The following is a 72,089-nucleotide window of genomic DNA, read 5'->3' as shown; positions in this document are numbered from 1 at the left end:
ATGCTAATCAAACTAAGCCTACTTGGACTCTCCTCTGGCACGGAAATTGTGGTACCCACATCCATAATGTACGGTGTGATGGATGTCTGGGAGATGTTGTGTGTTTCTAGGCTCACCAGGCATTCCTCAGTGTCTGAGAGTGGTTGTTGTACTGCAGGTCTTCCACCGGGGACGCCATGATTCCTTGCCACATCTGCTGCTCTTCTGCATGCAGCATTTATCATATCTGTCGCACGGTGTCAAACCTGCTCATATATCCTGCTCTGGTGACCTATGGCATTAGCATCATTGCATAGCATAGCATACATACAAGGTCAGTCCACAAATCCTGTTTTGCCTCCCCTTGGATAGTGGGAGTTCATGGTGTTGACGGAGGCCTTCCAGGATTATATTGTTCGCAGCATCCATAAAAGGGCCACAGTGTCTTGGATACATGTTTCCTGAAAGACAAAATTGAAACACACATCAGGATCCCATACTTGGGAGTACACTACTTAGAGATACAGCAAGAACAGAATGGCTGGCAGTATCCACTGCATGATGACGCATGTCATTTCCCACTGTGTGCAAACCTACTCAGCATGTGGATACAGCTAAGATACTAGCAATAGTCAGCTATTCCTGCTTGCTCCATGACAGATACTGCTGTATGACCAAACACCCAACACAGAAGTCCATTGCAGTGTGTCAACCATGCCAAACAAATAGCAGTGTGCTATTACAACCACTATAAAGGAACATTCCCATGAGACCAGTGTGCCACATTAACAAAAAACATTCCACCTTGGATGTATTCTACGTCCTCTGTAGGTATAACAAATCTGGAGATCAATGATATGTCATCAGTAGAATTCTCAGAAAGGCTTAATGCGGTAATCCCCATTCCTCCTACGTATATTCACGCATATGCATCTTGTTGCAAACAAAAAGTTTAAACTTACCTGATGGAGTACAATACTGCTTCATTGATATATGCAGATATATTAAGTTTTTGGCAATGTGTTTACTGTGTGAAGAGTCTCATACAGATGGGTTCCCCTAGCTAGCTTTTTGCCTTTTTAACATGATTATCATTATCAGGTGATTGGATATTAATAAATCTGTGGTTTTGAAATGCTAATTGTAGTCAACACGAGTGATTTGCAGTATAATCAGCCAATGACATGCAACCACTGAAGAAGACATAATGGCTTCATGTAGATTAGCATCGCAGAGGGTAAGTGTGTAGCAGCTACTTTTACATACAGATGTGTGCTACAGGCTGCAGCTGATGCTGCAGGCAATAGGCATAGACAGAGACAATGAACACTTTGGATGACAAGCTGCAGCAGTAACTGTGGGAGCTGTAGCAGCCTTGTTGTAGAGGCAGAGACAGATTGAGGGTACCCATTCCACTACAAATTAAGGCATGTGTTTAAGGTAAGTATGTTAGACAACAATATCACTAACAGAGTACTAGGCAACAAGTTTGCTGTGTCATTGAGCAACATAGGGGGTAAAATTACCAGTATGTCAACCATGTGGGCAACTGCCAGGCCATGTGTTACATTATGATAGTCATTTGGAATGCGTATGCTGGCAGTCCTCAGTAGTAGCAAGACCTCCATGTGGGTATGTTAGTTGTGCAGCTATGCTAATCTGTAATATCATTATGAAATGATTGCATGCTGCACTCTGGTATTAGTCAGCCTCATTTGCATTACCTAAGTTAAACTCCTCTGTGAATGCATATTAATGCATGACCTGACACTTTATGCACTCTATACTGTTTCTATAGAGAAATATCATGTCTGTTCCTATCCGCAGGCCTTTGTCTTCCATAATTGAAAAGCATATATTGCATTTGAAATGCATTGTGCGGATAAAGAGTGCATGATTCAGTCATTCATTGATGGCTTCACAATAATGTAATTTAAATGCTACACACCATTGGATTTTAACCTAGGGCCATGTGTGGCAAAACTTACTGCTTGCAAAGCATTTAACAGACTGAGCTACTAAGTCACTGTTACAGCATGTGTATTTGTGAAGATATAAGTGCACGCATACAGGCTGTGACATAACACCATTACATCCATTATTATGTGACTGGCTTTATAGGGATGTATTTCTCCACCAGAGTCCCATATGAACATGTATTTTGCCATTAATGTTTTCTACATGTTGCTGATAAATATTTACATTTATCTACTATTAGAGACCTCACTTACATCCATTATTCAGTGTCTGGCTTTCTAGCGGTGTAGTCCTGTACCAGACTCATTACTCTTTCAGCAAGTTTGCGCGATGTGGCGTAATACACAGCTGTGCTTATGCACACTTAATGATGGTAACTTGCAATTACTATATTTTTGTTTAAACAACCTGTTTTAATTAACAACTGTGTGGCATGGCAAGTTAATGCAGTGGTCTGCAGGTGCGACGATCTTGGGCTCAAAATAGGTGATGGGTGTTAATTATCATTTGAAACACATATAGTAATATAGCTTCATTTAGCTGAGGTTAGCAATGCTGCATTGCACACTGCATCATGCAGTATCATGCAAAAAAAGAAAAAAAACATGAGGAGATAGAACAGTGGTGAAATGGAGTGCAAGCAGGGGGAAACATAGTGAAGAGCAGTAGGAAATAACCATAGCTATCCATTACTTGTACAGCAGCAACTGTGCACTTTGACAGAATTTGTAGATGAATTTGGACTCTCACCCCCCCCTCCCGTGAGGACAACATAACTGCATTGCCAAGCCAAATGGACCAAATTATGAGTGTCTGATTAACAATATGCTAGACCTAGTCATTACCAACATGAGTGACCTGTGTTCACACCTGTAGTCAACTCCTCATTGGTCCGATCTGACCCATAAGCTAATCACCCTTGATATCCACATCCTGCCCCCACCCCCTCATTAAGAAAACCATGGTAAAAAATTTCTCCAAAGCCAACTTCATGCTTTTTAAGACAGAAGCGGTGAACTTCATGACACCCATGCAGATGGACAATACAGTTACGACTGCTGAATCCTACACAAATGCACTCTATAAGCACTTAAACGAGAGCATGGATCATGCTATCCCAAACAAAACCAAGACGCTATCCTCCAAAAAAAGGAAGCCAATCTGGTGGTCCCCTGCCATAAACAAATTATACAACAGAAGGAAGAAACTGTTGCAAAAGAGAGTAAAATCCCATGAGTGGAAGACCTCCCTGGTCAGCCTCAGTAAGAAGTTGAGATCCATTATAAGATCCTCCAAAGCAAGCTACAAAAACAAAATTGCCACTAATTCTAAGGACAACCTCAAAGCATTCTATAGCTATGTCAAGAATCTCGACAGCAACACCCAAAATCCTGGCAGATAGGTTCAGTGCTAACTTTACCCCCCACCCCCTAAAGGGCCCATATCTATACAGGAAGAATGCAGAGTCCCTGTAATCACAACTACACAGGTAAAAGCTGCACTCATAAAGCCAAAAATACAGCATCCATGGGACTGGACAACATCCCAGGCTGCGTTTTACATGAACTTCAGAATTAACTGGTTCCCCACTTAAGCACCATGTTCAATAATAGCCTCGGATCAGGCTTTGTGCCCACTGAATGGTGCACGGCAACAGTTATCCCAGTCCACAAAGGGGGAGCCACCACTGATCCCGGGAACTATCGACCTATTAGCCTGACGAGCCTGGTCTGCAAGGCCATGGAACATATCATCATCAAACTCATTAACAAAGACATTGGTAACCTCCAAACTCTGGATCCCACCCAGTTCAGGATTGTGAAAGGCAGATCATGCCTCCTGAACCTGACCGACTTCTTTGAGGCAGTCACCAAAGCTGTAGATGAGGGTAAGGTGGTTCACACAGCCTATCTTGACCTCAACAAGGCTTTCAACACCATACCCCATTCTGGAATTATAGCTAAACTAGGTAAAAATCCCTACATCACAAGATGGGTTGCCAACTGGCTCACTGCCAGAACCCACACTGTAAAAGTTGCAGACTCCAAATCTGACCTCAAAGCAGTGACAAGTGGAGTACCACAGGATTCTGTCCTGGGACCTCTCCTGTTTGGTATCTACTTCTCTGAAGTACAGGCTAACACAGAAGGCCTCTGGATAACGAAGTTCGCAGATGACTTCAAACTAGGAGCCATAGTCAAGTCCTCAAATGATGTGGACATCCTACAGAAGGGCCTCGCTGAGACAGATGCCTGGTGTCAGAGCCATGGTCTCAAGCTCAATGCCAAAAAGTGAAGTGTCATCCCCTTTGGTAAAAACTCTGTACCCATGAACTACCACATAGGCAGCAATCTACTTAACACCAAATGTATGTTAAGAAACCTTGAGACCCAGGTGGACAGTAGTCTCTCCTTTGATAGTCACATCACCACAGTAGTCATGAATTTCTTCTACGTGGCACACCTTACCATAAAAACGTTCTCATCCAGGAAAAAAGAGGTCATTGTTCTTCTCTACTCGACACTCATTAGACCCATTATAGAGTACAACTCCCCTTTTGGAATGTACCTCACAAGACATCTGCAGCAGCTGGAAAGGCCACAGAAGTACCTCACAAAGAGGATTACTGGCCTCAAACAAATGCGCTACACTGACCGTCTCAAAAAACTTCAGCTTTACTCTGTAGCATATCGCCTACTCCGAGGTGATCTCTGCCTAACATAAAAAAATGTCAAACCCAGAGCTGTTGGACATGCTACACCTAAAGAAATCCCAATCCCTCTGAGCTACATGCTCTAGGGACCTAAACCTTGTCACCACAACAAACAGGACATGCTGGAAGGATAGATTCCTATCCCAGAGACTTCCCATACTCTAGAACAGGCTACCCATCTATGTCAAGCAATGTTCTTCATTAGCACTCTTCAAGAAAAATCTTGATGAGTGGATTGGAAATAGGAAATACACCCCGAGGATCACTTCTGTGTCTCTGCTCGACAGTGGCACAGCGAAGTAACTTTCTTGGGTGGCATAAGCCAGGGAACCTTGTTGGCTAGGCTTACGTAGGCCCTTGGGCCGATAGCCTAGTATCTACCTATGAACCTATGATGGACATTTGTGTGAAATGGAGAGCTATGTATGGGACAATATTTTTTGGAGTACAGTGCCCATTTTTTTAGGGTGAGAGTGGAATGTTGGGGAAGGGACATAATTACATGTGGGGGATGTAAGTTGGGAAGGTTAGGAAGCTTTTTCAGACAGACAAGACAGCAGACAGGGGTGGTGTGTGATACAAGAGGGGGGTGAACACCTTGGAAGGGGAGGGTGTTGTGGAATCCCAGTCTCTGCTGCCTCTGCAAGGTAGCAGCATGACTCAAGTCCCCACCCATGGGACTGTTGGCACTGCTCCTTCACTACCTCTGGGTGTCAGTGGTGGGGGCTGGGCTCCTGGGTGAAGGTTCCCCACCAGGGAGGCATGCATGCCCTCTATTCAGTGCAGGCAACATCCAAACCCTTGGTTGACTATCCTGGATATCCTGAGGCAATGTTACAACTGCCTCATGTACACAGACAACCCTCTCCTCCTACCACAAAACACTAACATATGCAAGAGATGCAAATATACAGCCAAACTGGAAGCTAAGCTGTCTCCACCCAAGACTGGAACAGACAGTCAAGAGGAGAAGGTTAACACTTGCAGCACACCTCCAGCTGCACACAGACCTACTAAAACAGCACTGGCAAAAAATACACATAAATACACAAAATCATACTCGGAGGCTCTAAATAAAAACCTGCAAAAGCATCACAGACCTCCAAAGCAGACACCCAAACAACCTGCACTTCCTGTCACAAACCAGACAACACATAAACACAAAATCAGTGTGCCGCACAATCACAGCCCTTAAGGTGAAATAACATACCTAACACACTAGTAATAGGTGAATCTATAGTCAGGCACACTGATGTCCCACTCACTAGGCTGGACAAGCAGAAGGTTACTGTTAGCTGCCTGTAGGGAGCCAGAATCCGCCACATAACACAAGCACTCAGGTCACTCCAGAACAAGTACAAATATGACTCTGCCATTGTTCATGTTGGTGTGAATGACCTGAGATGTACCTCCCTGGACTACATGAAAAGAGACATGAAAGAGATCTCTGATGATGCAGCCCAGGCTGGTATGACCCTTACCCTGAGTAGCATCCTGCCCTCACCAAGAATGATACCTCAGTATAAAGAAAAAATTATCAATTTCAACAATTGGCTAAGCTTCTGGTGTCATTCAAAGGGGATCCAGTGTCTGTCAACCTGGGACGACATGCTCGACAAGCCGAGATGCTTCGCAAGAGACAGCTTGCACATGTCACCCCTAGGCTTTCGAATACTGGCCAAGACTCTTGCTGTCCCCATAGTGCCTTTTTTAGGCAAGGCTCAAAAGTCAAACCCACCTCCGTAAATAGCACAATTAACAAAAAACTGACGGTTATGCTACTCAACACCAGGAGTTTAAATCTCAAAATGCACGCGCTCGAAGCACTCCTCAGTATGGAGAACGTTGACATCTGTGCAGTAACTGAAACCTGGTTCAAGGCTCCAGAGAGCACCCCAGCACTACCGGGCTACAACTCATACCACATGTTTCAGCCACAGAACATGGACCAAAACACAAAAGGAGGGGGTGTATCCATATTCATCAAGTATACCTACACCTCCAGGTTAGTGGCGCAGCATGATACCTCCGAGATCATCCATGTGCAACTAACATTGGGCAAATCTGCAGTGCAAACTGTGGCCTGCTACAGATCACCCTCCATGATCCAGGACCATCACTCCACCTTTCTGGAGACACTGGAAAACATGAAGGTCCTACCAAACACCCTGATATTAGGCAATTTCAATTACCCTACCATTCACTGGGAAAACTACTCGAGAACAAATTCCCAGGCCCAGTGCTTCCTGGAATTCATCAACTCAAATGCCCTGGATCAGCTGGTAGACTCCCCTACCAGAGGTGAAAACATATTGGACCTGGTCATCACTAACATGGGCGACAGGTGTTCCACATCAGAGTTCAACCCGTCACTGGTTAGATCAGACCATTAACTAATCACTCTCGATGTCCATACCCCACCACCACCTCAACTAAGGAAACCACAGTAAAAAACTTTGCTAAAGCAAACTTCACCTTACTTAAGACAGAGGTGGTAAGTTTCACAGCCCCCACGCTAAAGGATAACGCTGCCCAAGATGCAGAAACCTTTACAAAGGCACTCTATGAGCACCTACAAGGATGCATGGATCATGCCATCCCTAGCAAAACCAAGACTCACTCCTCTAAGAGAAGGAAACCAGTTTGGTAAACCCCTGCAATAAATAGGCTATACAATAGAAGGAGGAAACTAGTTCAGAAAAAAAGCAAATCCCAAGAAGGAAAGACATCCCTGATCAGTATCAGTAAGAAACTAAGGTCCCTCATGAAATCATCCAAGGCTAACTTTGAAAGAAAAATAGCCAAGGATTCAAAAGATAACCACAAAGCCTTCTTTAGCTATGTTAAGAATCTAAGTGGCAACTCGCAGATATGCACTGAACTAGTGCAAAATAGCACAAAATATACTGAACTTACTGATATTGCCAACATCCAGGCAGATAGATTCACTGCAAACTTCAGCCCCCTCTCACCTCCAAAAGGGCCCACAACAATACTGGAAAAGTGTGGTGTCCCAAAAATCACAGATGCACAGGTGAAAACAGCCCTTTCAAAAGCCAAAAACACAGCATCAGTGGGACCAGATGGTGTCCCAAGCTGCATCTTGCACGAACTACAGAACAAACTAACCCCCCACTTAAACGCGCTGTTCAACCTCAGCCTCTCCACAGCCTACATGCCCATAGAATGGCGCACAGCAATGGTTATTCCTCTCCACAAAGGAGGGGCCACAACTGACCCTGGTAACTATCGTCCCATAAGCCTGACTAGCCTAGTCTGCAAGGCTATGGAGCACATCTTCATGGAACTCATTAAGAAAGACATTGGAAACCTCCAAACACTTGACCTGAATCAGTTGGGCTTTGTTAAGGGCAGATCATGCCTACTAAACCTGGTTGACTTCTTTGAGACAGTCACCAAGGCCATAGACAAGGGAAAGGTGGTTCACACAGCCTACCTTGACCTCGCCAAGGCTTTCAACACCATTCCCCACTCGGGTATTACAGAAAAACTCACCAGCCTGAACATAAACTCCTACGTCATGAGATGGGTTGCCAACTGGCTTACAGACAGAACTCATAGGGTAAGAATAGCGGGCTCCAGGTCCGACTCTAAACCAGTCACAAGTGGTGTCCCGCAAGGCTCGGTCCTGGGACCCCTACTGTTCGGCATATACTTCTTAGAAGTACAGGCAAACACAGGAGGAATATGACTAACCAAGTTTGGTGATGACTGCTATCTGGGAGCCATAATTGACTCTCCGGCTGACATGGACATCTTCCAAAAGGGCCTTACAGAGACGGACACCTGGTGTCAAAGTCATGGTGTCAAGCTAAATGCGAAAAAATGCATAGTTATCCCATTTGGGAAAAACAAAACACCCACAAATTACCACATAGGTGGCGGCCCTCTTAATACAGAAGAGGTAATAAGAGATCTGGGGACCCAGGTAGATAGTAATCTCTGTTTTGACAATCATATTGCCAAAGTAGTTAGGAAATCCTTCTATGTGGCCCATCTAATTACTAAAGGGTTCGCATCTAGAAATAAAGAGGTTATAGTGCCCCTCTACTCATCACTCATTAAACCCATCATAGAGTACAATGCCCCATTTGGGATGTACCTCACAAGACACTTCCAACAGCTGGAAAGACCACAAAAGTACCTCACCAAGAGGATTACTGGCTTCAAACATATGTCCTGTGTATCCCGACTGAACAAACTATGGCTGTACTCAGTGGCATATTGCTTACTCAGAGGTGATCTCTGCCTGACTTACAAAGCCATGTCCAACTCAGAATTGATGGACATGCTCCATCTAAAGAAATCCAAGTCACTGCGAGCCACGCGCTCTAGTGAGCTAAACCTCACCACAACAACAACTAGAACATGCTGGAGGGATATATTCCTGTCACATAGACTCCCCATGCTTTGGAACAAAATTCCAAATTACATCAGGCAGAGCCCCTCACTAACACTCTTCAAGAAAACCCTTGAGGAGTGGATGGCTAACAGAAAATACACCCCTGGGATCACTTCATTGGCTTTGCTTGACAGAGGATCAGTTAATTAATCAATGGGGCGGCGAAAGCAGACACACTCCGGCTAGGATTTCACCTGGAATCGACCTACCTTATCACGCTGTAGTAAATTAAATATAACAATAAGTTAAGGTTAGTATTAACCAAACTAATTTTAATATTAACACAATGGAACATAATATTGATTAATCCAAGTACATATTAAAATATATTATTTGGAACACAACAATAAATAATATAACAGTAAGTATGTTAACAGCAGATCAGTATAAAATAAGCCATAAGACCAACATAGCAGTTAGTTTAACAGAATATATTAATATTAAATCATAACAATAATAAATAACATTTACAAATTAAAGAAGATAAGAGGTAGGCAGAGAGAGAAAAACATACCATTAGTGAATTTGCAGATGATATTGATAGACAGACTACTAATATATACTTTTACAGATGCGCAATGTCAGTTGTGGGTACAGTGATTAAAATTCTCTAGGTGATTTAGGATGTACATACCTCTCAAGCCGGTAGCATGGGACAGTATGGGTCAAGCACTAACAAATGCAGGTACACAACTACACAGAGCTGTTTCACATAATATGCACATACTTAACTTCCAAGGTGTTCTGTAAACAGATTTTCAAATACATTGCATTCCAGGTAATTATTTATCTGCTAATCACAAACCAGACATTGGACAGTTGTCATTACATCACAGAAAATCATGACAGTGGAGAGGTATGTTTGTGTACGTTAAGTAGACTAGACAGCTGTCATGTCTTAGTTGGCAGGCATGGGAGTAGAACTCAAAAGATGTGACTCCAGGAGACATGTGCAGGTAATGTAACAATTAACTGCAGTGACATTACAACACACATGCAATGAATACAGCCCTACTGCAGTTATTTAAACACATTACTTATGAAACCACAGTCCTGCTTTACACTTTATTATTACTCCTTAGAATCTGTGAAGTATACACATGATATCTGCCCAGAACTTGGGCTATTTTACCCACATACTCTGTTCCTGGAGTGGGAGGAATACAGAGCATTATTTGAATGAAAGTGGCCTGAAGACGGCCCTGAACCGTACTGTGGGTTGCGCAATACATTTATCAGGCAATTACTTTTGCATTCATTATTTATTACAGTTTTACAGTTGACTGCAATGACATTAGAACACTCATGCAATGAATACAGCCCTACTTCAGTTATTTAAACACGTTGTCGCCTCACAGTAAGACGCTGTCCGGTTCGATTCTCAGCTAGAGCATCTTTTGCGTGGAGACATGCGTGAATGGGCATACCTTCATTGAATGTTGTGCATCAGGGCTGGTAACTCGGCATGTAAAAATCAACTACCAATCATTAGCAGACCGGAGTTCTGCTATGGCAACCCCTAACCAGGAAAAGCCGAAAGACACAACAACTTATGAAACCACAGTCCTGTTTTACACTTTATTGTTATGGATCCTTAGAATCTGTGAAGTATACACATGATCTCTGCCCAGAGCGTGGGCTACCTTACACATATACTTTGTTCCTGGAGTGTGAGGAACAAAGACAATTATTTGATTAAAAGTGATATGAAGACCCCTTTGCTAACAAACCTTCTAATGAAACTGCAACCCTACTTAATAACATTTTCATCAAAACAATAGAAAAGCTTACTAAACCAGAAGCTCTTGATATTAATATTCCACCTCCCACCTCATCTCTTCCCTCATTCTTCTTAGCACCGCTAGCTACTTCGTTCATCTGATCATTTCTTAACAAGCTCAAACCCTGTTCTCCATCAGCTGACAAACTCCCTCAATTATTTCTCAAACATGCAGCTGAATCCGTAGCATACCCTGTATCTATACTTATCAATAGATCCATCCAAGAAAATACAGTGCCAGATATCTGGAAAAAAATATTCATAATACCCTTCCACAAGGGAGGAAATTCTACAGAACCCTCAAATTGCAGACCTATTGCCATATTATCCCTCTTAAACAAGATACTGGAAAAATGTATACGTAGTCAAATACTAAACCACCTCTTACAGGCAACCCTAATTACACCCGCACAGCATGGTTTCTGACCCTCTACACAGTACTACCACTACCCTCCTATCTTTCACATACAACACTACCCAAGCCAGTGATAATAATAAACTCATATCAGCTCTGTTCCTTGACCTAACCAAAGCATTTGATACCATTTCCCATCCCATCCTCCTAAACAAACTTTCCAACCTACAGCTGTCTACCTCCACTACTTCCTGGTTTAATAACTACCTCTCAGATATCAGTGCATCAGATGGCAAACATCCTTCTCCCCTTTCTGTTTTGTTAAGACAGGGGTTCCCCAGGGTTCTATCCTGGGCCTCCTGCTTTTTATTATATTTACAAATAACCTGCATGTCTCCTGCCCCACTCTACCTTAATGCAGTACGCAGACAATTCCACAATAATTAACACCTCCGGCAGTATTATTAAAATCTCCACATTGTCATCTCTGCATCTAGTAGAACAATGGCTAACTGAAAACTACCTGCTTCTCAACCCCAGAAATACCAAGCTTCTCTTTTTCCTTCCAAAAACGTCAGTCCAGCTAAAAACAACTTCATCATCTCATCCTTAGATAATGCAATTATCACCACTGACTCAAACACCAAATTGCTTGGTATTACTATAGATGACCAATTAAAGTTCGACCTCCATATCTTAAACTGTATCAAAAGGTCCAATCAAAAACTAGGTCTTCTATACCACAACAATAAATATATACTAACAAATCTAGACCTATACTGGCTCAAACATTTATTCTACCATCCCTGTTGTATGCTGCTCCCGTACTTACTAACCTCCAAAATGATCTCTTAACCAAACTAGAAACCACCTATAACAAGATAGCAAGATTTGTAGCCAGTAATAGCTATAAATCCTATCATTGTATATCCCTGAAAGGCTTAAGATAGCCTACAACTGCCCACATGTACAAATATCACATCTACAAGTTGCACGCAGCATCCTAAATAGCCCCAACTTCTGCCTTGCCTTAAATGCATAATTACACCCTACACACCCAATACTGACATCTGAAGCACACAATAAAACCTTCTGCAGGTAACCAAGCCAAACAAAAATATTGGAAAAATACTTTACAGTCATTCAATTGCATACTCATGGAACAAGCTTCCATTGTCCATTAACTCTACTACCAAAATTGGTGAATTCAAAAAGCAACTAAAAATTAATTTCCAACATGCATGGATCTGTACTTGTCAGGAGATTACCTAATGAATTTCTCTTCTTCTCTCACTTAAAGGACAACTACGGGTAAATGATGAAAAAACTCTGTCCCCCCCCTCCTTTAGCCTTGAACCAGTGTCTACCACCTATATTTCTACCCTCCTAAGAAAACTTAAACCAACTACCCTAGCAGCGGATCACCTCCCAGCGGAATACTTACAAATCGCGTCAGACGCAATCGCCTATCCCATATCTATCCTGATCAACAGGACTATAACTGAAGCTACCATTCCCACTATTTGGAAGGTTTCATACATTATTCCTCTTCACAAAGGAGGTACCTCCACTGAAACCTCCAACTATAGACCAATAGCAATATTATCTCCTCAGCTAAAATTATGGAAAGATGTGTTCACAAACTCCTTCACCACCTAACCTACAATAATCTCTTATCTAACTCACAGCATGGCTTTCGCCCTTACCACAGTACATCCACTGCCCTACTCTCCTTCATTGACTCCATCAATAAGAACCGCAATAACAAACTTATATCCTCCTCCCTCTTTCTTGATCTATCGAAAGCCTTCGATATGGTTAATCACCAGCTTCTACTCTCCACCCTGGACAACCTACATCTTGACAACCAAGCCCTAAGCTGGTTCAAGGATTATCTCTCAGGTAGGCTACAAGCTGTCCAGTGGCAAAACAGGCTATCTGACCTGCTCCCAAACACCATTGGTGTTCCTCAGGGCTCGATACTTGGTCCCCTTCTCTTTTCCATATTCATAAATGACCTCCACTCTGTCATCCCTAAAACCACCTGCATTCAATACGCAGATGACTCCACTCTGATCTGCTCGGACGCCTCTCTCTCAAAACTACAAACAACCACTCAGCATTGTTTTACAATAGTTGAAAAATGGTTCTCCGAGCTGAAACTCATACTCAGTCCGTCTAAAACCAAACTGCTTATATTTTTCCCCTCTGTATCCACACCCCCTGTGAAAGAACTTCCTATTCCAATCAACATCTCCTTCCATGTTGCATCCATCAATGGCACCATCATTGACCCTGTCTCTAGTACCAAACTATTAGGCGTCACCATTGACCATAAGCTCAAATTTGACGTTCACATTACCCAAACTATTAAAACTGTTAACAAGAAACTCGGGTCCATGTACAGAATAAAGAACTTTCTAACCCCCACTACCAAACTTACTATTGCTCGCACCCATCTCATCTCCACCCTCTTGTATGCCTCCCCAGTACTCTCTTTTCTCAGAAAGCGAGAACTCAATATGCTTACTGTTGCCTATAATCATATTGCCAGATTTGTAACTGGAGCACCTTATCGAACCCACCACTGCCTTAACCTTAAGAAAATTGGCTGGTTGGAATTGCCCAATCTTCTCAAACTCAATCAACTCACTGAAGCTTTCAAAATAATCAACCATCCAGAAAGAACCCCATCTCTGAACAGTATATTGACCCCCTATACCAAACTTAACTGCCTTCGATCCTCAAGCAGTCTTCAAATACTCACCATTAAATCAAAGAATATGGGTGGTGATGCTCTCTACGCTAACTCCATTGGAAAACCCTGGAATTCCCTTCCAAACCACCTACGAAATTTGACCTCACTTAATCAATTCAAAAATAATCTCAAAGAATATCTTAAATCACACTGGCTATGCCCCTGTTCCGAACCACACTAACTTATCGACCCCTCTCCACCTTTGACTCCACCCCCTCTCAGAGTTCATTACCTTTAACTCTTGTCTTCACAGTGCTACCATGCAAAATCTTGCTTTAGACTATGTGTATGTCCTATAATCAGCATATATAGCCTTTTGTATTGTTTTTTTTATCCTATGTTAATCCTTACTATTTTGAGTTGAAATGTAAAAATGTCTTGTCATTTTGTTGGAGCTTTTCTCCCCGGGCCTCTACTGAAAAAGGACATGTATCCAGCTAGACTAGCCCGGTCAACAAATGTAAAATAAAATAAAATAAATAAATATATTTTTTATCTAGTCATGATTTTCTGCACCTCCCAAAGCTGCTTTAATCCAAAAAAGTATTCATTCTTATTTTTATTTATTTATTTTTTTTTGTTCCTCTGTCTGCCCTCATGGGGGCAGACATCCCAATGAGACTATTTTCCCTTAATAGGCTAAATCTGTCCCAAAATGCAGTCTGACAGCTCTGATTGTGAGAACAATTTGCCCTACCTTTTGTTGTCAGATCAGGCTTCCATTCACTTTGAATGGAAAACCTGAAAAATATTCCCACGTTTAACAGTCAGTAGATCAAGTGTCACTGACTGTCCTGCACTGAGTTTTACAAATGTTGTTCATACTGATGCACTAGACATTTTCTGAAAGAAGCTTGGAAAAGTGTCACCTAATTACAGAGATAAAAAAGACTTTTTACAAAGAGCAATTTTGTTACTGTCAGTTCCAGACCAAGTTACTCCTCCCATCTCCACTCCTTCTATGAGCCAGAGTCTCAGATTTCCAGCTAGGCTAGGTTCAGCTAATTAGCAACCCTGCACTATTTCCTCCTTACTGTTGACATACACATATCTAGGCTAAGTGGGAGAAAAAAAAACACTAATTTGAATTAAACTTGCTCTCTCTCTCTCTCTCTATATATATATTATATATATATATATATATATATTTTTTTTTTTCCAAAGAGGTTAAGAATTTCTTCATTTGAGCTATAAGACCTATTATTATGGGCTATTTCTGAGATGTTAGGTGACTATTTTTAAAGGTTAATCATGAGAGGCAGGAATCTAGATGGGATTTGTGCCTCTTCTGCATAGCTAGCTAATACTTTTCATAGGTTCATAGGTTTATACTAGGCTATCTGCCCTAAGGCATTTATAAGCCTAGCCCAAAGTTTTGTGGCTTACGCCACCCCTTATATGAAAAAATACTGTGCCCATAAGTTTGTTGTGCCTCTGTCCAGCAGTGACACAGAGATGATTCCCGGGGTAAACCTAAGATCTCCCATCCACAGGTCAAGATTTCTCTTGAACAGAGCCAGCGAGGTGCTCTGCCTCACATGGACCGGGATTTTATTCCACAGCAAAGGGAGTCTCTGAGTGATAAATCTATCCCTCCAGCATGTCCTATTTATATCCGTGCTAAGGTTTAAGTCGCTTGCTCTAGTGGTTTTGGTGGATTTGGATTTTTTGAGGTGGAGCATGTCCATTAATTCCGGGTTGGACATGGCCTTGTATGTCAGGCACATGTCACCTCTGAGCAGACGGTATGCGACTGAATAGAGTTGGAGTTTCTTCAATCTGGCAGCATATGGCAGATTTTGGAGTCCCTTTATCCTTTTGGTGAGGAACTTTTGGGGTCTCTCCAATTGCTGCAGATGTCGGGTGAGATACATCCCGAATGGGGCATTGTACACGATCATTGGTCTGATAAGTGAAGAGTACAGGGGAACAATGACCTCACTAGATCTGGATGTGAATCCCTTCATGATCAGGTGGGCAATGTAGAAGGTCTTTCTAACCACTTTAGCAACGTGAGTGTCAAAAGAAAGGACACTGTCAACCTGGGTCCCCAGGTCCCTGATAACCTCTTCTGTGCTTAGTGGATTGCCACCTATATGGTAGCTTGGGGTTACCTTGTTTTTCCCAAGGGTATGACTATACATTTTTTGGCGTTTAACTTCAGGCCATGGCTCTGGCACCAGCTATCTGTTTCCGTGAGTCCCTTCTGAAGGATATCCGTGTCCGATGCACTTTCCACTATGGTGCCCAGTTTGCAGTCGTCTGCAAACTTTGTCAGCCAAAGTCCTCCCATGTTGGCCTGTACTTCTGAGAAGTAGATGCCGAATAATAGGGGGCCAAGAACCGAGCCCTGTGGGACACCACTTGTGACTGGCTTGGAGTCTGACATAGCGCCAGCAACTCTAACCCTGTGGGTTCTGTCCTTAAGCCAGTTTGCAACCCATCTTGTGACATATGGGTTTACATTTAAGCTGGTAAATTTTTCTACAATACCTGAGTGGGGTATTGTGTCGAAAGCCTTTGCAAGGTCAAGGTAGGCTGTATGGACTGCCTTTCCCTCATCAATGGCCTTGGTGACTGTTTTGAAGAAGTCGACCAATTTCAAAAGGCATGATCTGCCCTTGACGAAGCCAAACTGGGTCGGGTCCAATGTCTGCAAGTCCCCTATATCTTTGTTTATGAGCTCCATTATGATCCTCTCCATAGCTTTGCAGACTAGACTTGTTAAGCTTATGGGGCGGTAATTACCAGGGTCCGTAGAGGCACCGGCTTTGTGGAGTGGGACCACAGTTGCCGTACGCCACTCCTTGGGCACGTATCCTGTGGTAAGGCTGAGATTAAACAGCTGCCTTATGTGTGGGTTTAATTCCTCATTTAGCTCATGTAGCACACAGCCGGGGACACCATCCGGTCTCATTGATGCTGTGTTTTTAGCTTTAGCGAGAGCAGCTTTCACCTGCGCATTTGAGATGTCTGGAAGGCTACACTCCGCTGGGATAGTTATCTCTCCTTTAGGGGGGGAGAGGGGGGTGAAGTTTGCACTGAGCCTGTCTGCCAGTATGTTGGCAATGTCTGTGGGTTCAGTGATTTTTGTATCATTTTGGACTAATTCTGAGCATATCTGGGAGTTTCCACCCAGGTTCCTAACATAGCTGAAAAAGGCCTTATGACTGTCCTTTGAATCCATGGCAATTTTTCTCTCAAAATTGGCCTTAGTTGATTTTATGAGTGCTCGTATTTTTTTACTAATAATGATCAGGGGTGACTTCCCTTTTATAAATTTTGTTCTATCATGTAATAGCTTTCTCCTCTTATTGTAAAGTTTGTTAATGGCTGGGGTCCACCAGACTGGACATTTGCCCTTTGCGGAAAGAGTCTTGGTTTTATTTGGGATTGCCTAATCCATGCAGTCCTGGAGGTGTTCATAGAAGGCATTTGTAAGGGCTTCCGCAGCTTGGGTTGTGGTTTCCACTGGCTCAGGGGCCTTGAAGGATACCACACCAGTCTTGAGTAGTGTGAAGTTTGCTTTAGAGAAGTTCTTCACTGTGGTCTTTTGTTTGGGGTGGGGCGGATGTGGATTTCCAATGAGATTAGTTTATGATCAGATCTCACCAATGAGGGATATACTTCCGTGTGGAGCATTTTGTCCCCATGTTTGTGATAATGAGATCTAGTATATTTTCTCCTCTCATGGGAACAGTGACTAGCTGTTCCATGGCATTTGAATTTATGAACTCCAGGAACCATTGGGCTAGAAAGTTAGGGCTTGAGTAATGTTCCCAGTCTATATTCGGGTAGTTGAAGTCACCCAATATGATGGTGTTTGGAGATACATTTATACCCTCCAGTGTCTTCAAGAAGGCTGTGTGGGGTTCCTGAGTTTGAGAGGGTGGCCTGTAGCATGCTACAATTTGTAGAGCAGTTTTGCCTATGGTTAGTTGCACCTGGATGGTTTCTGAAGCTTCGTGCGTTGCCACCAACCTGGAGGTGTGGGTATCCTTTATGAATATGGATACACCCCCTCCTTTTGTGGTGTGGTCCAGGTTTTGGGGCCGGAACGCATGATATGAGGTAAAACCTAATAGTGCCAGGGTGCTCTCAGGAGCCTTGAACCAGGTTTCAGTTACAGCACAGACATCGATGTTCTCCATACTGAGAAGGGCCTCGAGTGCGTGCATTTTGAGATTTAGACTTCTGGCATTGAGCAACATTACCCTCAGTTTCTTCCCATTTTTGTTTTCTAGGGTGGTAGGTTTAGAATTTGAGCCTTGCCTAAAAAGGCACTATGGGGTGGCAAGAGCCTTAGCCAATATCCGAATCCCAGGGTGACAGGTGCAAGCCGTCCCTCATGAAGCAGCGTGGCTTGTCAAGCATGTCATCCCAGGCAGACAGACACTGGATCCCCTTTGAATGACACCAGACATTAAGCCAATTGTTAAAGCTGATCATCTTGTCTCTATATTGTGGCATCATTCTTGGTGAAGGAAGGATACTGCTCAGGGTCAGGGTCATACCTGCCTGGGCTACATAATCAGAGAGCTCCTCTATGTCTCTTTTCATGTAGTCCAGGGAGGTACGTCTCAGGTCGTTCACACCAGCATGGACAATGACTGTGTCATATTTGTACTTGCCGTGGAGTGACCCGAGTGCTTGTGTTATGTGGCGGATTCTAGTGCCCGATAGGCAGCTTACTGTGACCCTCTCCTTGTTCAGCCTGGAGAGTGGGACGTCAGTGTGTCTGACTATGGAGTCACCTATGACAAGTATGTTTGGTGTTGTATTTGGCCTTAAGGGCTGTGACTGCTTTGCACACTGATTTTGTGGTTTATGTGTTGCTTGTGGGGTGTCTTGAGGTAGCAGTTGTTTGGGTGTCTGCTTTGGAGGCCTCTGCTGCTTAGGTAAATTTTTATTCAGAGCCTCCGAGTATGTCTTTGTGTGTTTATGTGTTTGATTCAGTGGTGTGGTAGCATTATGTGAGGCTGGTTTTGTGGTGTGTGTAGTTGCCTTCTCCTCCTGTCTGGTCTTGCCAGTCCTGAGTTGAGAGAGCTCAGCCTCCAGTTTGGCTAAATAGCTGCATCTCTCGCAAGTATTTGTGTTATGTGGGAGGAGGAGAGGGTTGTCTGTGTACATGAGGCAGTTATAACATTGCCTCAAGATTCCCAGATTCACCAGCTGGACCGGAGAGGAGATTGACAACTGACCTTTGGACATGCTAGAATAATATTGGAAATTCCTTAATAATTGAAAACAAGGGCCAGTGGGGAGTGAGGGTGTAGTGCTTTTAATTTTTAGTGCTGACTTATATAATTGCTTTAGTGAGCAAGTGCCAGGTAACTTGAGTGCAATGTGTTACAAGTAACTAAATGCAAAAACAGCAAACAGTAACTTTCTTTCAAGTGAAACAAGGAAATAAGTACAGTAAGCAATGCAGATATCACTAGTGATCCACAGAAGCGCTGAGAAGCTGCGTATTAGGTGGAATTAGCTTTCCAGGGAAATAACAAGCAAACAAACAACAAGCATATAAACAAAGCTAGATTCATCAGGCCTGGATCTAGTCTATGCTACAGCAAACAAGGTGTACCAATTTCAGTAAGATACAGTTCAAATATTCAGGCACTATAAACCTTTAACCAGAAATTCCCAGCTCAGAAGGGCAGAGTCCAGCCTCTTCTCCTAACAAGAGTGCAGACCACGAACCTTCTTAATGTAAAATAACTGGCCTGAAGCCCAAGTGCTTAAACCAGAACTAATACTTTGAATGCTAACTGATTTGCCTTGAGCATGTATAATTCCTTCTGACGGTTGAATATTTGTTTTTCGGTTTCCTTCTTGACATTTATTTCCAATTCTGATTCCAGTTTCAATATATCAGGTCAAATCCTGTAATCTAGGTGGTGACTCTCTGTTTGCCAATGCCATTGGTAAAATATGGAACTCCCTTCCTCCTCAAATTACCAATGCCACCTCCCAAAACAAATTCAAGAAAGGTCTACTCTACCACTTTAAAACCCAATGGCTCTGCCATTGCTCTAAACCAGACTAATCCCTCACTTCCTCACTCTCCATATCAATATTGGAGTACCTAAGGTACATATAAAGTATGCTCATCTCTGAGCCTATCATTAATAAGGTGGTATCTAAATGTTAATGTATTTTTTCTTTCCTCTTATGTATTAATTATCAAATGTAGTGATATGTTGTCTGTCTAATATGAATGTAACTTACTATCTATGTGGAGCTTTTCTCCCCGGGCCTCCGCTGAAAATGGACATGCATCCAGTCGGACTATCCCGGTCAACAAATGTAAAATAAAAATAAATTAAAAAAAATTTCTTTTCATTAAGCTTTCTTTCTCTTTATATAGTTTTTTGTAGTGAGATGCTTTGCTGATTAGTAAACCTGTTATCATTGCTTTGCCTACAGCCCACTCAATATCAAAGGGAACAAGAGACAATGGTGCTTTTTGCATTAATTCATCTACTAATAACTTTATTTCATTCTCTACATAATTCTTTAGCTGTAGGTTAGGGTTCAGGGTCCAGTTGTACACCCTATGTTTCAAGTTCTGTCTGTATGACCAATTTATCTGGAGCGTAATTTTAGAGTGTTCTGAAAATAATCTAGTATCAATATGGCATTTACAACTCAAATTTAAAAAGAAGTCTGAAATTAAAAAAAAGCCTATCCTAGACCACATATTGTGGCATTGCGAGAAGGAAGTAAATTTATCATTTGCCGAATTGTGCTTTTGGTGGTTATAAGGTTCGAATAGTGCAAAATTGTTTTTTAATTCCGACAAAGTATTCGTTGCTTCAGAATTGTAAGGTTTACTTGAATTTGATCTATCTGTTATCGGATCTTGATATGCATTCCAGTCCCTTCCTAATATTAAGTAATGACTCCAGTGTAGGGAATGATTTTTATATAGAGACATGAAAAAGTATTTGTTACAAGGTGCATAAATATTTAGAATCACAATATGTGTAGCTGTATGGGGACTTTTGCAAACCAGATAGCACCATCTGCCATCTGAACCATGGGTTCAATAGCTGATCCCACACATTTGCAAGTTAAATACAAGAATTAATTATAATATTGTCAAAACAATTTAAATATGTCCCTCTTTTAAATGGATTAGTAGTAATATAAAATGTGTCGTAATCGATAGTGGGGCAAAACTTTGCATGACATCATTTTATATGTAATTCAAGCAAAAAGATATTTTTGTGAAACTGTTTACTAATATATGTGCATATACTACTTTTTGTGATGAGGTGTGCCACGTAGAAGTATTTCCTGACTACTGTGGCAATGTGATTATCAAAGGAGACTACCGTCCACCTGTGTTCAGTCTCTTATCACACTTTCAAATGTTAATTTTACTACTGCCTATGTGGTGGTTCATGGGTACAGAGTTTTTACCAAAGCAGATGACAATGCACTTTTTGGCACTGAGCTTGAGGCCATGACTTTGACACCAGGCATCTGTCTCAGTCAGGCCCTTTAGTAGGATGTCTACATTGTTAGGATTTTCGCTTATTGCTTCTAGTTTTCAGTCATCTGCAAACATCGTTAGCCTGTATTTCATAAAAGTAGATACCAACAAGGAGAGGACCCAGGAATGAACCCTGTGGTATTCCACTTGTCACTGGTGTGAAGTCAGATTTTGAGTCTGCTACTTTCACAGTGTGGGTTCTGTCAGTGAGCCAGTTGGCAACCCCTCTTGTGATATAGGTATTTATACCTAGTTTAGTCAGTTTATCTATAATTCCAGAGTGGGGAATGGTGTTGAAAGCCTTGGCAAGATCTACACAGGCTGTGTGAACCACCTTACCCTAGTCTACGGCTTTGGTGACTGCTTCAAAGACGTCTATCAATTTTGGGAGACATGATCTGCCTTTTACAAACCGGAACTGGGTGGGGTCCTGAGTTTGAAATAAATGTCAATTCATACACCCCCCCACTAATTGTATCCAGCACACTGCCCTTGAGATGGCTCTCCCCAAAGCAGGGCAGCAGGGATGTGTCACTCCATCTTTGCTTCACACTCCTTTACACCACAGACGTCATACAGGAATGCTTGCAGATACACACGCACACGTCTGTACACCAGATCAGCTATAATCCATGTTTCACTGTAGTAACATGCATGCCTCCACAAATTAGTTCACACATACACATGTCTGACACCTACACTAATGCACACAAGCACACATCACCTTCAGCACTTGCTTTATGTGACACCATGTCTGCGTCCTTGAGCAAACACACCAACAAACACACCCCAGACCATTTTCATCACATGTTCTATGTTACTCCATGTAAACCCTTCTCTTACAAGATGGACACACACACACACACACATGGAAGCAGTGTATCGCTGAAGTGTGTTGCATTACCCACCTCTCCACAAAATAATGCTTCAATTCCAAGGGTGTTGTCTAAGGCACTAACATTGTCATCTTGTAACATCACCCCAGTAATTGACGCAAGCCCGCTGCACTGAGACAACTCTCCCGACAGCAGGGCATCCAGGAGGTGTCAGTTCAGCTTTGCTCCACAGTTCTTCGATACACACACAACACACACACACACACACACACACACACACACACACACACACACACACACACACACACACACAAGCAAACACACACGCGCAAACACACACACCTGTAAAGCCATACCAGCTATAATCCATGTTTCACTGTAATAGCATGCATGCCTCCACACATTTGTTCACACACATATACATGCACATGTAGTCTGACACCTACACTCCTGCACACAAGTTCACATCACCGTTGTCACTTGTTTTATGCTACATCATGGACACCGTGTGTGCATAATTGAACACATGCAAACACACACGCAAACACACACGCAAACACACCCCCCACATCATTTTAAGCACATGTTCTATGTTATACCATGTACACCCTGTGTACAGAGAGCAACACCCAACAAACACTAACACACATGCAATGTACAGCTAAAGTGTGCTGCATTACCCACCTCTCCACAGAAGACTGCTTAAATTCCAAGAGGGATGCCTAAGGTAATGACTGTGTCACCTTGTCACATCACCCCCTACAATTGAAGCAAGCCCGCTGCACTGTCACAGCTCTCCCCAGAGCACGACAGCAAGGAGGTGTCAGTTCAGCTTTGCTCCACAGTTCTTTGTTACACCACATACCTCATACAGATGTGCACACACGTGCACACACACATCTCATACAGATGTGCACATACACATGCATACACACATGCACACGCACACACACTGCCAGACACAGATGCAGCCAGACTCAACTTTCTTGACAAAATGCGCTCACACACATACAGGCTCATGTTCTTCAACATATTTGAACTCAAGATTCCTGCAGTCACACAAGCTTGCACACCTCTATGCATAAAATGAGGTTCCACTTCAGCTTTGATCCTCATTTCTCTGTCACACCATGCACCTTACATGACTCTACAGATGTGCTCTCTCTCACACACAAAACCATCCACCCACCCACCCATCCAATCCAGTACTTGCAGTCACACAGTCACGCACACACCTCTCTCCAGAGCAGGAAGTATCAAGTCCACCTTTGATCCATCTTTCTATGTTACAGCAAAATACAGACATGCATGAAGAACTGCTCGCATACACTCACACGTGCATGTTTACTCACTCACACATGCACTAACATATACGCTTATACTTAGACACATGCACTATTTTCACCACTTATTCTCTGTTAGAACACTGACACCCTGTGTACATAATGGAATGAACAGAACCATAAGCAGTGGAGCACTCAGTTATCCTATACTCATCTTTCCACAACACACAGCTCCCATGTCAACTAGGGTGTCTATTCTAGTGTCAATAAGCCATAACATATTCCCTCATTAATGGTTGCAAGCCTGCTGCACTGACACAACTATCCCTACAGGACTTCAGCAAATCTGGTGTCAGTCCATCTTAGCTCCATCATTTTCCGTCACACCACAGACATCATACAGACATACATTCATGCATGCTGACCCCCCCCCCCCCACACACACACACACACATACACACACACTTTTTCCAGTTTTCAAAAGCAGGAAGCAATTGACATTCATCTGGAATAGAGTACTTTAATTGTACTGTTAGCAAAGCTACTTCAATTTAGTCATCAAGTCCATATCCATGATTGGAACTAAGCCACAGTACCAGTGGTGGACCAGCTTTCCATCCCCCCTGCTCTTGCTCAAGCTGCATCTACAAAGTGACTTTCTATTTCAAGGCCCAGAAGCGATACTTACTTGTCTATTCTAGTGTCAATGATATTAGGTCCCCTTCTCTTTTCTATCTTTATTAATGATCTTAAAGCTAATACTCCACAAGCCACTTGCATACAATATGCAGATGATTCAACTTTAATCTGTTCTGCCAATTCAATTTCCTCACTCCAGACCCTCACTCAAACCTTATTTAATAATGGTGAAAATTGGTATATGCAACATTGCCTCCTCCTGAACCCCAAAATAATGAAATTGTTGCTTTTGACTCCTACCCAAAAGTCTCCACAATGTCACTTGACAGTAACCTGTAACAATGTAACTACCATATCCCCAGACAGTACAACTTGACTCTTGGGTATCACAATGATCCTATTAATACTACTATAAAGTAAGTCAACAGAAAACTAGGCTCCCTTTATAGAATCAAAACCTTCCTTACACCATTGGCCAGAACCATTGCCCAAAACCACCTCATCTCCAACATGTTATATACCTGTGCCATTTATACCAACCTATCTAAAAGCAACCAGAGCAAACTTGCAACCACCTATAATAACATTGCCAGATTTGCCACAGGCGCCCCTTTTAGAACCCATCACTTTCACAACCTTAAACAGCTGGGATGGTTAGAACTTCAGAAATCAACCTCATTATCAACAACTTATCACCCAAAAGATTCTCTACCACCCTACGAATACCCCAATCCTCTCTAGCCTGATTACTCCATACAAGAATCTGGAAACACTACGCTCAGCTAATAAGCTACTAGTTTCCATTACTAAATGTAATAACAAGCCTGGAGGCTCAATATTCTCTAACACAGTGGGAAAAACCTGGACCAACTTCCTAATGAACTCTTCTCTTTCTTCTACATTGTTTGTAAAAAAATCTCAAGGAATACCTCAACACACACTGGCTATGTCCTTGCTCTAACCCGGACTAAAATCTCATTCGCTATCTCCCACTCCCTTCACATTCATCCCCTCTATTCTGTCCTACGATCTCTATTTGCTTTAGCTAAAAATGACAACCACTACCTAAGTATTAAAGGAGACTTCCTCTCAGCTCTATTAAATGAGTGTCTTATTCTAGAAGTACTCACCTTCTACTTAGCTGTAAGTAGGCATACGTATGTATGCCTGTACCCAGGCCTCTGATGTAAAATAAACTAATATTGCTTATTTTTTTCTTTTTAATATTATATGTATATATAGAGCAAAATCCCTAATAGGGAAGGCATCTCTGATCAGTACTAGCAAACAATTATGATCCCTCATAAAATCCTCCAAGGCCAGCTTCGAGAGAAAAATTGCACAGGACACCAAAGACAATCATAAGGCTTTTTTCAGTTATGTTAGAAACCTGGGATGCAACTCCCAGACTTGTTCAGAGTTGATTCTAAATGACAAAAAATACACTGAACCCAGAGACATCGCCAATATCCTGGCAGACAGGTTCATTGCAAACTTCTCCCCCCCCAAAAGAGCAAGTATGTATCCCGGCAGAGGGCTGCCTCCCAAACATCTCTGATGCTCAGGTGAAGGCTGCCCTCTCCAAAGCAAAAAACACTGCTTCCATGGGACCAGATGGCGTCCCAGGTTGCGTCCTACATGAACTCCAAGAGGAATTAATCCCTCAAATAAAACAGCTATACAATCTCAGCCTCACTACAGGATATGTGCCCACAGAATGGCGTACAGCAACAGTGGTCCCCCTCCACAAAGGTGGAGCCTCTATGGACCCTGGAAACTATCGCCCCATAAGCCTGACTAGCTTAGTCTACAAGGCTATGGAGAGGATCATCATGGAGCTTTTAAACAAAGACATTGGGGGCCTACAGACACCAGATCCTACCCAGTTTGGCTTTGTCAAGGGCAGATCCTGCCTTTTGAACCTGGTTGACTTCTTCGAAACAGTCACCAAAGTCATAGATGAAGGGAAGGTAGTCCACACAGCCTATCTGGACCGTGCAAAGGCATTTGACACAATACCCCACTCGGGCATCATAGATAAGCTATCCAGCTTAAATATAAACCCCTATGTCACAAGATGGGTCACAAACTGGCTCAAAGACAGAACCCACAGAGTGAGAGTTGCTGGAGCCATGTCCGATTCTAAACCGGTCACAAGTGGTGTCCCACAAGGTTCTGCCCTGAGACCACTCTTGTTCGGTATATACTTTTCCGAGGTACAGGCAAACGTGGGAGGACTATGGCTCACCAAGTTCGCAGATGACTGCAAACTGGGCGTCATAATCAACTCTCCAGCTGACACAAACATCCTTCAAAAAGGTCTCACAGAGACAGATAACTGGTGCCAGCGCCATGGTTCAAAGCTAAATGCCAAAAAATGTATAGTCATACCCTTTGGCAAAAACAATGTGCCCACAAATTACCACATAGGCAGAAACCCATTAAGTACAGAGAAAGTTATTAGAGACCTGGGGACCCAAGTTGATAGCAATCTCTCCTTTGAAAACCACATTGCCAAAGTGGTTAGAAAGACCTTCTACATAGCCTACCTCATCACGAAGGGTTTCACATCTAGATCAAGAGAGGTAATCGTGCCCCTTTATTCATCCCTCATCAGGCCCATCATAGAATACAATGCCCCTTTTGGGATGTACCTTACCCGACACCTGCAGCAATTAGAAAGACCCCAAAAGTATCTCACCAAGAGGATCAAGGGTCTCAAACAGATGCCATATGCTGCTCAGTTAAAAAACCTCCAGCTCTACTCAGTTGCATACCGCCTACTTCGAGGCGATCTATGCTTGACATCCAAAGGTATGTCAAATCCAGAATTAATGGACATGCTCCACCTCAGTAAATCTAAATTCCTTAGAGCCACACGCTCGAGGATCTTGAACCTCAGCACAGAAATAAATAGAACTTGCTGGAGGGACAGGTTCATAACCCAGAGGCTCCCTTCACTCCGGAATAGAATTCCAGTTCATGTGAGGCAGAGCACCTCACTGAATCTCTTCAAGAAGAATCTCGATAGGTGGATGGGGGATCGTAGGTTTGTCCCAGGGATTACTCCCGTGTCAATATTAGACAGAGGCACAGTAAACTAAACCTTAAAAAGGGCACAGTATACTCAAATCAAGGGGTGGCATAAGCCATACAGAATCGGGCTAGGCTTATAATTGCCCCAGGGCAGATTACCTAGTATGAACCTATGAACCTATGTTATCTTGAGGTTTTTTTTTATCTCTTGCCGACTCTGTGCACTCTTATGTCTGCCACTTCCTGCTAGTGCATATATTGTATGTTATGATACTCTTGCATTTATTGTATGGTATTATAGTTATGCATATATCGGAGCTTTTCTCCCTGGTCCTCTACTGCAAATGGGCATATATCCAGTTAGACTAGCCCAATCAACAAATGTAAATGTAAAATAAAATCAAATAAAATAAATACATAAAAATATTCCACAACCACACATACATACATATATATATATGTGTGTATATATATATATATATATATATATATATATATATATATATATATATATATATATATATATATATATATACACATACATGCACACACACACACACACACACACACACACACACTAGATATATATATATATATATATATATATATATATATATACACACACACACACACACATATATGTGTGTGTGTGTGTGTGTGTGTGTGTGTGTGTAAATAGAAGAAATACTAAGCATTAGTATACAAACAGTACAGTTGAAAAGATAAAGAAATAAGGATGACTGCAGTAGATGTCATAAGGCTACATTGAGCATGCTGTCCAGGACTCTTGTATTCTGCAAGTCACTACAAATTAGTATACAGACAAAGCTGCAGGCAGTGAGCACATGCATATGGAAAGACAGTGGCATACTACAATGGAGAGTGTCCTGTGGAGATGAAAAAGCTACTGATAGCAGTTGAGCTGTCCACATTTGCATTAAAATGCAAAAAACAACTTAGGACTGAGCGGAAGACAAGACAGTTTAGCTAAATGTAAATATAGGATAGCACAACACAAGTACTTCATTACTACAGTGTGGACCACATAAAAGACATATGTCTAACAGACTGAATAACAATGGCCATGGTTGCTTTTGATCAGAAGGGAGATACATACAAGGAAATGTGACTTATTTCTTATGAAATGCAAATGCAGAACTTGGGATTTTTGAAACAGACAATGGAAGAACAGGCTTGTCAAAGAGCAATGGGTTTGCAGTTTTGAGTCCTGTAGCCATGACCCCCCACGGTGTCCTAACAGTGCTTCCTGATCTATTGTATTCATCTTATATCAAAGGAAGAAAAATCATGATGAAAATGGGTAAAGAGTAAGTGAAATAAGGAGAAACAGTAACCCATAAAAAGCTTCAATAAAGTCCAACTAGGCCTGAACATCCAAAGGAGACATTACTCCCAAGTGAACCCTACTGTAATATGTCTAGGTATGCACAATTAAGAAAAAGAATCATTTTGCAAAACTATGTACTGACTATACATATTTATTAACCTGGTATGAAGGTGTACAAGAACATGGCAAAATAATGAAGACAAATAATGCAGGTAATAAAAATCCAGGTTTAGTGGTAAAATAAGCACACCAGTCAATGACAAACACCATTGCTACACATGGAGTCAGTAAATAGAATTAGAAAAATGTAATTAATTAATTTTAAACAACAAACTGAATAAGTATAACCATACATTTTCACACAGCCTAAGGGCAGTCAATTATAGACACTGCTTATGCGGGTATTTATCTTTATACACACACACAAAGTTACTGTACAGCTAATTCTTTAGGTAGACATATCTTCCCAAATCAATTCTTGTATTTGTCAATGGTACTAGATTTCTATATCTAAGTATATATCTATGCATGTATTTATATTTAGCTAAAAACACAATAAATAGATATTTAAGTTAATTTCTATATACCTAACACACACACATGCACACGCACACCTGCCTTCAAATTACAAAAATGAACTGTAAACCAGCCAGTGGTACTGTTTTCCCATACTCCACAGATGCTCAGGGATAATAATAAAGAGCTCCTAGATTTTTGTCTGCAGTGAAATAATGTCCAATGCCCCTATAAGCCAACATTCCGTGAACACCAACAATCCATATTTTCACTAATCTAGCTATTTATGTATCTGCAGCCTCTAAATGTCTCATGTACAAGTAGAGAAGGCATTAAGCAAGGTTGACATCAGTGGATTCTTGTGCCAGTCAACATTCGCTGTTGACTATTGGCTGACCGGAAAATACACCTGTAAAACACCATGCCAAAGACATTCAAAACTGCTTGCTAAACAGGCTATATGCTATAAGAATAGAGGATCTAAGCATTCATCACCATTCACAAGGGCAAGTCATCAAATGATTTCAGTAAGTGGCGAACTCATCAGAAGAGCAATGTCTATCATGTTGTAAGAAAGGACCATAATGGAAGTCACCATTCCCTCAGACATTTTGCATAATTAAGCACCGTGGAATTTCCGAACACAAAAACAAATTATTTCTATCAGCAACAGCTACATGAGTTTGTCTCAGTTATGAACAGTCACTGCAATGTCACACAATAAAGTTAATTTGGAGACTGCTCACTAAAGCAGTATGATCATGTATGTACGACTGCCCTGACACACTATTGAATTGTTTCCTATATCTACCCCGTCCTGGATATCATGTCAGCATGCAGATGCATTTGCGTGGTTGACCCCTTCGTTAATTTGACTATGTATGACCAAGTACCAAAATTAAATAATTATCGCAAGAAATAAAACACCTCATCATCCAAAAGAACACCATCCCCATGGTGAAGCATGGTGGTGGCAGTTTCATGCTTTGTGGTTATTTTTTTTTCATCTGTAACAGAGGCTTGAGTGAAGGTAGAATGAATTAGGGACAGTTCATAGCTAGTTACTAGGCTATCCGCCCAAGGGCATTTATAAGCCTATCCTGAGTGTGTTGGCTTTCGCAGCCCCATTGATCATTGGCTCTGCTTGACAGAGGCTCAGTAAAGTGATCTCAGGGGTGTATTTTCTGTTACTCATCCACTCGTGTTAGTGAGGGGCTCTGCTTAATGTAGTTAGGAATTTTGTTCCAAAGCATGGGAAGTCTATGTGACTGGAATCTATCCCTCCAGCATGTTCTATTTATTGTTGTGGTGAGGTTTAGCTCACTAGAGCGCATGGCTCGCAGTGACTTGGATTTCTTTAGGTGGAGCATGTACATCAATTCTGAGTTGGACATGGCTTTGTAAGTCAGGCAGAGATCACCTCTGAGCAAGCAATATGCCACTGAGTACAGCCTTATTTTTTTCAGTAGGGCTGCATAGGACATATGTTTGAGGCCAGTAATCCTCCTGGTGAGGTGCTTTTGTGGTCTTTCCAGCTGTTGGAAGTGTCTTGAGAGGTACATCCCAAATGGGGCATTGTACTCTATGATGGTCCTGATGAGTGATGAGTAGAGGGGCACTATAACCTCTTTATTTCTAGATACAAACCCCTTAGTAATTCCATGGGCCACGTAGAAGGATTTCCTAACTAATTTGGAAATATGATTGTCAAAGGAGAGATTACTATCTACCTGGGTCCACAGATCTCTTATTACCTGTTCTGTATTAAGGGGGCTGCCACCTATGTGGTAATTCGTGGTGGTTTTGTTTTTCACAAACGCGATGAATGGGAATTTTTTGGCATTTAGCTTGAGGCCATGACTTTGACACCAGGTGTTTGTCTCAGTAAGGCCTTTTTGACGGATGTCCGTGTTAGCCTGATAGTTGATTATGGCTCCCAGTTTGCAGTCATCGGCGAACTTGGTCAGACATAGTCCTCCTGTGTTTGCCTGTACTTCTCAGAAATATATGCCGAAAAGTAGGGGTCCCAGAAGAGAGCATTGCGGGACACCACTTGTGACTGGTTTAGAGTCGGACCTGGAGCCCGCAATTCATACTGTGCGAGTTCTGTCTGTAAGCCAGTTGGCAACCCATCTTGTGACGTAGGAGTTTATTGTTCAGGCTGGTGAGTTTTTCTATAATACCCGATTGAGGAATGGTGTAGAACGCCTTGGCGAGATCAAGGTAGGCTGTGTGAACCACCTTTCCCTCGTCTATGGCCTTGGTGACTGTATCGAATAAGTCAACCAGGTTTAGTAGGCATGATCTGCCCTTAACAAAGTCTAACTGGGTCAGGTCAAGTGCTTTGAGGTTCCCAATGTCTTTGTTAATGAGTTCCATGATGATGTGCTCCATAGCCTTGCATACCTGGCTCGTTCGGCTTATGGGGCGATAGTTACCAGGGTCAGTTGTGGCCTCTCCTTTGTGGAGTTGAATAACCGTTGCTGTCCATCATTCCATGGGAACGCAGCCTGTGCAGAGGCGGAGGTTGAACAGCGTGTTTAGGTGGGGGGGTTACTTTGTTCTGTAGTTCGTGCAAGACGCAGTCTGGGACACCATCTGGCCACATTGATGCTGTGATTTTGGCTTTTGAAAGGGCTGTTTTCACCTGTGCTTCTGTGATTTCCAGGAAAGAACACTTTTCCGGTATTGTTGTGGGCCCTTTTGAAAGTGAGAGGGAGGTTAAATTTGCACTTAATCTATCTGCCAGGATGTTGGCAATATTATGTGGTCTTTTAAACCAGAAAGTTGAAAGAGATGGGCAACTTCCAGAATGATCAATAAACTACAATTCCATTCATTCAGTTTTGTCCCAAAACCTTCAGGGGTATGATAAAAAGCTGAAGATGAAGAGGAATTTCACCTTTCAGCACAACAATGACCCCAAGCTGACATCCAAACAAATGAAAGCATGGCTGGAAGAGATGAAAATTATAGTTTTGCAATGGTCCAGTTAGAGCCCATACCCAAATCCTATAAAAATACTTGGCTGACCTGAAGACTGAATACAAGAGATGCCCTTTTGCAAGGAAGAATGGGCACATCTTGCCAAGTCAAGATGTGCTATGCTGATTGACTCCAACCCAATCAGACTAAATGCTGTTATTAAAAACAAAGGTGCTTCAACAAAGTATTAGTTTAAGGGTGTTGACACTTCTGCAACCAGCTTATTATTCTATGTCACTTATTTTTTTATGTTTTTAACCCTTAACAAATTGTTTGTATGTCAACTGAATTGTAGAGGTTATAGGTAAGAGAAAAGTTTGGAAATGAAGTTTTCTGTTTTCATTAGTTATATCACAAACACCTGGCATTTCAACAGCGGTGTGTACACCATTTATATAGACTGTACATAGATATGGAGTCAGGAATACGTAACAAGTTTAAAAATATGGGATAGAAAACTATTGATTGCACTGTGGCAACATGTGACTACATTCAGCATGCTCTGCAAGACCCATTGATCCCTAATCAACCAGAAATTAGTCTACTGTCAAAGATGAAGGGAGTGACCACATACATATGCAAAGGCAGTGGTGTAATACAATGGAAAACTTTCTGTGTAGCTGTATGGATTACTTTTATCAGCTGAGCTCTATGCATTCAAATTAAAATGCAGTACAAAGCATAAGAATTAAAGGCAGAGGGTGCATATAAAGATATTTCCAGCAAAGCATAACACTAGTAACTACATATCTAGAAGTTGACATCTCATTACTTCAAAGGACAGCAGAAAAGACATACACAGAAACAACTGAATAACAAGGACACTCTGATTACACTAGGAAAGGAGAGACAATCAAAGAAATTGGGAGTCATTCCTTATGAAAGGCATGTGCAGACATCGGGACTGCTATGTAAATACAATTGTTTTTTGAAACAAAGGAAGAACAAGTTTGTCAAAGACTAAAGTGTTGACAGTTCTGACACATGTATCCATGACCCCCCCATAGTCTCTTAATAGTGCTTCTGGAGGTCTTATGCAAGTAACATCAAAGGAAAGAAAGATCATGTAGTGAATGGCTGATGTGGAAGTAGAGTAATATGCCACATTTTCATGAAGGATCCTTCTAGAATATGTTGCAATTTGTACAAACATAACAATTAACCATGTTTCAAATATGTCGTGGTATGCACAAGCACTAAAATGCACAATTTCACCAGATGACTAACAACTTTATAAACTGCTTTTACTTGCATCAGTATGTACAATGACATGGCAGAAATGTGATCCTAAGTAATGCACATAATGCCAATTCAGAGGCAGCAGTGCATCTTGACAGGGACACTTTATACAGACATAAAGAAGCTAAATGTACATATTTACGGTTATAAATAACTCTAACCGTACATATTAACGAGATAGTCATGTGTACATGGTGCATATAGGCATTTTTCTTTATCCATATTCACAGCAACAGAGAAATTAACTGTGTGATTGTGGTAATTGTCTTGATTAAACATATCTTTCCATGTGTATTTCTATAATATACTATGTAATATACCTCACAAAACCAGTGTGCCACACAATATAACATACCCAACAGACTAGTAATAGGTGACTTTGGAGTCAGGCAGGCTGACGTCCCACTCACTATGCTGAAGAAGGAGAAGGTTACTGTTAGTTGCCTGGTGGGTGCCATGATCCGCCACATAACACAAGCACTCAGGTCACGCTGGAAAAAGTACAAACATGACTCTCTCATTGTCCATGTTGGTGTGAATGACCCGAGCCGTACCTCCCTGGACTACATGAAAAGAGACACTGCGAAGATCTCTGATGACGTAGCCCATGCCTGTATGACCCTGACCCTGAGTAGCATCCTGCCCTCACCAAGAATGATACCATGGTATAGAGAAAAAAATGATCACTTTCAACAATTGGTTAAGCTTCTGGTGTCATTCAAAGGGGATCCAGTGTCTGTCAGCTGTTAAACTATGCAGAGGCACTGGTAAAAAGGTGACCCCATCTTTAATATTTCCAAGTAAGCACAAATGTCAATATGAAACATATACCTAAACAACCCGTCCCTAATGTGTTGAAGGAAGCATGACTGCAATAATGACACATTAATCAAGTGAACCCCATGTCCCAGCATCCACTAGCACAAAAGTGAAACATAAGGATCCTTCAAGTATATAGCCGGGTATGCACAAACACTAAATTACATTTATCCAAGTGAGCCCAGAAGTAATATGTTCAACTATGTACATGTAGAGAAATGAAACATTTGACCGAGCGAACCCTAAAGTCATATGTCCACATATGCACAAGCACTGGAAAAGAAACAATTAACCATGCAGTCTCTTCAGGAAATGTATAGACGTCTGCAAGCATACAAATGAACCTGTTACACTAGTCATACTTTCAGTAATTAGTCGTACTATGCAGAGGCAACAGAATGAATATTTTACCCATGTGAACCCCTTCATTAAAATGTACAAGTATGCTGAAACACTTAAAGTGCCCATCCCAGCAAGATCACCAGTTATATGTGCAAGTACTGCAATGAAACACTTACCTAAGCGACCCCTTGACTAATATATCAAATCTTGTACAAGTTAAAAAAAATGAAATGGTTACATGAGTAATCTCTTCATTAGTATATTTTTGCATGTGCAATCATAGAAATAAACCATTTACCCCAGTGACCCCTTCAATAATATGTTGCAGTATGCATACACAGAAAATTAAAACATTAACCCCAGCAAACAATATACTTATAGATCCAGGTATGAGCAAATAAGCACAAACACCAAGCATATACAAACACAAATGTGAAACATTTACACAAGTTAACCCTTCATTAATAAGTCCCAGTATACTGTAATACACAAACTACATCTTTAACCCCAGCAGCCACTTGAGCGACCTGTTACAGTATGCAGAGGCACAATGAAATAGGTGACCCCTCCTGTAATATGTTCAAATAACAATATGATGCAGATAACCAAGTGGTCCTGCGATATGTCCCAGTATGCATAACTATAGTAATACACATGAACAAAGTGACACCCTCATGACTATGGCCAAGCATTTGCAAGCAAGTGCCCCCATCAATAGTATGTCCATATGTACCATAATGAAAGGGACCTCCTCAGACATATGCTGAAATATGCAAAAGCGCTGCAAAAGAAACAATGACTGAATATAGTTCTTCAAAAATGTGTATACATGATACTTTTCCCCCAAGTGACACCTTCATTAATTTGTCACGGTTAGCACAGGCACTAAAATGTGTAGGCAAGTTACCCGATCAGTAATATCTGTAAACTGTGGATAAACTCAAAAAACAAATGTATATCTGAGCAAGCTCAACAACTATATGACCTAGGACCAAAATGAAGCAGTTACCCAAGTGACCCTACAGTAACATGTCCACACATGTACAAGTAGTAAAGAATGGGACAGTTAGCAGAGCAATCTCTTCACTAATATATTTAGGCATGTGAAGTATTGACATGAAGCATTTTCCCATGTAACACCTTTTGTATTATAATAAATAACAATGATATTTTATGTTTATTTAGGTAATTTATTTAAATAATTATTGATTGATGCATTACGGCATGATACTTTATTATAAGGAATGTAAAATAGTCGGACAACCTGTGTTGAAACCTAAAAAGAATCTGGAGAAGACTCTATAGACTGTAATAAGATGCAGGTTGCAATACTAACCTATTACAACCTAAGAGAGGAAGGTAATTGATATTTAAAGCTTTACTACCTGGCACTTGCACAACAACTTTACAAAATTCGTGAAGACAATCAAGGAAATACAAAAGTAATGGATTTCCAATAAGCTGTTAGTAAACATCATGTACTGAAACTCTTTTGGACAAAATAACAGCCTTAGCGGAGGCACAGCTTCAAGAATTCTTATAAAATAACAGATAAAATCATACATCTGTTTTAATTTTTCAAAAGGTTGAAAGACAGCAAACATGAATTGAAAACTGATAGCAAAACCTTGGATAGTCATTATCTTTGTTTCATAAGTAAATTCTAGGTTATTATTCTGCTGAGTAATACAAGCCTAGCTAACAAAACAAGGTCAGGATTAAACCCTGTACCTTGTATATGTGAAGTATTGTGCCTGCCACATCCCCATGTCAACTCTTCCTCGAGTGTATGTAATATTATGCAACTTCCAAACAAACATTTACCCCAGAATGTCTGAAACACTCACGTACTCATATATATGTTATACAAAACATTTACAGGATATGACTGTTATTCTAAAATTACATGGTAACCTTTGTAAATGAAATTTCTTCTAAAGTATATAGGGCAACTTGTGAGAATCAAACATTTTTAACAATTAAGAGCAATAACTTCTTTTGTTAGCTGTTTTAAGCGCTATGACAAACACGTGTTTGTACCTAAATTGCACCCACATGCCTTCAAGTCTACATTCATTATACACTCCTAAGACTCCATTCCCATATGATGAAACTACAAGGTTTTTAAACAGCATTCAAGCTGCTACTAAAACTAGACAAGTCATATGCAAAGGTCTTCATTTTAAAACGCCCTTCCATAATCCTTCTTACACTAAAAGACAATTGGTAGAAACAAGCACAAAACCTTAAAACAACAACCGCTTCTGCCAACCGTGAACTACATTATTAAGAAAAAGGTTAACTTAAAAGATGGGTTATATAATAACAGAGCCACGTGGAATACCTTAACACCACCATCTTACGTGTCACCAACTTTAACAAGAAACACTTTTGCATCCCGTTTACTCTCTTAATTCTCACAAATAAAGAAAAAAACATACACAGCTCGTACACAATGAAAGAGTTCATTATTAAAAGTCGACAACAAAACAAAATATAATTATAAAGATATCAAATAATATAAACAACACAGAGTTTATGGCAACAGATGCACTGGATCTGGGAATGCTTACAAATGTACCAGTTGTGCGGTTACAAACTTCTCCCCTGGAGGTGGCGGGGTACACACCTGTATATTACTGAATGGAGAGGCACCAAATTGTGTCTGAAGTCAGTGTAAAAAACACTTGCTAAACACATTACAGAACCTAAGCATCTTAATGTTCATAACTGCTGTTCCGGGTTATGGAATAATCTCTGAAATCATAAGTTTTATTCAGAAATTACTCTGCACAAAAGCAACAGTGGCAAGTGCGGTATGCTACTTTAAAAATGCTGTGAACATTACCATGTGGGATCATATAGGACAGTTCGCTAAAATACCTCGATACAGCCCGAACAAAAAGCTACAAAACCCACCAAGCAACTCCAGCAATATCGTGCCCTAAAACATATCACTAGTATCAGACTTCGTAATCAAATTCACCCTTTATATCTATATTTGAAGTAGAAGTTCCCACTAAATTTTAACATTTAGTATTTACACATCCAAAAACACACCCACTTTTACAGATGAAACCGTCCTATCTATCTATTTTTACTAATGGATGGAAAAACACCAACCTGAACAGCACGTTAAAATACCACAGCTAATAGTCAATGCAAATAAATACAATCATTGGTCGCTCTTTCTATGCATCGCAATTCGTAGTGACCCCCCTCCTATATGACTGCAACAGTATCCTACTACCAATAAAGGACGTGTCCCAAATCTACTTCACCTAATTACTCCAACATATTACACAATATATATAACAACTAAAAAAATAATTCCACATCAGTAGTTTAGTAGAGAGGATAACTCCGAACATAGACAAAACTCAGCAAATAGGCTCTACTAACTCCGAACATACCAATAAGTTTTAACAGCACATCAGTTAACAACTTTGCAAAACCCAAGGCACAATAATTACTCAAGTATATTGATTGTTACACATTCAACAAATCTTGGGAATACTCACAATGTAAGAGAAGGCAGGACGATCCAGAAGTACTCCTAGAGTTTTTGTAATAAAAAACAACAGCTCTTATCTGTAAAGCCCATAGCCACAGAACGATCCGATGCAGAAACAAAGACGTGCAGAAACAGATTAATAAGAAAGAAGTTCCTGCCTGTTTTTTCAGGCTTGTTTTATGCATGTAGATGGGCACGATTACAGGTAAATGATGGGAAACTCATGAATATTTAGCCAGTGGGTGTGTACCGGGCGAAAAGACAGAAGAGTGGACATGTGGAAGAAAATTAAACAGAAAAGTACTTGCTTTCTGATGGGCGAATTGTCGTGGAAAACAACAGGTGCGAGAGGAACTTCCACTTTAAAATGGATTGCAATACCGGTAAACGATCACCGGTAAGATGAAAAACAGTAGAAAAAATATATATACAGATACCAAATGACATTTTACCACAACTGGATGATTAGTAAGGGGGAGAAATAATGTTAAAGTACAGAATTCATAGGCAGTTTCCCGTAGTTGTCCTTTAACAAGTTTGTGAAGTCCTTAACAAACCACTACTACTTACTTCTTATGCATTCACTGTTACTCAGTCCTGTTTGACTTTAGTATAAGGTGATAATTACTCTATTGATGATTGTAGCCTCCTAAATATGTTTTGGTTATTCTAATGTTGAATGTCTCTATTACTATTGTTATGCTTTTTATGTACATCTTGGAGCTTTTCTCCCCGGGCCTCACTGAATAAAGGGACAAATGTAAAATAAAATAAATAAATTCATACATAAATCAATAATAAGCCATGGTGGTACAGTGGTAGCATTGTTGCCTCACAGCAAGAGGTTCTCCTGTTTGATTCTTGGCTGGAGTGCCTTCTGTGTGGAGTCTGCATGTCCTCCCAGCAGTTGACTGGCCTCTGAAATACGTGTGAATGGGCGTGTCTTTGCTGAAGGTTGGGCATTGGGCTGGCAACTCAGCACCATAAAAATTGACTGCCAATCATTAGCAGACTGGAGTTCCACTGTGGTGACCCCTAACCAGGAAAAGCTTAAAAGAACAACAACATACATAAATAAATAATAACATTGACTAGGTTAAACAAATCTTTTTTAGCTGATCTCAAATGGTGGGGAATAGGCCATTGACAAAAGCAGCTGAGAGACCACTTCCTGCCGGACCTTTAGTAGGTTGTGTATAACCTGAGAAGACTTCAATGGTATCTGTCATGCACCATAAATAGGATTCAGTTGACTCATCCTCTGTCTGTGTGACTGTATTTTTTTTCAGGACCAGTTAGATATCGGGGGCATACTGCAGTAATAGCTTACAATAAGTGATTCCTAGTTACTTGAAAAGCCTCTGTATCTGTATGCTGGGGAACAGGGTGTGATATATTAGTATGATCCCAAACATGTTAAAAATAATCAGGTGAGATAGATGTGTCATTTAGTGCTCTAAAAGTCTGTAAAGTTGAATTTTGCAGCTGAACATGCCTCTTAAAAGTCTTATATTTTGCTGGGCTTGTTCTGATTGATGGAAGAGAATCTAAAATAGTTTGAAAATCTACCGCAGGCCAAGAGTGGACTACATTTATAATACAAGAAGCTGCTTCATCCCTGGGACTTGTTGCAGAGGATATAGATGAGTGGTTGGAGTAAAAATACTATCTCCCTCTTCCTCTGAGGATGAATTAGAATCATCTTTATCTGGATTAAATTTATCAGGACTAATGTAACCATCCCTATCTATAATTACTGGAAGTTGAGTAACAAATTTTAATGATCATAGTTTTTGCCGTCTAGAAATAGAAGAGAATACCCCCTTTGTATGCCACCTCAGAATGCTAATAAATATTTGATATGTCTTAGATTGGGTACAGTCTGAAACAGGAGAAGAGAAAAGTTTTAGATAGGCTAGAGGATAGAGGCGAATGAGGGGTTTTGAGTTGTTTGGCTAGTGGAGGTAGATGACTCAGAAGATTGCCATCCTTGAGAAGGTGGTGAGGTAGTGATCTCTGAGGTGGAAGAAGAGATAGCAGAATCCTGCTAGGCAGAGGGATATGGTAGGACATTATAAGATTATGGTGGTGGTGCAGTGGGAAAAACTAAGCAGTCATCATCAGACAACTCGTCACAGCTAAGTGTCAATTTCTTAAGTTCCCTAAGGGGATAAAGCCCATAATCACCTTGTCCCTGACAATTAGAATGTCATATACAATTAACCTTTTTATTAGCCACTTGTAACTTTGCTTAATGTTTAGTAGTATTATGTTTGAAACTATGTGTACTATGGAATCTTTCTCCTTATCTTTAGATTCTACCTGCCATGCATTAAAGGCTGACCAGCAACCAGCTGGACTTTTATTACCCTTTTCTCTAAGTTGTTTTTGCAAGTTTAACAAAATATTTCTATCAAAAGTACCTGCAGGTGGAAAAGCCAATCTACCATCATTTTTGTAAGCTTGTGCAATTTTTCTAAATAAAAGACAGCTGTACTACCATGCGCTGGTTCTTTTATACCCACATTTGCTCCCATTTTAAAGAAATCTTACAATGTTAACATTTTTACTGTCATACTCATTATAAAGGAAACTTTACCATGTTAAAATATAGCCACTTTCACACTAACCCACATGTATACAAAAAGCTACACTTACCTCAAAGCCTGCCAAGACTGAATTGTTCTAAAAAGATGTGCACTTGTGAACTGATGATACAGAAAACAGACTAGACAGAAATGTGACAAAGGGTCCAGTAAAATGATTTTCTGCAGAAGCAGCTCCAGGCAGTTTGAAAAATCTGAGTCTTGACGGCACCATCTGTTAAGGTTCATTCATCATAAAATAAACTTCAGTCACTGGTAGGTTTAGTATAATTTCTTAAAAGAAATAATGCACTTGTGGGAGACCATACTCAAGAAAATACGTCTCTGAATAAAATAATTCAAGATCTTTCATTGGAAAACTTTAACAAAGTAATACACTTTATCAGTCATATTACTGCTAGCATCCAATAGAAAAATTCTGACTAATACTGCTCATAATATAGTTTATTCTTCAAACCATTTAGTAAATATCTAATGGAACTACAACAGTTTAATAAAAATAGATTTGCAATTCCTTATGTATGTTTTTTAGACTAGTATGGAAATGCTTTCTTTTTACATGTGATTTAGAAAGAATGCTGCCTCAGGCTCAGGAAATGAAACATAACATTCTGTACTTTGCCATGTTTCAACTCATGGTGCTGAAACACTTACACTAACCTTTTGAGAACACATGCGATTTGATTTTAAGCCTTTAAAGTATGCAAAAGCACGCCATGATAGAGGTAGATCCCTTCATTTTCTCAACAATGTGTTGCCATTAGCACATGACCATGCACTGCAGCCAATTACCCATTGGCTGCATATGATGCACTGCAAGCTAGACTTGTAGGGTAGCTCTTTAGGCCCAACACTGTTGCCAAAAGCATGGAGACTCTGGGAGCAGCCTAATGATCTTGGCTCATTGAAGCCATGAATGATATGATTGCCTTTATGAAGGGAAATGTCTGATGAAAATGATAAGATTTTAACTTTCTTTGTAAATTGTATTTTTTATAGGTTCATAGATTTATAGGTAGGTACTAGGCTATTTGCCCGAGAGCATTTGTAAGCCTAGCCAGTGTGTGCCGGCTTTCACCACCCCATTGATTAATTAACTGTTCCTCTGTCAAGCAGATCCAATGAAGTGATCCCAGGGGTTCATTTTCTGTTACCCATCCAGTCGTCAAGGTTTCTCTTGAGGAGTATTAGTGAAGGGCTCTGCCTGATGGTATTTGGAATTTTGTTCCAAAACATGGGGAGTCTCTGTGACAGGAATCTATCCCTCCAGCATGTTCTATTTATTGTTGTGGTGAGGTTTAGCTCTCTAGAGCGCATGGCTCGCAGTGACTTGGCTTTCTTTAGGTGGAGCATGTCCATCAATTTTGAGTTGGACATGGCTTTGTAAGTCAGGCAGAGATCACCTCTGAGTAAGTGATATGCCACTGAGTACAGCCAGAGTTTTTTCAGTTGAACTGTATAGGACATATAGTAATCCAGGCTGCAGAGAGCTGAATAAGCGACTTTTCTTGATACTAAGTATATTTTTGTTGCTTTCCACATCTGAATACCTAGCGACTGTATTTCGCCTGCCTTTCTGTTACATTGAAGCTGTTTTTACTGCATTTAACTTAATATTGCACTTGGAATCCTTGTTTGTTACTATTTGACTGTATTTGTAGCAAATTCTTCTGTGTAAGCTGTAGTAGCTGATTCATAGCATTTATAAGTGTTTGCTGTACCTGTTTCTGCCTGTTTTGTGAAAAAAAAGAAAAAGAAAAAATATCTCTTGTTTTTCCTGCTTTACTAGTTTAGTCCAGTTTCAGAGTTGCTGATTCCTGGGCTTTGGTTGTAGTTCCTGTGTACTGTTTCCTTGCCTTATTTGGGGGAGAGGAAGTTACCTTGCTTACCAGTGGGAGTGGGAAGCATTGAGCTGCCTTTGTCCAGTTTTGTGAGGTTTCAGCCAGTAACTAGTAGTTTATTGGTCGTTTTGGGCCAGTTTCTAGCTTTTTCCAGCCCCTGGTATAAAAGCTGTAAACGCTAGCTGATTTAGCTGAGCTGCCACTGTTGCACACTAGGGCAGCCGGTTAGGCAGGTTTAAACTATTCGGCTACCTAAAGTCCACTCTTCAAATTTTCCCTTAAAACTACCTTCCTCGAACTATACTACTGATCTAATCAGCGTATCCTATAACTAAAAGATCATCTCCACTTGACTCCAAGTAGACTATTCTCTATCTGTTAAACCTAGCACTTGCTCCTACAGTACTTATTACCTTGATACGGCACTCTTGTCATAGATAGTACCCCAAAAAGGTAACCCCCCATTTCTCGGTCACCCACGTTCCCCTGAATCTTTTTTAAAGTTTTTGTCTATCCTTCTAGCATGTCGAGGGATCAGTTGCTAGTGTCCTCTCCTGCTCAGCTGGTGAACCTGGGAATACTGAGGCAATGTTACAATTACCTCATGTACACAGACAACCCTCTCCTCCTCCCACAAAACACAAATACATGCGAGAGATGCAACTATACGGCCAAACTGGAGGCTGAGCTCTCTCAACACAGGACTGGCAAGACCAGTCAGGAGGAGAAGGTTACCACACACACTATAGACCCAGTCTCACATAGCACCATTACAACCTCAAATCATACACATAAACACACAAAGACATACTCGGAGGCTCTCATCAAAAATCTACCAAAACAGCAGAGGCCACCAAAGCAGACACCCAAACAACCACCACCTCAGAACACAACACCTGCAACACATAGACCTCACAGTCAGAGTGTCAAACAGTCACAGCCCTTAAGGCCAAACACAATGCCAGACACACTAGTCATTGGTGACTCCATAGTCAGACACACTGACGTCCCGCTCACCAGACTGAGTAAGGAGAAGGTCACAGTAAGCTGCCTGTCGGGCGCTAGAATCCGCCACATAACGCAAGCACTCAGGTCTCTCAACAGCAAGTACAAATATGACTCAGTCATTGTCCATGCTGGTGTAAACGACCTGAGACGTACCTCCTTGGACTACATGAAAAGAGACATTGAGGAGCTCTCTGATTATGTAGCCCAGGCAGGTATGACCCTGACCTTGAGCAGTATCCTACCTTCACCAAGAGTGATGCCACAATACAGAGATAAGATGATCAGCTTTAACAATTGGCTTAAACACTGGTGTCATTCAAAGGGGATCCAGTATCTGTCTGCCTGGGATGACATGCTGGACAAGCCACGCTGCTTCAAGGGACGGCTTGCACCTGTCACCCTGGGATTCGGATATTGGCAAAGGCTCTTGCCACCCCATAGTGCCTTTTTAGGCAAGGCTCAAATTCTAAACCTACCACCCTAGAACACAAAAAGGAAAAAACTAAGGGTAATGCTGCTCAATGCCAGAAGTCTAAATCTCAAAATGCACGCACTCGAGGCCCTTCTCAGTATGGAGAACATCGATGTCTGTGCTGTGACAGAAACCTGGTTCAAGGCTCCTGAGAGCACCCCAGCTATCAGGTTTTACCTCATATCATGCGTTCCGCCCCAAAATCCAGACAATACCAAGAAAGGAGGGGTATCCATATTCATCAAGGACACCCACACCTCAAGACTGGTGGCAACGCACGATGCATCGGAGACCATCCAGGTGCAATTAACCATAGGCAAGACTGCTCTGCAAATTGTAGCATGTTACAGGCCACCCTCACAAACTCAGGAACCTCACATGGCCTTCCTGAAAACACTAGAGGGGATAAATGTATCACCAAACACCATCATACTAGGTGACTTCAATTACCCTAATATAGACTGGGAACACTACTCAAGCCCAAACACCCTAGCCCAAAAGTTCCTGGAATTCATAAACTCAAATGCCATGGAACAACTAGTCACCATCCCCACAAGAGGAGATAACATACTTGATCTCATCATCACGAACATGGGAGCACAATGTTCAACACCGGAAGTATACCCCTCACTGGTGAGATCAGATCACAAACTAATCTCGCTGGAGGTCCTCATCCCACCCCCACCTGAAATAAAAAAGACCACAGTAAAGAACTTCTCAAAAGCCGACTTCACACTTCTAAAGACTAGTGTGGTCTCCTTTAAGGCCCCCGAGCTGGCGGAAAACAGTACTCAAGCCACTGAATCACTTACAAACACCTTCTACCAGCACCTGCAGGACTGCATGGATAAGGCAATCCCAAACAAAACAAAGACTCTTTGTACCAAAGGCAAGCGTCCAGTCTGGTGGACCCCAGCCATAAACAAACTCTACAACAAAAGGAGGAAGCTACTACAAGATAGAGCAAAATCCTTAAAAGGTAAGACACCCTTGATCACTATAAGTAAAAAACTAAGAGCTCTCATAAAATCATCCAAAGCAAATTTCGAGAGAAAAATAGCTAAAGACTCAAAAGACAATCATAAGGCCTTCTTTAGCTATGTTAGAAACCTAGGAGGAAACTCCCAGATATGCTCAGAACTAGTTCAAAATGATGTGAAGATTACTGATCCTACAGACATTGCCAACATACTGGCTGACAGGTTCAGTGCAAACTTCTCCCCTCCCCAAAAGGAGAGATATCTATACCAAACGATTGCAGCCCCCCAAACATCTCCAGCGCCCAAGTGAGAACTGCTCTCTCCAAAGCAAAAAACACAGCATCCATGGGACCTGATGGGGTCCCCGGCTGTGTGCTCCACGAACTCAATGAGGAATTAAACCCACAGCTAGGACAGCTGTTTAATCAAAGTCTTACCTCTGGATACGTACCCAGGGAGTGGCACACTGCAACTGTGGTCCCACTTCACAAAGGCGGTGCCTCCACCGACCCTGGAAATTACCGGTCCATTAGCTTGACAAGCCTTATCTGCAAAGCCATGGAGAGGATCATAATGGACCTCATAAATAAAGACATAGGGAATTTGCAGACTTTGGATCCAACCCAGTTTGGCTTTGTCAAAGGCAGATCATGCCTTTTAAACTTGGTTGACTTCTTCGAAACAGTCACCAAAGCCATTGACGAGGGAAAGGCAGTCCATACAGCCTACCTCGATCTGGCTAAGGCCTTCGATACAATACCCCACTCGGGTATCATTGAAAAACTCATCAGCTTAAATGTTAACCCATACATCACAAGATGGGTTGCAAACTGGCTGAGTGACAGAACCCACAGGGTCAGAGTTGCTGGCGCCATGTCAGACTCAAAGCCTGTCACAAGTGGTGTCCCACAGGGCTCAGTCCTGGGCCCACTCTTATTTGGCATCTACTTTTCCAAGTACAAGCAAACACAGGAGGGTTATGGCTGACAAAGTTTGCAGATGACTGCAAACTGGGCCATAGTAGAAAACACATCTGACACAGATATCCTTCAGAAGGGTCTCACAGAAATGGATAACTGGTGCCAGAGCCACGGCCTGAAGTTAAATGCCAAAAATGCATAGTCATACCCTTTGGGAAAAACAAGGTTATTCCTAGCTACCAAATAGGTGGCAATCCACTGAGCACAGAAGAAGTTATCAGGGACCTGGGGATCCAGGTTGATAGTAGTCTGTCATTCGACACCCATGTAGCTAAAGTAGTTAGGAAGACCTTCTACATTGCCCACCTTATCATGAAGGGATTCTCATCTAGATCAAGGGAGGTCATAGTCTCCCTTTACTCATCACTCATCAGACCAATGATTGAGTACAATGCCCCATTCGGGATGTATCTGACCCGACACTTGCAGCAGCTGGAGAGGCCACAAAAGTTCCTCACCAAAAGTATAAAGGGTCTCAAAAATCTGTCCTATGCTGCCCGACTGAAAGAACTCCAGCTCTATTCAGTCGCCACGCTTGCTCAGAGGTGACCTTTGCCTAACATACAAGGCCATGTCAAACCCAGATTTGATGAATATGCTTCACCTCAAAAATCTAGATCCATCAGAGCCACAAGGGCGGAGACTTAAACCTCGACACGGCTATTAATAGGATGTGCTGGAGGGATAGATTCATCACCCAAAGACTCCCTATGCTGTGGAACAAAATCCCGGTACATGTGAGGCAGAGCACCTCGCTGGCCTTGTTCAAGAGAAATCTTGACCAATGGATGGGAGATCGCAGATATACCCCAGGGATTACCTCAGTGTCACTGCTCGACAGAGGCACAGCAAAATAATGGGTATAGTTCCCCATACTAAAGGGGTGGCGTAAGCCACAAAACGATGGGCTAGGCTTGTAAATGCCCTCGGGCAGATAGCCTAGTATGAACCTATGAACCTATGAACCTATATGTTTAAGTCCAGTAATCCTCTTGGTGAGGTACTTTTGTGGTCTTTCCAGCTGTTGGAAGTGTCTTGTGAGGTGCATCCCAAATGGGGCAATGTACTCTATGATGGGTCTAATGAGTGATGGGTTGAGGGGCACTATAACCTCTTTATTTCTTGATGTGAACCCTTTAGTAATTAGATGGGCCACATAGAAGGATTTCCTAACAACTTTGGCAATATGATTGTCAAAGGATAGACTGCTATCGACCTGGGTCCCCAGATCTCTTATTACCTCTTCTGTCTTAAGGGGGCTGCCACCTATTTGGTAATTTGTGGGTGTTTTGTTTTTCCCACATGGGATGACTATGCATTTTTTGGCATTTAGCTTGAGGCCATGACTTTGAAACCAGGTGTCCGTCTCTGTAAGGCCCTTTTGGAGGATGTCTGTGTCAGCCGGAGAGTCAGTTATGGCTCCCAGTTTGCAGTCATCAACAAAATTGGTTAGCCATAGTCCTCCTGTGTTTGCTTGTACTTCTGAGATATATATGCCGAACAGTAGGGTTCCCAGGACCGAGCTTTGCGGGACACCACTTGTGACTGGTTTAGAGTTGGACCTGGAGTCTGCTATTCTTACCGTGTGAGTTCTGCCTGTAAGCCAGTTGTCAACCCATCTTGTGATGTTGGGGTTTATGTTCAGGCTGGTGAGTTTTTCTGTAATACCTGAGTGGGGAATGGTGTCAAAAGCCTTGGCAAGGTCAAGGTAGGCTGTGTGAACCACCTTTCCCTTGTCTATGGCCGTGGTGACTGTTTCGAAGAAGTCAGCCAGGTTTAGTAGGCATGATCTGCCCTTAACAAAGCCAAACTGGGTCATTTCAAGTGTTTGGAGGTTCCCAATGTCTTTGTTAATGAGTTCCATGATGATGCACTCCATAGCCTTGCAGACCAGGCTAGTCAGTCTTATGGGGCGATAGTTACCAGGGTCAGTGGTGGCCCTTCCTTTGTGGAGAGGAATAACTATTTCTGTACACCATTCTATGGGCACATAGCCTGTGGAGAGGCTGAGTTTGAACAGCGGGTTTAGGTGGGGGGTTAGTTCATTCTGTAGTTCATGCAAGACGCAGCCTGGGATACCATCTGGTCCCATTGATGCTGTGTTTTTGGCTTTTGGCTTTTGAAAAAGCTGTTTTCACCTGTGCGTCTGTGATTTTTGTGACACTACACTTTTCCGGTACTGTTGTAGGCCCTTTTGGAGGTGAGAGGGGGGTGAAGTTTGCACTGAATCTATCTGCCAGGATGTTGGCAATATCAGTAGGTTCAGTATATTTTGTGCTATTTTGCACTAGTTCAGTGCATGTCTGTGAGTTGCCACTTAGATTCTTAACATAGCTAAATAAGGCTCTGTGGTTATCTTTTGAAACCTTTGCTATTTTTCTTTCGAAGAAAGCCTTGGATGATTTCATGAGGGACCTCAGTTTCTTACTGATACTGATCATGGATGTCTTTCCTTCTTGGTATTTGCTTTTTTTCTGGACTAGTTTCCTCCTTCTTTCGTATAGCCTGTTTGTTGCAGGGGTCCACCAGACTGGTTTCCTTCTCTTAGAGGAGTGAGTCTTGGTTTTGCTAGGGATGGCACGATCCATGCATCCTTGTAGGTGCTCATAGAGTGCATTTGTAAAGGTTTCTGCATCTTGGGCAGCGTTATTCTTTAGCCTGGGGGATGTGAAACTTACCATTTCTGTCTTAAGTAAGGTGAAGTTTGCTTTAGAAAAGTTTTTTACTGTGGTTTCCTTAGTTGGGGGTGGTGGTAGGGTGTGGACATCCAGAGTGATTAGTTTATGGTCTGATCTAACCAGTGACGGGTTGACCTCCAGTGTGAAACACCTGTCACCCATGTTGGTGATGACCAGGTCCAATATCTTTTCACCTCTGTTAGGGGAGTTTACCAGATGATCCAGGGCATTTGATTTGATGATTTCCAGGAAGTGCTGGGCCTGGGAATTTGTACTTGAGTAGTTTTTCCAGTGAATGGTAGGGTAATTGAAATCGCTCAATATCAAGGTGTTTGGTAGGACCTTCATGTTTTCCAGTGTCTCCAGAAAGGTGGAGTGGTGGTCCTGGGTCATGGAGGGTGATCTGTAGCAGGCCACAATTTGCATTGCAGATTTGCCCGATGTTAGTTGCACATGGATGATCTCAGAGGTATCATGCTGCGCCACTAACCTAGAGGTGTAGGTATCCTTGATGAATATGGATACATCCCCTCCTTTTGTGTTTTGGTCTGTGTTCTGTGGCCGAAATGTGTGGTATGAGTTGTAGCCCATTAGTGCTGGGGTGCTCTCTGAAGCCTTGAACCAGGTTTCAGTTACTGCACAGATGTTGATGTTTTCCATACTGAGGAGTGTTTTGAGCGCATACATTTTGAGATTTAAACTCCTGGCGTTGAGTAGCATAACCCTCAGTTTTTTGTTAATTGTGCTGTTTATGGAGGTGGATTTGACTTTTGAGCCTTGCCTAAAAAAGGCACTATGGGGCAGCAAAAGCCTTGGCTAGTATTCGAAAGCCTAGGGGTGACAGAAGCAAGCCATCTCTTGCGAAGCAACTCGACTTGTCAAGCATGTCGTCCCAGGCTGACAGACACTGGATCCCCTTTGAATGACATCAGAAGCTTAGCCAATTGTTGAAATTGATCATTTTTTCTTTATACTGAGGTATCATTCATGGTGAGGGCAGGATGCTACTCAGGGTCATACCAACCTGGGCTACCTGATCAGAGAGCTCTTCCATATCTCTTTTCATGTAGTCCAGGGTGGTACATCTCAGGTCATTCACACCAACATGAACAATGACAGAGTCATATTTGTACTTGTTATGGAGTGACCTGAGTGCTTGTGTTATGTGGCGGATTCTGGCTCCTGACAGGCAGCTAACAGTAACCTTCTGCTTGTCCAGCCTGGTGAGTGGGACATCAGTGTGCCTGACTATAGAGTCACCTATTATTAGTTTGTTAGGTATGTTTTTTCACCTTAAGGGCTGCGATTGTGCGGCACACTGATTTTGTGTTTTATGTGTTGTCTGGTTTGTGACGGGAAGTGCAGGTTGTTTGGCTGTCTGCTTTGGAGGTCTCTGATGCTTATGCAGGGTTTTATTTAGAGCCTCCAAGTATGATTTTGTGTATTTATGTGTATTTTTTGCTAGTGCTGTTTTAGTAGGTATGTTTGTGTCTGGAGTTGTGGTGAAAGTGTTAACCTTCTTCTCTTGACTGTCTGTTCTAGTCTTGGGTGGAGACAGCTTAGCTTACAGTTTGGCTGTATAATTGCATCTCTCGCATATGTTAGTGTTTTGTGGTAGGAGGATAGGGTTGTCTGTGTACATGAGGCAGTTGTAACATTGCCTCAGGATACCCAGATTCACCAGCTGGACTGGAGAGTGCACCTGGTTGCCCTTTGGTCATGCTTGAATAGTAGGGTGAGCTGCTTAGTCACTTGGTTGGTGAGGGGTGAATAAGGATCCTTGCCCTGCTGTGCAATCGGTGTCAGGGTATATTAGTGCTTGCTATTAGGTCTGAGCAAGTGCTGGGCTGAAAGATGCTTTTTGAGCGTGTAGGTTGAGAGTTAGACTAGTTTCAAGGGAAAAACTGAAGAGGAGACTTAGTGGATCCGGGAATAATTTAACTGTAGCTAACCGACACTGCCCACTGTGCAAAACCGTGCAAATGCATTTTTTTTAGTAGGGAAATGAAATAGATAGAAATTAGCCCAAAATGGCTAATAAACTACTACCTTCTGGGATGGAACTACTCCTCCAGGGACAGATAGGTTGCTCAAAGCTCCCCTCTCTCACAGGCGAACAGAGAAACTTCCTTCTATCCAAGTAAGGTATGGGCAACTCAGAAACTAGTATCACAGCCCTGAATTCAACACTAGCCTGAAAACTGGACTATACTAGCTTAGAACGGCGGGAAACAAGGAATTGTTTTGTTTTTTTTGTTTTTTGAAAAGATAAGGCAAAAACAGTAAAACATACACTTAAAACAGCTTTAAATGACTACAAAAGATCAGAAAAGGCTATCACACTTTAGTGTGTAGCCTACAAGAGTTAAACAAATTATTTAAACAAAAAACAACTTTTGAAAAGTGCAGGCAGTCAAATAAGTATAATATGTGAAAAAACAAGCTTTTAAATCACAATAAACACTTAAAAATCTGTGTTTAGGTGAAAAACAGTTAAGTACATCAAGAAAGTAAAGAAAACTGATACTTAATCACTCCAAAGTCTCTCTCCTAAGCTAGAAGGCTTGTATCAGTTTAAGACTTTCTAGTGATACCCAGTAGGTTAGTTACAGGAAAGATGGGAAACAAGTGCAGATGTGGTATTTTAAACAAGAAAGTTGAAAGAGATGGACAAACTGTCCAAATGGTCAATAAACTACAATTTCTGGGCCAAGAACCTCTCCTCTCATGGTAGACAGACTACCTAGTGCTTACCACTTCCACTGATAAGCTAGTAGGCTTTCCTCCAACACAGAAAGGCTTGTGGGGCTCAGAAGCCTACCAACAGTCCTGGATATAGCAGCTCTGTATCTGGACTAGGCTAGTTACAGGAAAAGTGGGAAACGTGCAAGTGTGGCTTTTAAACCAGAACATTGAAAGAGATGGAAAAAAACTGCCCAAACGGCCAATAGCTACAATTTCTGGGCCAGAAACCACTCCTCTTGTGGTAGCTAGACTACCTAATGCTTACCACTCCCATTGATAAACAAGAAGGCTTCCCTCCAACACAGAAAGGCTTGGGAGGCTCAGAAGCGTATTACAGGAAAGGCGGGGAACAAGTACAAACATAGGCTTTTAAGCCAGCAAGTAGAAAGAGATGGAAAACTGCCCAAACAGCCAAATAAACTACAATTTCTGGGCCAAAACTCATTCTTCCCATGGAGAATAGGCTACCTAGTGCTTAACACTCCCACTGATAAGCCAGAAGGCTTTCCTTCAACACAGAAAGGCTTGGGGGCTCAGGTGCTTTCTAACAATCCTGGATACAGCAACTCTGTAACCGGACTAGGCTAGATATAGGAAAGACTGAGAAACAGGCACAACTGTGGCTTTTAAAACAGAAAGTTGAAAGAGATGAAAATAAACTGCTCAAACAGCCAATAAACTATAATTTCTGGGCCAGAAACCACTCCTCCTGTGGTAGATATGTTACCTAGTGCTTACCACTCCCACTGATGAGCTAGAACACTTCTCTCCAACACAGAAGGGCTTGGGGGGGGGGGGTGGCTCAGAAGTTTAGCAACAGTCCTGGAAACAGCAAATCTGTATCTGGATTACACTAGTTATAGGAAATGCGGGGACCAAACGCAAAACAGGCTTTTAACCAGAAAGTAGAAAGAGACGGACAAACTGTCGAAATGGTCAATAAACTACAATTTCTGGACCAAGAACCTCTCCTCTCATGGTAGACAGGCTACCTAGTGCTTACCATTTCCACTGATAAGCTAGAAGGCTTTCCTTCAACACAGAAAGGCTTGCAGGGCTCAGAAGCTTACCAACAGTCCTGGATACAGCAAGTCTGTATCTGGACTTGACTAGTTACAGGAAAGACAGGAAACAAGCTTAGAATTTTTTTTTTGTTACAGAAAATCAGCTAAAATGGCAGTAAATACAATTCAAATTGTAGTGCAGGCCAGCACACCTGAGTGTGTAGCAACACTATGGCAAATACAGTTCAAATAAATGCAATTAAATTAACAAATGACTAAAAAATAAGTGCAGAAGGCAGTAAATTAGAAGGCTACTAACAAGCAGTAATAAGTGCAGAGTAAGCGTGACTGAACAGATAACAGCACGCAGAAGAGCAACTAAGACAGTTACAATAAGAGCAGATGAATAAGATATATATATATATATATATATATATATATATATATATATATATATATATATTTTTTTTTTTTTTTTTTGAGGGAAGGAACAGACCAGGATTAAGAGGCTACAGGAGTTGTCCTTCCCAAATGCTCTATTTGTACACAGTAGGAGTGCCTGAAATCAGAATATGATCTCACTGCACTCAATTGAGTGAGCAAATGAGATGGGCCCAGAAGGAGTATCCAAATACAAATCTACAAGAGGGGCGGGCAATTTTCAAAGTCACCAACATTAATACCAAAACAAGAACAGGGAGGGTGGGTGGTGAACTAACTGTAGAGAGACAGCCACAACTTCAGTTGAGTTAATATTCAGTGAAAAACACAAATAAATAAAGTAAATACTGTACTATATGCAAAAGAGCAGATAAAATTGTACTTAAATTCACTTATACGTTAATCTGATTTCAGGTAGATGCTAGCCGGCTAAAGCTCTGATATTAAGCAGAGATAACTCAAAATGTACCACTTATATAAGGCAAGAATGTCAGTGATGAGCTGAAACTACCCCCCACTGCTATCAATGGCTACACAGAAATTCTAAAAGTACTCTGTAGAGAGACAGCCACAACTTCAATTGAGTCAATATTCAGTGAAAAACACAAATAAATAAATTAAATACAGTACTATATGCAAAAGAGCAGATAAAAGTGTACTTAAATTTACTTATACGTCCAGCTGATGTCAGGTAGATGTTAGCCGGCCAAAGCTCTGATATTAATTTTGAGGGATATTTGAGAGATACCAGTCATTCTGTTCAGAATGTCAAACGAAAATCTCAAAATTTTGACAAATGTTGGCAGCTTGCTGTTTGAGATTATGGTAGAGTGGTGAGAAGGCTTTAGCCCTTCCCCCACTCTAGAGCGATCTTGGAGTTGGTATATATAATCAACGGGATGAAAGCCCCTACACAAACATTTTTTTCATTTTTCTTTTTTTTTTTTTTGTTTGTTCGGTAATTCTTCTATTTGGGGGTTATCCTTTATGGGTTGATCATTTGTTTCATTGATGCAATGGCAGGAATCCTTTTTGAGGTGCATGCATTTGTTTACAAATAGTGGTTAGGCTGTATAGTGGCACTGCGGATAGTGTTGGCACCTCCCAGCAAGTGGTTTCCCCAGTTTGACCTAAGACGTACCTCCCTGGACTACATGAAAAGAGACATGGAGGAACTCTCAGATTATGTAGCCCAGATGGGTATGACCCTAGCCCTAAGCAGCATCCTACCATCACCTAGAATGATACCCCAGTACAAGCAGAAAATGATTGATTTCAACAATTGGCTAAGTTTCTGGTGTCATTCTAAGGGGATCGAGTATCTGTCTACCTGGCATGACATGATTGACAGACCTTGATTCTTTGCCAGAGATGGTCTGCATCTGTCACCCTTGGCCCTCCGGATACTGGCCAAGTCTCCTGCCACTCCTGTAGTGCCTTTTTAGACCATGTTCCAAAGAACAATTTACCACCATAATAGCTACAAACAAATGCAATCTGAGGGTCATGCTGCTCAACCCTAGAAGTCTAAATCTCAAAATGCACTCATTCAAAGCTCATTCTTATCCCCACTAGAGGAATCAACATCCTTAACCTGGTCATTACTAACATGGGCGACCATTGCTCTACACCAATAGTCAGCTCCTCCCTGGTTAGATCCAACCACAAACTGATCACCTTGGAAATCCACATCCCTCCCACTCCCCCCGGAAAGATAACCACCATGAAAAACTTCTCCAAAGCTAACCTTGGGCTTCTAAAAACAGAGGTGGCTAACTTCACAGCACCCATATCAACCTTAGTTCATTTGGCGATCAAAAAATATTTCCAGCCATGTAGTATATTGTCTTGGATAAAATCACAGACTTACTAATCTACTTAATAATCTGGTTAAATAAGAGGTACCACATCATTATAAATTTTATTTAAAGTACATAAGGGTTATATATTATTATGACAGCTACTAAGTAGGGCAGGACCAGCTCAAATGTCACACTGATGGAGGAAGGGATGTGAATTTAACATGTGTACCAATAACTCTTTGTTTTACAGCACAATAAACCACTCCCATGCCTGATAAAAAGTATATATATATTTAGAAAGCTTGTGAGGAAATTATTACTCTGTTTTTGTTTTACTTGGATCGCTTGTCTGTGTACTTAATAAAGGATTTTCGACTGGAAACAGACTGCCTGCCTGGCATGGATTACTTTCGAATACTTAGTAATGCTGTATAATTATATATTTTCTATTATTACTTTTTGTTTTGTTTTGACTTAAGTTTAAGTTCGCTACTTCTACTACTATTGTCTGATCTGATTAATATGCAGTGATTAACTAGAAATATATGGACTGAAAATCTTCCACACAGAGAAGTTTCTTACACTGTTTTGTTTTTGGACCCACTACACTTTACTGGGTTGTTTTGAGACTTCGGGGATACCACAGAGATTACTTGTTTTTTGAGGTTTGTAACTTCTGACTTGTGTAGCAAGAAGTTGGCTTTGGAGAAGTTTTTTATGGAGGTTTCCTTACTGGGATGTGGATGTTAAGGGTGATTAGCTTATGGTCTGATCTGACCAACGAGGAGGTGACCATACGTGTATACTGTAAACATAAATCTCTTCGGCTTATACTAATTTTGTAATTCAAATATTTCCAAAGGCAGTAGAATACTTTGTATTCCTGAACGAACTTTGTGAAGATGTTTCTTTAACATACTTTGAAGCAGATTGTGATCTAATTGCATAGAAACCCCCGGATTCAGCAAGCCTTGCATGGGGTGCAGGAATAGTTTAAGAGCATCTGCAGGCAATATGGCCAGTGTGCGATCCAGGAATGAGCTCCCAGGACGTGCATGAGTGCTCTTAAACTACTCCTGCATGGACAGAACTCCTGTATGCAAATTACCCAATTTGCAGGCTTAAACCATGCAAATGAGGTGAATTTGCGATGCAGGAAGCTGGCAGCAAGCCATGCAGGACTAGTGTAATCTGCAGAAATGTACTTGGTTAGTAACTGAGTACGTTTCTGCAAAATACAAAACGGAGCCATGACAGCTCCAAATTAAGGGTGTGCCAATGGCTGAATATATGGCCATTGGCATGGAAAACTGTTTGAAAAAAAAAAAACCTTTTATTTTTTTAGACGATTTTGGCTGTTTAAGCATAGGGCAGTGGCGAGCAAATGGGATCAGGCTAAATATATAAAAAAATAACCTGAAATAAGCATTCTAACCAAAATCAGTATTTTGCCATTATACTCAAAGGCAGGCAGAGGATAACATGGCCAGTGAATAATGGTTGCTAAGGGGAAAGGCTCAGTGTAGGACCTGTAACTATGCATTATCAGGCAATCCTATGCAAATGAGGGATGTGATACTGAATCACAGATTTCCCTTCAGGGCTACGTTGCACCCAACTGTGTAGGTGCAGTATACCATGGTCCAAGCCTAAGAGCTAGATGACTTCATAAGGGTGTGTGTCATGTAAGCTATAAGCTTATTGGCGCCCTATGGACCATGTTTGCCCTTAGCTATGCACAGCTAAGGAAGGGAGTGTGTCTGAAGCTGTACTGTCTTATTCCATGAAAAGCAAAGTGTGTTCATGTCTAGGGAGGGCCAGTTTCTTCTAAAACGTGTTTACATTGCCTAAACAGATGTGGCAGCATGCACCAGGTGTAAAAATAAAAAAAGAAAACAGGAAATAGCAGCTCTGTTCACATATGAGCACTGGGATTGCACGGCGTGCCCCCTGTCTTAAACAGGAAGACAGTGGGAAGGGAAACCAGCAGTAGGAAGGTAAGCAAGGAGAACTAGCATAGCTGGCAGGTGAAATGTATCAGAATCAGCCAACTACACAAGCAGCAGCCCAGCCCAGAACACTAGTATAAACTATGCAAACACCTTTCTTTCTGTTTTTTTCCACATACTCTATGCCACCAGTGCATACAAGCAGGAAAATTTTAACAAAGAAAAGCAACAAAATGATAGGGGTTGCAGCAGCTATCATACATCAACATGTGGAAGAGGATGAGGGTGGTGAAAATGAGAATGCTGTCAACCAATCCACAGTGAGGAGATGGAAATGAGTGTACAGACCAGGGGTAACCTACCAGAGGCTACATGAGCTGGAGATAGTGGAGCGCTATAGGGTGGACAGGGACCTCCTACAGCAAATTGTTGAGCTGTGCCGGCCACACCTCACACACAGAACTAACAGAGAGGAACCCATCCCAGTGGATACCAAGTTATGTGTAGGCCTAAGAATATTAGCCACAGGTACCTTCCAAAGGCCAACTGGGGATATCATGGGGATCTCACAGGCATCAGCATCCAGGGTACTCCACCAGTTCCTGGATGTCATATCAGCACATGCCGGTCAGCACGTATATTTCCCTAACACCCTTGAGGCATTGGCCACCAATATGCGTCTCTTCCACCAAATAGCAGAATACCCTGAGGTAGTGGGTGCTATAGCTTGCACGCACATACTCATCAAAGCTCCACCCGGTGTGCAGGGTAGGGTCTACACCAACCACAAGGGCTTCCCCTCCATCAACTGCCAGGTCGTGTATGATGCCCAGGGCATTATAATGAATGTGTGCGCTGGTTGCCATGGAAGCTATCATGACTCCCACATCTGGCATCTGATGCAGCTGTACCAGAGATTTGCCAGTAGGGACATCCCTTACAGTCAGCTAGTGGGGGATTCTGGTTATGCACTGGAGCCGTGACTGATGACTCCCATCAGAAATGCACACACACCCGAACAAGAACTCCATAATGAGGCACACGCATAGACCAGAATCATAACAGAGCATGTGTTTGGGATGTTCAAGTCACGGTTCCAGTGCCTGGACACGTCCGGTGGAGCCTTGCAGTTCTCACCAGCTACATGTACACAAATTGTCATTGTATGTGCTATGCTACACAATATGATCCTGCGGAAACAGCTGCAGCAGGAACAGCATAGGGCAGGGCCACACAGCCCCCCCACCATTGCCAAGGCCTGCACAGCACAGAGTGACTCAGAGGAGAGCAACCTGAGCCTGTCCTAGTTGGCAGAGGGAGGCATGCCCAGTTTGCCTTGGCCTTGGAAAAGAGAAGCAAAGCATAGCACATACACTGACACATCAGGGACCCAGGGAATGACACCTCTGTCTGACTCAAACATACAGTAAAAGGGATACCAAACATGACACTACCTGTGCTTAAACATGTATAGGGAGTGTACTATGTGCATCCAACATAGTCAGCCCTCCAGCACCATCCCCAATACTGGCACAACCACAAGGTAAGTCACTCTTCCTACCAATCGCTGAATGGAGTAATATGTGCAGTTACTTGTATCTATGGTATGGATGTGAGTATTCAAGGGAATTGGGTGGCTGAATTGGATATCAGAAGATAGTAGACACCTCTAGTGGCACCTTGAGATCTGTAACAAATACTGGTGTCACTATAATAGCCAGTACTTGACAAGGTGACAAAACCCACTGTAGGAAATGTGCCAGCTACATGAGTGTCCATATGACACACACATGCCAGCCAGGGAGGCCCACATAACCAACAACAGTCTCAGCCAGCAGGACAGGTGTAGATAAACACAAACAAAGGCTGTGCTAAGGCCTCTGATTCATGGCTATGGAGAACATCCCCCACAAGACCTACACAGATAGACTACAATAGGTCAGGTAGTGGGATGTTAGTTCTGAAGGGTGAAAAGTCAGAAAATGAAATGTAGGTCAATCAAATATAAGGCCCATAGTACACTGATATGCCTCTAGTCAGCATGATAGGTTAGGATACAGAATTAAATAGTGTACCTGAAATACCAGGACAGACATAGCAAATGTGTACAACTGTCAGGTGTGCCCCCCCCCCCAATCCTATGTAGAAATGTAATAAAAGTCATGTGCACCTCCCCAAAAAAACCTATGTAGACATGTAGCAACAGTCAGGTGTGCCCCCCAAGCCTATGTAGAAATGTAGTAACAGTCAGGTGTGTCCCCCCCACAATCCTATGTAGAAATATAGTAAACTACATGTATGTGTAGGTATAATAACAGTGGAGCACCGATTACCTGAGCAGGCCAAGGTAGCAGGATAGATTGTAGTATGTGTACAATATGCAGGTCTGCGTGAGTTAGGTTGGTGTGTGTTGTACATTGTGTGAGAGTGGTCAGTAAGTATGCATGGTGAAGTTTGTCCTGGTGGCCATTGCCCAGTATGGCCGATGACAGGGCCAAGGTATCAGAACTGCAGGGCCAAACACAATGCTTCCCAGCAAAACACATTCCAGCAGTAAGCCATAGTAAATGTTTGGAAGTAATATGTAAATGTAATATGAAAGATGGACATGGCATGAATGTCGACCCAGATATACAAGCAGTGCACAGGGGGAAGTACCCCAGATGGATAGTGTATAATATGCGACTGTCAAATGGACACACCATTGGAATTGTATATACAGGTTTGCAGCACATTATTTGCGCTTCTAGTCGAGAATACCGAGGTCATCAGGCCAAATGCTGGCAGACCACAAAGGTCATAAGAATTATGCATTGAGAAACAGCTGATGTCCCTGCACAAGCCAGCATAGGTGGAATGCCCCATGCATATCTGTGAGTCAGATGCAAGTAGTGTCCATAGCACACATGCACCCAGCTCACCCCACCACCACCCACAGGCACCTCTCCAGTCTATTCCCTGATGCTGGGAATGAGTACAATATGACCCCCACATGTGTATAGCAATAGCGAAAGAATGCAGCATGCAGAGCAGGTGTCCCATGCAGGTGTGTCCCCAGCTGTAAGCAGCACCCTGCCAGCATCCACACCACTGGATCAATACTAACAGAAAGTATTGGCATGAACACATAGCAAACCTACCCTGTCACACCAGGGCAATATAGCGTATCGTAGTCTGGGACCGTAGGACTGACAGAATGCAATGGCCTGCTACAGCTGGCCTGCATCACTACCAAATGGCCTACAGTCCACTGCCAAAGGCCTGTCTCAAACCCGTACCACCAATGTATGTTAAGTCATCGACTCCCAAATAACAACATAACACAGTCCACAGAACCCAAATGCAAGGCCATGTGGACAAATCACAGTAACATGTCCACCATGTCCTACTGTATGAACTGTGGACCAACACCAAATTACTGCTTTAATGAGGTGATAACTATAGGGAAAATATCAGAATATGTCCCCATGATGTATGGAAGAGGATAGAATAATACAGGGGGGGTGGGAGCATGGGCGGCAAGTAGCGTGTGAAGTCCAAAACTCAGCCATGTGCACATACTATCCCTGGCTGCAAACACAAGAATTGGGGGCTAAAAACCTGCTCATAAACCACAATGTGTAGAGGTAATATCCAGAAGTATGACCCCTGCCTCTGGGTAACTTGTGTGAATCTGTCCAGCTGTGAGGTATAGCCTCAGCAAGATTACGGCCATACTGTCACATCGATGGATATATAAGCATGGGATGCTTCCCCTCCAGAATGGCATGAGATGCAAGAATATGTAGGCTGCTGACCACAATTCTGGACACAGCTGCATTCACCCTGAATTTCCCAGGACATCACTTCAAGCTAATATGTCTACCTGACAGTACTTGATGACATATAAAATCACAGTGTATAACAGTATATATGTCTGAATATCACTGCTAACACCAGGATCATGTAGCAGAAGCAGCACAGACACACCAACCCACAGTACCCCACTATCCTTTGCCCATTTTGATCCCATATTTTCAACTGATCTACAGATATCCTGAAGAAACAGTGTGCTAGCTGTAGGTGTAGATCTCAAAAGTCTGCACTGGAGTACAATCTACCTGGAATGGATTCAGACATTCAATACAGAAGATCATACTGGGCATGCTCCCACACTTAGAGAAATGAAGGCCATGTCAGACAAGAAACTACTGAAAGTTCATACTGGGCATGCTAACACACAAAGAAATGAAGCCCGTGTCTGGCAACAACACTGGACCATACATATCTGACAGTCACAGATGTTAGTGCATACGCCCCTCAGTATGCACCAGTCATGCTTTGCATACACATTGGATAGGAATACACACATATATCCAAGGACAACACACTATAATAGGCCAAAAGTACACATTCACAGATGTGTGGAAGAGAGTGACAGTGACAAAGAGCCTACTATCATGAGGCATGTCCCACCCAGCACACATCCAATTGGCTAAAACCACATGATGTGCAAATGTCAATCATCATAGACATTTGCCTCTGGAATCACTAAGCATTATAGTGTCTGTGGTGCTAGTGCAAAGAGAGAACCATGACTGTACAAGCAGTTGTATACACGTACCTGTGGAATATAAACCTGTGTGTGCTTGAGTGTGGTGTGTCTGCCTGTAGATGAATGGGTTATGGCCCATGCACACACACTGCCCTCCCCATTGCCCTACTTTGGCAAGCCTGTGATGTCATTCACTTTGAAATACACCTTTGGGGAAGGTGTAGCCTAATAATCTCCATGGCTCATCCTATAACTGCGTTATTCTGTAGTGTGATAAGCTAATTAGGTTGGAGTTCTGTTCCCAGAAATAACAAGTGTGGATGTTTGTGTGTGTATGTGTTTGTCTGTGTAGGGAGAAGTGCTTTTGAGGCCATTCACAGTCACTACAACCTCCTTTGTCCTTCTTTGGCAAGCCTGCTGATGTCATTCACTTTGAAATACACCTTTGGGTAAGGAGTAGCCAGTAATTTTCATGGCTTGTCCTATAACTGAGTAATGCTTTAGTGTTATAAATTAGTTAGGTAGGAGTTCTATTCCCAGACATGGCAAGTCTGGATGTATGTGTGTTTGTCTGTGCAGAGAGCAGTGCTTTTGAGGCCTTTCACAGTCACTCCAACCTTTATTGCCCTTCTTTGGCAATCCTGCTGATGTCATTCACTTTGAAATACACCTTTGGGGAAAAAATAACCCAGTAAATTCTGTGGCATGTCCTATAACTGTGTAATGCTGTAGTGTGATATACTAGTTAGGTAGGAGTTCTATTCCCAGACATGGCAAGTGTAGATGTTTCTGTGTGTTTGTCTGTGTAGGGAGCGGTGCTTTTGAGGCCATTCACAGTCACTACAACCTCAGTTGCCCTTGTTTGGCAAGCCTGCTGATGTCATTCACTTTGAAATGCACCTTTGGGGAAGCGGTAACTCACTAATCTCTGTGGCACGTCCTATAACTGAATAATGCTGTAATGTAATATACTAGTTAGGTAGGAGTTCTATTCCCAGACATGGCAGCTGTGAGATTTGGGGTGTGTGTGTGTGTCTGTGTGTCTGTGTTTGACATTCGTACCCTGTGTGGAGGTAGCAGTGAGTGTGTAACAAATGGACAGATTGCGGAGACTTTTTTGCAAATCTCTTATATGGTGGGCTTATTAAATGTTGCAACGTCCACCTTACAAGGATAACAGATGTCAAACAGCAGTGAAGCTGGAGTTGACAGTCCATACCCCTACATGTGACATCAAGGCCTGGTGAACAGTTGAGGCAACACTTGTATTGCCCAGAGAACACTCTCAACCCATGTCTCATACACATACACACTCGGCTAGGCAACAACCACTTTGTTGGTAGTTCCTTGCATATTGCCCAAAGATAGTAACCATGGTGTGACTGCAAAGGACTACAGAGGGCAAGGCACGCTGTCCCATCACTACAATAAGCACATAATTGCAGACAGTACTCCTTCACTATCTTCCCCACTGGACACCTGCAACAACTGTAGTGCCATCAAATGTAACCCACAAATGACATACCATGCCTTAAATACATGCCCTGTATGGATAGATGCCACTGACACCAGGGGATGTCTGTATCATGCTGTAAATGTAGGTTCAGGCTCAACCTGGTGTCCATTGCCAGTTCTCACCACAGGAGGCCAGGAATGGCACATCTGATGACAACAATCTGTGTGCACAACATGCACCAGATACCCAAGGTACACATCCACATGTCACACAACATGCATGTGGGATGTGTGCACATCCCAGACACAATCCATGTAATGGACTATAGAACACATACATGGCAAGCATTGCACAGCACTGACCACCCACAATAGTAACCCAGATGACTGGATGCTGAATACAATACCCACCTGTGTGGGCCAATCCAGACTCTACACCCCTGAGCCACACTGCAGACCATTGCCATTGTGGCCTAATACCAAGATATACCCTTTACCTAGCCTTGTAGAGTCATCTGGCACAGTCAATCACTACACATCTGTGAAGCAATGCACCCATGCATATCAGTACTGGCAACCTGTGTGTGCAGTATAATGGTTTCAACCCCATTCACACTCACTAAACCCCCATTGGCCTACTGAAGCATGCCATCTGATGTCAGACACCCTTACATACCCTTTGCCCACGTATCATCCTGATAACCCCTATGGTGCATGTGATACCTCCGTATTATTGTATTGTGGCACACTAGTTAGTTAGGAGGTCTAATCCTGACCCCGCCAACTGTGTTAATGTTTGTGAGTCCCTGAGAGTGTGGCTGTGTCAACACTGATACCTGTTTATGTGGACAGGCACATGTACTACACCTACCTTATCCCTCCTTTATCACTGTTGCCATTGTCACTCAACATCAGATATACCTTAGGACAGCTCCCCAACATGTAAGCTCTGTGGCGCATGCAATAACTGCATAGACATGTTTATTTATTTATTTAGTTAACTGGGAAAGTCCGACTAGATTCCACAGAGCCTGTTTTCAACAGAGGCCTGGGGAGAAATGCTCCAGATGCATCTCTTTAGAATGTGGGAGGAAACTGGAGTACCTGTTCACAAACCCAGTTTGGGTTTGTGAAGGGCCGATCTTGTCTCCTGAATCTGATTGACTTCTTTGAATCAGTCTCCAGAGCTGTGGATGAGGGGAAGGCAGTCCACACAGCTATCTGGACCTCACCAAGGCCTTTGACACCATCCCCCACTCTGGAATCATAGATAAACTTACTAAGCTGGGCATAAATCCCTATGTCACTCGATGGGTTGCTAACTGGTTAACTGACAGAACCCAGACAGTAAAAGTAGCCGACTCCAAATCCAGCTCCAAATAAGTGACAAGTGGAGTAACTCAGGGTTCAGTCCTGGGACCACTCTTGTTTGGCATCTACTTCTCTGAAGTACAGGCCAACACTAAGGGACTCTGGCTAACAAAGATTGCAGATGACTGCAAACTGGGAGCCATTATTGAATCCCCAAATGATGTGGATATTCTACAAAAGGGCCTTACAGAAACAGATGCCTGTTGCCAGAGCCATGGGCTCAAGCTTAATGCCAAGAAATGTATAGTTATCCCCTTTGGAAAAAAACATGTACACATGAATTACCACATAGGTGGCAGGACACTAAACATTGAAAGAGTGATGAGAGACTTAGGGACACAGGTGGACAGTGGTCTCACTTTCGATAACCACATTGCCACAACAGTCAGGAAATCCTTCTATGTGGCACACCTCATCACTAAGGGCTTTTCATCCAGAAAAAAGGAGGTCATTGTCCCACTGTATTCATCCCTCATTAGACCCATTATAGAGTATAATGCCCCATTTGGTATGTACCTCACAAGACATCTGCAACAGCTGGAAAGGCCACAGAAATACCTCACTAAAAGAATCACAGGCCTAAAGCAGATGCCATATACTGACCATCTAAAAAAACTCCAGCTATACTCTGTGGCATATTGTCTACACAGAGGCGATCTCTGCTTAACATACAAGGCCATGTCAAACCCTGAGCTGTTGGACATGCTCCACTTAAAGAAATCCCAATCCCTCAGAGCCACACGCTCCAGAGATCTAAACCTTGTCATCACAATGAACAAATCATGCTGGAGGGATAGGTTCCTGACCCAGAGACTCCCCATACTCTGGAATAGACTGCCCATACATATCAAGTAGAGTGCCTCATTGGACCTCTTCAAAAGGAACCTTGATGATTGGATGGGAGATAGGAAATTCACCCCAGGGATCATGTCAGTCGCCCTGCTAGACAGGGGCCTGGAGAAGTAAATATTATAGGAAGAAATATCCAAGGAATTGTTATGGCTAGGCTTGCATAGGCCTTAGGGCGGATAGCCTCTTACCAACCTATGAACCTGGAGGAAACCCATGCGAATGCAGGGAGAACATGCAAACTCCACACAGAAGACACCCCAGCCGAGAATCAAACCAGAGAAACTCTTGCTGTGAGGCAACGACGTTAACCTCTGCACCACTGTGCCACCCATGTAATACCAATACATAGTCAGGCAGGGGTTTGAAACCCAGTACTGGTAAGTGTGTGACACAAACATGCTCAGGTTTTACTCTCCCACCCCCTCCCTGTCTTACTTTGTTTCTGTCTGTCTCTCTCACTCCCTCTCTGGTGTATGTGTAGAAGTACACCTGCTTTGCTTAGGCAGCAGCTTGTGTTTTGTAAGTGATGCTCATGATTAACTGATGGCCTCTGCATGAATTGCAGTCCCCCACTACCTGATTGCATGAGGAACAGCTGTTAACATTCCCATGTTACTCTGTGCCATGGCATGCCTGTAGAGGCTACTATATTTGCAGGCACATGTGCATTGACCCATACAAAATGTATTCCAGTGTTGTGGCAGTCTGTCTGTAGTTTGCACAGAGCTTTGTTACATGCCTAGTGTCTTAGTGTAATTACCCAGTGTGATGTTATGTCCAGATATTTGCAAGAAGTACTGCTGCCAGGCCACCATAACTGTTGTGTATTTCTGACAAAGCAGTGGGATTCCGTACAGATGTATGTCACTAACTACTGGGTAGTAAGTGGCTGTGTGACCTCAGCACCACCAGTTATCATGTGTCTGGATAGACAGGCGTGTGTGACTGCATAAATTGTTTGGGCATATGTAGTCCAGTATTTATGTAATATACCCATGTACATGGCTGTTAACATCCACATTGTCAGGCTTGGTCCACATGTCTCGCACAAAGGGGATCTGTGTACACCTCTGGACTGACCAGAGACTGCCAGACTGTCCACATATATTGGTCACATCTCTGCTGTAGTCCACAGGATCATTACTGTGCTATCAGTGGTATTATACTATGATGTCCTTAAGATGTCTGTCAGTAACCAATGGCGTACGTGTCAAAAGCAGATGCGACCTCCCACACTCAACACGTCTGTTAGGACAACCCTTGTTACAGTAGCAACAATCTACACATATACCTGCAATACATGCATGACATCCCCTTGTGCTAAGAAGTTGAGACTATTAGTGCTGAAGTAGGACTCCACTCCATGTTCTGGACATATGGTACACATATATGTATATATATATATATATATATATATATATATATATATATATATATATATATATATATATGTATAAATATATATGTATATATATATATATATATATATATATATATATATATATATAAATATATATATACATATATATATATATATATATATATATATATATTACCAAAAAAGCACTTTCTTTAAGGAGCAACAAAAATAAAACAAGAAAAAACAAGAAAAAAGCATTTATGCAGGGGGACAACAAGCTCCGGTTGTGCCCCCCACACCCCCCTGCTTTATTCTTCTCACTCTGAGATCGCATTACAGTGGGGAAAAGGAAACAAATTCCCTTACCTACACCGTAGTCCGATCTTCACAACAGTCATTTCCTGCAAGACTCCCTCTGGCATGCAGGCATACTTCCGTAAAAGTGTTTTTTCGATTAAAAGCATTTTCGCGAAAGTATGCCCGGCCATTTACCATTGGGGGAAAGGTACCCTCGAGCATTAGTCCTAGACCCATACACATATATATATATATATATATATATATATATATATATATATATATATATACAGAGAGATCTATAAATGGCCATATATATGATGCACTATATAGATGTATATAAATATATATATATATATATATATATATATATATATATATATATATATATATATATATATATATATATATGTATATATATATATATATATATATATATATATATATATATATATATATATATATATATGAATATATACGTGTATGTACATGTAGACATATATCTACATACGTATATGTATATATCCATATCCTTGTCAAGCGTAAACATTACTGTTGTGTATACTATCCCTAATTTATCACACCATAAGTATCTGATATGTGTATATTTAGATGTAACAACATATGTGATGTAACAGTAATTACACGAATAAGTATTACACAATTGTAGAGGTCACAGCAATTGTTCAATACTATTCAATATGTGTACTGACAGATATATTGGAAAAACAACAGTTGTCTTCACAGTCATCATGGTGTAGTGGTTAACTGTTGTGACTTTAATGTAGCGGGTCCTGGGTTCAAGGGCTGTTCCTTTTGTTGCTGGGAAGAACAAGGACTGCCGAATACAGAGTGGTTAAGGTACTTCTGAGCATCCTTAAGTGCGTTTGCATGGGTTTTCGTGAAGCAAAGCCTAACGTACGTTTAAATGTATGGGTTATTACACTGTGTAGGCTTCGATTACCAGTGTGCAGATCTGACTAGCTGTTATATTGCAGCAATGTTAACACCTGCTAAGCATGGCTCAGCCTTGGTAACCAGTGTTCACATCCCAGTCTGATAACATAGCAGGGTAATGACAGTTGTAATAAGTGTATGCAATGCCATGTACAAAACATGCATCTATGTGCTGTCATTACAGTAGCTAGGGGTGTGAGTGTCATGTCTGGGACACTCGAGTATATCACACCTGTACATCACTCTCATCCATGTAAATGTGTTGCATACAAGGGTAGTAACCCAGGTTATGTGCCATCACACTGGCATGTAGTGTATCATGCCATTAATACTGTTGACAGTGCTTTCCCAAGCAAGGGTAGATTGCTAATTGTAGTACTGGCAACAAGCACCTCTGCATGCATAGATGGACTCTGTGGCCTCACTGCCATGTTTCTGGTGTGTGAGCTGTGTCACAGTACATATCCCCTACTGGATAATGATCTGACATGTGGAAAGTAAATGTAGACTACTGTCTGTATAGCACATGACAGTGAGGGCTGCCAACATGTAGTAATGGCATACATATTACTATATTACAGTACTGACAAATGTGTATGTGTGCATTACTGAGGATATCAGTGTCTGTGTGTTAGTACACCCACAGCTGAGAATACCATGAGGGCCTTCACATCCACTGCAACACCCATTACCATAGTTAGATGTGGCTGCTGCTGTACCAGACATTACATGTACCCTTTTATACTCCTCTCCCTAGCGGCTAACTGAGCCTGCAGTACCAGCACAACACTGTTGTACAAATGGGTTGATAGGCATGGGATACCGACTGAGTTCTGTAAAGTGTGAGTTTGTGTGCATGTGTGTTTATCTGTAGGGTAAAGCATTCCGAGGCCACATACCTCTATTACAATATGCAGTGCACACAGTATTACAGATAGGGATGTTGCTACCCATGGGTAAGGCACAACAATGCTTCACCCTACTATACCTGTGGCATGTGCATTAGATGCATATCCTTGTAGTACCACTGTTGCGATGGACAATGGGTTGTGTCACAGTCATGGTCAATGCATGATGGTGGGTATGTTAGTGTGACAACATGGGTACCAGTGTGTACAATATCCACAGTGGGGTGTGGGTGCTGTGTACAATGTCATTACACCATGGTACCCCTGGGTCATGTCCCATGTACCACTGTATAGTCACCACTGTCACCATCAAACATACAGGTAACTGATGACACAATCCAGCCCAATTATGCATGTGCTGTTTGCAGCCTACCTGTAACACATTGGCCACACTGACAAGTTAGTTAGCTAGCACTGATAGGCCCAGGTATCTTGGCTGAGCTGCTGCCTGTTGTGTGTTAATGTGTATATGATTGCATGTCACACTATGTATTGTCAATATATGACCATTACGTCCCCCATTTCCATACTGTACATGCCTGGGGATGTTCTGCATGTAACACATAACCTGGGACACGCCTCATCCTAATTGTTGTGTGTTGTGTGCAATGGAAGCCACACACATCAGTAGCACTACATACCTAGATAGGGGTCTAGTCCCAGTGATGCCAAGTAAGAGTGTGCATGTATATAGAGCGATCTATATCAGGTTGTTGCTCATACATGTCCCAGGGGGTCACCTGTCCATGTGGCACAAGCAGTAACTGTTATACAGACCTGTGACATGTGTTCAGCTGTTCCCAGGATATGTCACAGCCATGGTGTCACCAAAGTGCCATACATCTTATGGAATATGACTGCAGACCATCCTCCTGCTGACACATGTACACATACAACACAATTGGATAACATTATGGAGTCCACAATCACTTAGAGTCCCTAACAGCTATAATGCATCATGGCTGAAAAGCTACACTACCTGACATGTAAGCATTAAACATTACTGCTAACAACATGTTACACAGCAGTACACTGGTACACTGTAGTACATTTACCATGTGCATCAGAACCATATTAGCCTGTCTCTGCATCGATGTTATGCATGACAGGGATGTGGCACAGGTATCATCAAATGCACAGGGTGTGTTTTTGGTTTTCCAGAGACCAAGGGTAGGCCATAAATTTTATACCATGTGTGTGGGTGAGAGGTGTAATGTGATGGTATGGGGGTCGTGATGTGGTGTGTGTAGGTATGGGGCTGCTCTAGGTGTGTTTGTATAGTGTGTGTGGGTATGCATGCACACAGTTCTGCCATGTGGCTGGCCTATACAGATGTTTCTTGGACAGCTGCAGAACATACCTGGCAGGGTGTGCAGTTCACCGCCTCTGGCCACGGACATGCTGACTGTGCCTGCAAGGGGTTCCATGGGTACGTCCAGGTACAGACCTTGATGTGCTACTCTCCCCTGATGATGACACATGTCAGCTGGAACCAGGTCCCTCCTGTGACTGGCCAGGGCCATGTGCACGTGGCCTGCTGTGGTGTGGTGTGGACAGTGCCCCCCCCTGAAGTGCTGGGTCTGGCTTTGCCACTACAGGAGCAACTTGGAATCCCTGCACTTACACGTCAACCACCAGCTGTTGGTGTTGCTGGCCTACATCCACACGGCAGGTCCCTACTCCCACAACATGTTCTAGCATGGAAAAATCCATGGTCAATGAGGCCCACCATCTCACCCAACCATCTATCCATGACCTCAGCATAATCACAGAAGGCACCTGCAAGTTCATGGAAGTTGTCATTCACAGAAGAGAGAGCAGCCCTCTGCAGCCTCAGGCCCTGTCTGGTGTATAGTTTCATACATGCCTACACCCCCATGACAGTCTGAGGCATGCACCTGGTGGCACCCGTTGTGGCACTTTTGCCAGGGCATGATGACCAGTGGCCCTCCCACGAGCACCCCGGGACATCTGCCTATGTGGTGCCATGCCGGTCATCTGGCTATGCGTGCTGTGTCCAGACACAGCAGCCATATATACCACACTCTCCTGTGCACTGCCAACAACTGCCAACTGTCCCTCTGCTATGGCCACTGGTGATGCGTATGTATAGGCACTGTGACTGTGTGCGGAGTGGGGTGGATAACAGGAATGTAAACGATGGTGCAGTTTCGGCCTCTGATAACCCCATATGTGGTTCAACAGTCCTATCATCATTTGCGGTGTCTGTATGGACACCAACATCAGATTGCATGCAGGAGGGACCCTGACACACCTCACCACCTGTGAGGGGAAAACAAGAAACTCACTTTAAGACCTGTATGGCATTGCATAACAGTACACACACACACAAACACACACACACACACACACACACACACACACACACACACACACACACACACACACACACCCTAAGATTCCACCATAATGCCTACCTGTCCCTGAGTTTACAGACAGTTACAAATGTATTCATGTAAGTTCTCCATCCTGCATCACACTTGATAACATACACTCATGAATGTTTGTGTCTTTTGGCTTTTCCCGGTTAGGGGTCGCCACAGCGGAACTCCGGTCCCCTAATGATTGGTAGTTGATTTTACGTATCGAGTTACCAGCCCCGACACACAACCTTCAATGAAGGTATGCCTTTTCATGCATATCTCCATGCAGAAGATGCTTTAGCTGAGAATCAAACTAGACAGCGTCTTACTGTGAGGCAACAATGCTACCGCAGCACCACCACTGCACTCATTAATGTATCATTCCTCTAAATGCCTAGACAAGTGATCAAAACACAAGACCTGTTACTTCATTACCTCCTTGACTTGAGTGGAGTATGTTTTACAAGGCTTCACTGCTGTCATCCAGTATTCACCCTGGGTATGTTGGGACATCGTGAGCATGGTCCCCATATGTTAGGGGTTACTATGGTCACTCCATAATGTCATGCACTGGGGTGCCATACATAAGTATTGCTGAGTACATGCCAGATCTGCTGCTCAATCAACTTATCATGTTGACAACAGTAACATATGGATACACTCCCTGGTGTTGTCTAGTAATTCCCCAATGCATCTTTAGTGCTGCATATGTGGGTAGTTATCCATCTTTCTGCTGGTTGCAATTTTAAGGGTATACCTGTTGTCTAGTTTCCTTCCCAACGCATGTTCCATGCTACCGACCTTATTATACTTTCAGCTGTCCTGTGATTACATATCAGACAAGTATCCCTGGTGTCTCATGTGTCAGTCCATGTACACCTACAGGTGAGGTTGCACAAAGATAATACGCACAGATCTCCCATTTCCCATCTGTGAACATGCATAACATATGGTACTCGTACTCAACATCATGCAGTGCTGCTATACTCAATCCATGCTAGAAACAGTATACATGTGTGTGATGCATGGGCTGTGTTAGTAGGTGATGCCCCTTACCCTGGAAAACACTGCACCCATGTACACAGTAATGCTGTGCACCTGTGCTGCACCCTGCCATGTACTGTGCACCATACCTCACAGGTGTACACACCATTGCTGAATGTGTATTAATCTGTCAGTTATGTCTGTTCTAATGCTCACAGCCCCTATGTGTTTGTTCAACACAGACCTGGGATGATATGTGGATAGATGCTATTTGTGAATGCCTGATGTCTGATTTACAGATCTCAACATCAGCAGTGCATGTATGACCAATATGATACTATTACACTCACAACCGTCAAACCTTACCATGGCTATGGGGAGTGTACTCACCCTTATTGATATGATGCACTGTTCCTTGATACGCCATGGGACCACATCACT

The sequence above is a fragment of the Protopterus annectens genome, chromosome 1.part1, assembly GCF_019279795.1.
Source record: "Protopterus annectens isolate FY-2018-M chromosome 1.part1, PAN1.0, whole genome shotgun sequence".
Classification (NCBI taxonomy): domain Eukaryota; kingdom Metazoa; phylum Chordata; order Ceratodontiformes; family Protopteridae; genus Protopterus; species Protopterus annectens.
The sequence above is the reverse complement of the archived record's forward strand: the minus strand, read 5'-3'. Positions refer to the sequence as shown.